The sequence below is a fragment of the Lotus japonicus genome, chromosome 6 (assembly GCF_012489685.1).
Source record: "Lotus japonicus ecotype B-129 chromosome 6, LjGifu_v1.2".
Taxonomy (NCBI): domain Eukaryota; kingdom Viridiplantae; phylum Streptophyta; class Magnoliopsida; order Fabales; family Fabaceae; genus Lotus; species Lotus japonicus.
The window spans coordinates 1949193-2019894 of record NC_080046.1 but is presented as its reverse complement, the minus strand read 5'-3'; the positions used below and the strand labels follow the sequence as shown (position 1 = coordinate 2019894).

The window sequence follows — 70702 nt, the reverse complement described above, 5'->3', positions numbered from 1 at the left end:
CTGGTTACATGAACCCTCCCCTAAACACACCCTCCGCCCCTCCTCACCCACACTCCACTCCCATTCAAAGCGCCATGAAACTCCAGCTAAATCCTTTCGATGGTTCCGAGCCTAACGACTGGTTGTTCCACGCGGAACAGTTCTTCCGCTTCCACAAAAACACCCCCTGACCAACGTCTGAGTATCATGTCCTTCTATATGCGTGAGAGGCGTTGAGCTGGTTTAAATGGCTCTACAACAACAAACAGTTGAGCACCTGGGAAGAGTTCAACAGAGCCTTAGTACAACGTTTTGGCCCTTCTTGCTACGAAAATCCTCAGCAAGAGCTTTTCAAGCTCCAACAAACATCCACTGTGCAAGAATACCAAACCAAATTGAGAAGCTGTGCAACCAAGTGGTTGGGCTACCACCAGACATTATACTGGATTGTTTTCTCTCGGGCCTTAACCCAGAAATCCTCCAGGAACTTAAAGTCTTCAGACCTTACTCGGTCCACCATGCTATTGGGCTTGCCAAGCTTATCGAATCCAAACACAAACCACCCACCTTCAAACCCTTCAAATACACCCCCCCTAACCACAGCCCCTCACAAGCCACGGTCATTCACAACCTCCCGCGCACTACACCAGCGGCCGCTCCGAGCAAACCCACATCCAGCACCCCACCTCTGGCCACTTCCTCCATCACGCCACAGCCCACCCATCAGAGGACCTCAAATCTGCCTCACTTCTGCACAGATGAATGAACGACGCGCACTTGGCCTTTGCTTCAACTGTGACGACAAGTACATGAAGGTATGAAAAACGGTAGAAAGGGGGGTTTGAATAACGTTTTCAGTACAAAACTACCACCTTAAAGATTTTGACAAATCTTTCGAGAACTTAAGTGCTAAAGATAAGAGATAGAAAAGCACACAAGTATTTTATCCTGGTTCACTTGATAAATCCCTCAAGCTAATCCAGTCCACCCGTTAAGGTGATTTCTTCCTTCTTAGAATGAAGGCAATCCACTAATCAGATAATTGTTACAACTGCACTTGAAACCTACAAGTGACTAACAATACACTGACTTAGCTCTCACTAAGATTCACTCTCTTAGTCTTCTCTAGGATCCGATCAACCTTGATCTCCTAAAGGCAAACTATACAATTGTATATGAAGTTCTTGTTTACAAAGAAATAGCTTCTAAAAAGCTAATAGTAAACACAATGAATTTCAGATGAAAGAAGGCTTAGAATATTTTGAATATGTCTTGCGCGTGTATTGCTTCAACTTAGTTTCTTAGCCGCTTCTTTCAATCTTCAGCCTCTATATATACTCCAAGGATTAGGGTTGAGCGTTGCATGGGAAATGCTACCGTTGGAGGGCAGTTCTGGAAAATCCAGCTTCTGTTGTGGCTGAGAACGTTAGGTAGGTCGTCAGGAAGGTACACTTGCTTTTGTACTTGGATAGCGACTTGACCTTTTAACCTAGGAGACTTCTGATCAGAGGAATACTTCATATTGGAACTTGTGAAGCCGGTTGATCAGAGTCAGAGGGAAAGCACAGAACCTCTGACCATTGTATCTTCTGATTCTGAACTCAGAGGGAAGAACTGGCCTTCAGAGTTTCTTGCTTCTGGACTTCAGAGTTTCCACTATTCAGCTTCTGGATCTTCAGAGTCTTCTACACCATCAGAACATCTGAACCTTCAGTGTTTCTTGGTTTGTCAGAACTTCTGGATCTTCAGAGCTTCTAGCGACTGAGTCCACATCAGAGTTTGTATAGCTTCAGAACTTCTGAAGCTTTTCCACTGTTCATACTGAACATGGTGAATGCGAAAGCGTTGCTTGGGTCACTCTTTATACACAGTGCTTCTGATTCGTGTGAGATTGAGTTGAGGTCAGAACCTGCAAATAGCACACTCAGAAAAACACGTTAGAGTACCACAATTGTTCATATCAAAAGGTTAACTTGTAATCATCAAAACATGAGTTGTACTACTAGATCAAAACTTGATCTTACAATCTCCCCCTTTTTGATGATGACAAAACTAAGATTTTTGATGAACAATTCTTAAACAATAAACTGAATTCACTCAGAGTTTAGAGATATAGAATAAGACTTATCCTGATGTGAATAGTTTATCTTGCTCATTCTGAATTCAAGTCACTGCTTGATTCTGAGCTTAGCTCCCCCTGAATCTAATACTTGATGAAAACGTTAGTAAAGTCTAGATTCTGAGCTAAATAATATAAGAGTTCAGAGTGAAAAACTTATGACATAGATGAGAAACGAATAATCAGAGCGCATAAGTGATCAGAGTCATGGACAGGGTATCAGAGTCTTGGGTATCAGAGCCAACTTATAATCACTTCATAAGAAGTGAAATGTATTCCTTGTATTTGCCCAGTGACACATCTATGGTCATGAAGGTGGAACTCTTAAAATCTCCAAAAGAAAAATAAATCACACTAACACATCTTACACATCAAAAACTGGGTTTACTCCCCCTTTTTGTCATAAGCAAAAAGCGTGGGGTGTGAAAAACTTAGCTTGAAGTACAAGGTACTCCCCCTTAGAGAAGGTCTAAGTTTAAAGAAAATGAAAATGATGTAAGAATCAGAGTTAGGCGATCATAAGTAGAAGAGTTAATGCAAGGGATGAACGTTTACCACCGGTCAAGGAGTAAATAGAAGGGTCAGTTACCAAGAACTTAACCTCGAGAAACTGTAAGAGCATTAACTTTCAGAGAGAAAGTGAAGCCTATAAAAAGCGTTGGAGAGAAAGGTAAGCTTCACACCTCGAATAATTTTCAGTAAGAAAAAAATGGCATCATACAGAATAGCATTGGAAGAGCTCAGAAGGAAGGCTTTTGAGGAAGATATGTGCCTCAATATTAGGCATCCCGATGGTACAAAGACCATACAAGAGCTGACGAAGACACTGCTGGAAGAAGATCTTGGTCCAGAGATGGAGAAAGATCTGAAGGAGTTCCTCTGCTTCGTGGAGGAGATTCAGGGGCTTTGCCAGCGGGAGCTGAATCTGCTGGAAGAGAAGGAGACTGTGGAAAAGAGACTTAAGACAACAGAAGATAGTCTAGAGAGAGATGAGCTGAGCATCAAACTCGGCAACATAGAGTATACACTGGATCGTCTGGAGAAGGAAAGAGTGGAGCAGCGCCAAGAATGCAGAAGAATGAGGAAGGATCCTCCATTCTAGATATGGGGAATAATGTATGATGGAAAGAATTATGATGTAAACATAGAACAATTATGAATAAAACAGGTTTTGCAAACATATGGAACACAAATATATATAGATATATGCATATAGAATCACAAACGAACAAATAAGTAAAAAATAAAGTTTAACAAAAAGGAAAACAAAGTAAACGAAAGAGGAAAAAGAAGAAATCCTAAGACTAAGGTTTGTCAGTCCGGCGCAGAAGTTCCATCATCATTTGCTTCATCTCAAACAGCATGGATTCATGAGTGTCAAGACGTTGTTCCATGATGTCGAGTCTGGATGAGCTTGTCGGAGTAGAGCCGGAAGGAACGTTCTGAGCAGCTTGAGGTTCTGGAATGGAAGCAGAAGCAGCAGGAGTAAACATAACTGGTGCAAGTCGCTCTGCCTCAGCCTCAGCTTCAAGACGCTCTGCCTCAAGTCTGGCTTGTTCAGCCTGAGCTGCGGCTTGACGTGCAGCTTCTTCTTCTTGTTCTTTCTTTCTCTTGGCTTCTTCAATAGCTTCAAGAAGCTTATTTCTCTGTTCTAGTTCATGAAGAGCCACCCTTCTGGCAAACCTTTGCTTTGCAGCCTCAACACTCTGACTTCCCTCTGCATGCAGGAGCTGCATCATAACGGGAAACTGAGCCACTAGCCAAGTGCTCAAATTGTTCCACTCATCAGCCACATGTTCAGCATTCTCACTGAGGTCAGTCTGACCGTGCACATTGCGGAGCCTCAAGGAGGCTTCATGATTGAAGATATTGATGCACTCAGAGAGAGATGTGGGTTGAAGGTGAGTGTAAGGAATTATGGAGAGGTTGGTTTCAGGAGAGGCTGGGTGATTGCTGCTATGAGCTTCAGAGGCCCCTTGTGGAGAACCAATGTTAATTATGGGAGCATTGGGTTCAGAGGTTCCACGGTGAGGGTCTGAAGTTTCAACCAGAGGGTGAGGTGATCTAACCGAGGATTGGTTAGACACTGATTGTTCAGGTTCAGGGTCTGGTTGAATTGGCTCTTGTTGGTCAGGGACAGGGTGAGCTGGGTGAACTAGGGGATCTGCCTCTTGGATAGGATTGGCCAAGATGGGTTCATCTGGGTCAACTAGACGTTCAGGTCTAGGGCCAGGATATTGCCTAGGGCTTGGACAGGTAAGGTAATAGTCTTCCAAGGCAGATACCTTCTCTTTCCTAACCTCCATGAATTTTCTAATTGATTCAGAGGTATTGGAGGGAGGAGAGTCAACGACATTGATGGGGAAGGATACAGGGGTGAAGGTTGAAGAGTCTGTATCCGTGGTTCTGGCAGCAGGACGTGCTGATGCTCTGGGAGCAGAGTGATCAGACGTTCTGGGTTGTGGTTCTGTTGGTTTGGGTTCTGGTTGGTTTTGGATGAGTGGTTCAGAAAGTAATGGGTCATATGGAATGGTAAGGAGAGAGGTTGGATCTTCTGACCTAGAGGGTTGGTTCTGAAGCAAATTCCAGAGAGGTGCTTCAGTAGGAGAAGGTTGAAAGAAGGAAGATCTTGGGGAATGTGGTGGAGTGGTGGTTTGTGCGGCTGGCTGGGATTCAGGAATAGGAGTGAGGGGATTGGAGGAGTGTTTGAGCATAGTAGAAATAGGGAGTGCATCAAATAAATTCAAATCATCATCAGAAGCAGGTGCAGGCTTACTTGAATGTGCTGATGATCGAGTCACTCTGGCAGGAGGTTCAGTCCTTCTGACCATTTCAGCAGCTGGTTCCACCCGAGTAGGCTTCACCACGATTCTGACCTTCTTCTGCTTCTTCTTTGGAGGACCATCCTCACTATCATCACCATCATCATCAGCAGGCTTGCTCTTGGGTTTCTTGACCAGAGGGACATCAGATTCCTCTGAGGATTCTTCCAGAACCATCTTCCTCTTGGTTTTCTTCTTCGGAGGAGAAGGAAACTCTGGTGCTGGTGGAAGTTTGCTGACAAACTCATCAAGGTCAATCTCGAATCCTTGAGCCCTGAGGTCTTCAACATAGCATCTGATGGCTTCAGGATGGTCTGCTTGAGTCCACAGAGGGTAGTCATTCAGAGGCATTCTTCTTCCTCTGATCTCAGAAGATGTGTCTTCATGAGCAGGAGCAATCTTCTTCTGGATTAAGCCAATTTTCTTCAGAGAGTTGGCAGTGAAGACATCACTGACAATTGTGCTCAAGTCCTCTGTGCAACCTGCATTGATCAAATCTTGCACCAAGTTGCTTTCAATGAGAAAGTCTGAGAGCAGCCTCCCAAAAGGGATATATTTGATTGCAGACTTGATGGAGGCGGTGGTGCGAGACTTCCGGATGCATTCCTTCAAATAGGAGAACAGGAAGTAGGGAAGGCAGATCTTCTCCTTGTCTTGAATGAAGAACAGCATCGCCTTCTGGTTGAAGTTGATGTAGTCTGGAGAACTGCCCTTTGGTCGTTGATTGATGCAGTTGAGCAGGATCTTGTGCCAGATTCTCAGTTTGGGGTGAAGATCCATCACCTTATAACTCGTCTTGCCCGGTTTGAAAGTTGTGTACAGGGCCTTGTTGACGATGTCCTTGGTTCTGGATTTCAGCTTCGATTCCGTCAGTGAGAATCGATACCCATGAGCAGTTTCTGCACCTAGCAGATTCACGAATGACTTCTCCGTGATGATGATCTTCCTACCCAGTATGTAAGAGACCACCTGAGTGTCATCACAGTCGGCGTGCTTCCAGAATTCCTTTACCAGCTTCTCGTACACCGGTCCTCGAAGGCGATTGAAGTAGTTTCCCCAACCTTGAGCTTGGACTTCAGGACGAAGATCAAACCCATTTGCAGCCAAGTTGTCGAGGTTGAATCTCCATTCTGCCAGGACTTGGAGTTCCTCAAGAGGAAATACACAGTGAACGGCACAGCCCCGTTCTGCAAGAGGAACAACCTGCGCTTGAACTTGAACTTGTTCTTGTGCCGGGTTCTCAGAGCCCCTTTGACCCGTTGCCAAACCGACTTCCATGTGAGGGAACTGAGGTGCATCTGCAGTAGATCTTCTGGTTTGTCTCACCATTTTGAAGAGGTTGAAGGCTTGAGGTAGAAGATGAAGTTGGAAGGATGAGGAGAGATCGAGAGAGAAATTGAGAAGGAGGCGGTTTTGAAAAGCAAGAGTGCAAGAGTGAAAACCGGAAGTGAAGAGAACGTGTGTGGATAGTGGTTTTATCAAATAACCGTTGTTGATTTAAAAAGCACTTTAAAATCAACGGTTGAAAATTAAAGATAGATAGTAACAGTAAAATACACAATCACACACAGGAGATAAGCATATCTACACGCAATCATAACAGACTGTCACACGGGCACAAGGAACTATGCATCAGAAATCTGACGCACGTGTTGTTGTCTCAGCTTCAGAGTCAGTACCAGTGGGCACACACACTCTGATTGAGTTACCTTCTGGACTAGACATCTTCTGATCAAGAAGTATCATAGTCAGAGGTTCTGATCCATCTTCACTCTGGACAAAAGTCCATGTTTAGATTTTTCAGAATAAAATTAAATCTATCTTCAGCTAAGGGCTTTGTAAAGATATCAGCCCATTGATGGTCAGTATCAACAAACTTCAGAAGAAGTACGCCCTTCTGCACATAATCTCTAATGAAGTGATACTTTACCTCAATGTGCTTTGCCCTTGAATGCAAGATAGGATTCTTGCTCAACGAGATTGCAGCAGTGTTATCACAATAAATTGGGATATTGCTCTCAAGGATCTGATAATCCTCCAGCTGATGTTTCATCCAGAGCATCTGTGTGCTGCATATTGCTGCTGAGATATATTCTGCCTCTGCCGTTGATAGTGCAATGGTTGATTGCCTCTTGCTTGCCCATGAGACTAGATTGCTTCCCAGAAATTGACAATTTCCAGAAGTACTTTTTCTCTCTGTTCTATCTCCAGCATAATCAGCATCACAATAACCTGAAAGCTTATACTCTGATGTTTTCTTATACATCAAGCCAAGGTTAGTGGAGCCTTTCAGATACCTTAGGATCCTCTTAACAGCAGTTAAGTGGGTTTCCCTTGGATCTGATTGGAAACGAGCACATAAATGAACACTAAATAATATGTCTGGCCTAGATGCAGTTAAGTATAGAAGTGAACCTATCATGCCACGATAGAGCTTCTGACATACTTTACCACTTATATCTCCTTTTTCCAGAATGCATGTTGGATGCATTGGAGTCTTGGCCACTGTAGATTCCAGCATATTGAACTTCTTCAGAAGTTCTTTAGTGTACTTGCTCTGATGGATATAAGTTCCTTCTGGTGTTTGATCAACTTGTATTCCCAGAAAGTACTTTAATTCTCCCATCATACTCATCTCAAATTCAGCCTGCATCATCTCAGAAAATTCTTTGCATAGAGATTGATTAGCAGAACCAAATATAATATCATCAACATAAATTTGCACAATTAAGATATCATCTTTATAAGTCTTGCAAAAGAGAGTTGTATCTACTTTACCCCTTACAAACTCATTCTCCAGAAGGAATGAGCTAAGTCTCTCATACCATGCTCTGGGAGCTTGCTTCAGACCGTAGAGTGATTTCTTCAATTTGAACACATGGTCTGGTTTCTTTTCATCTTCAAAACCTGGGGGTTGATGAACATAGACTTCCTCTGAGATATAACCATTTAGGAAGGCACTCTTTACGTCCATCTGATGTAGAACTATGTTGTGATTTACTGAGAAAGAAATCAATAGTCTGATTGCCTCCAGTCTTTCTACTGGAGCAAATGTTTCAGTGTAGTCTATTCCTTCCTGCTGGCTGTAGCCTTGAGCAACTAGCCTTGCCTTGTTTCTGACTACATCTCCTTTCTCATTTAGCTTGTTTCTGAATACCCATTTCGTTCCAATAACATGGACATTCTCAGGCTTCTTCACTAAGCTCCAAACATCGTTCTTGGAGAATTGATTCAATTCTTCTTCCATGGCCAGAATCCAATCCTTGTCCTGAAGAGCTTCATCTATGGACTTGGGTTCAATTAAGGACACCAATCCTTTCAGACTCAGCAAGGTCTCTTCAGAGGGTCTGAAGGCAGATCTGGTTCTGACTGGTTCATCTTTGTTGCCCAGAATCAATTCCTTAGGATGAGCTGCAGTGATTCTGCTCTTCTTCAGAGTTTGTGAGTTAGAGGGACCAGCTTCTTCCTCTGGTTCATCTTCCTCTGGCTCAACTTCCTCTGGAGCTTTGCCTTTGTCAGAAACATTAATGCTTAAATCTGCAAACTTTTCAACTAGCTTTGACTGGTCAGAGTCAAGCTTATCATCAAATCTAACATGAATAGATTCTTCAATAATCTTAGCATCAGTATTATAAAATCTAAAACCTTTAGATCTATCAGAGTAACCAAGTAATAGACACTTAGAAGACTTAGCATCAAATTTATGCAATCTATCCTTAGTATTGAGAACATAACAAACACAGCCAAAAGGATGAAAATAAGAAATGTTGGGTTTTATGTTCTTCCACAATTCATAAGGAGTCTTATTCAGAATTGGTCTCACAGAGATTCTATTCTGAATGTAACATGCTGTATTTACTGCCTCTGCCCAAAAGTGCTTAGCCATGCCAGTTTCTTGGAGCATGGTTCTAGCCATCTCCTGAAGAGTTCTGTTCTTCCTCTCAACAACACCATTTTGTTGAGGAGTTCTGGGACAAGAGAAATCATGTGCAATTCCATAGGAATCAAACAGACTCTCAAACTTGTCATTCTCAAACTCTCCACCATGGTCACTCCTGACACGCACAATTCTACATGCCTTCTCGTTTTGCACTTGAGCAATGAAGGTAGAGAACACAGCATGAGACTCATCCTTGCGGGTTAGAAACTTTACCCATGTCCAGCGGCTATAGTCATCAACGATAACCATCTCATATCTCTTGCCACCTATAGACTCAGTTTTCACTGGTCCAAACAGGTCGATATGCAGAAGTTCTAACGGCCTTGAGGTAGAGACAACATTCTTTGCCTTGAAAGGGACTTTTGTGAATTTGCCTTTCTGACATGCTTCACAAAGAGCGTCTGAAGCGAACTTCAGATTGGGTAAGCCCCTGACAAGGTTTAGCTTGCTCAGCTGAGAAATCTTTCTCATACTGGCATGCCCTAACCGTCTATGTCATACCCACTGCTCTTCATTAACAGACAGAAGGCACTTCACATTCTGAGCCTCCAACTCAGATAATCTGATCTTATAAATGTTGTTCTTCCTCTTGCTGTTAAACAGAACAGAGCCATCGATCTGACTTACAGCCCGGCAGGACTTTTGATTGAATATAACATAATAACCCTTGTCAGCTAATTGACTTATAGACAATAAGTTATGTGTTAAGCCGTCTACCAATAAAACATTATCAATGCATGGACTACTATCTACACAAATAGTACCAGTACCAATAATTTTACCCTTTTCATTTCCTCCGAAGCCAACTTCGCCTCCAGGCTTAAGTTTCAGCTCTCGGAACATACGCTTTTCTCCCGTCATGTGACGCGAGCATCCACTGTCCAGATACCATGATTGGTGTTTCAGTGGAGCTATCAAGGATATCTGCAACATAGATAATCTTGTCCTTAGGTACCCACTTTCTGGGTCCTCTTTTGTTAGTTACCCCAGAGGTTCTGATCACCTTGGGTGTCTCAACATAATATTTTAAAGGAATACTTGCATGATATTTGGTCATAGAGAAAGATCCCTTTTTAAGAGGATGTTTAGCAACTTTAGCAGGTACAGGATCAGGCAATATGGTACCAGAGGGAACAAAGCATTCATATAAAGATTTAGCTTTAGACACAGAAGGCTCATTTCTAATTGGTTTAGAATAGCCAATGCCATGCATTCCATTTCTGCTTACACCATAGATCATTGAAGCCATTAAGCTTCTATCTACGCTTTTAGCCAGGAATCTTTGAAAAGATTTTTCATACTTAGATTCATGCTTACTATCAGAGGCATCGCAGGCAATAACTTCTTCTAACTTAGCAATTTGATTCTTAAGCACAGAGTTAGAATTAATTAAAGCATGGTTATCATTTTTCAAATCAGATATGATTTTCTCATGTTCAGAAGGAGTTTTAGAAATAGCAGATAAGTTCTTTTTCAGCTTCTTATGTTTAGACAACAAGGAGTTATACTTATCCATGATATTAGACAAAGCATGTTTCAGTTCAGAGGTAGAGAAGGAAGCAAATACCTCATTTTCATCGTCAGAGTCTGGATCTCCTTCTGATTCTGAGTCAGAGTCAACAGCTTCCTTTGACTCTTCTCCTTTGTCTTTGACAATGGCCATGAGTCCTTGGACTTCACCATCAGAGTCAACATCCTCTGACTCTGATTCATCGAATGTCACCATCAGACTCTTCTTGGTCTTGAAGTGCTTCTTTGGCTTCTTGTCCTTCTTCAATTTTGGACAGTCACTTTTGTAGTGCCCTGATTCTTTGCACTCAAAGCAAGTGACTTCCTTGATTGATGACTTCTTCTGACCTGAGGATTCAGACTTTCCTCTTGCCTTTCCAGAGCCTTTGAACTTGCTCTGCCTGTGCTTCCAGATGCGGTTGAGTCTCTTGGAGATCAGAGTCAGCTCATCTTCATCAGAATCTTCTGATGCTTCTTCAGATTCTTCTTCTTCAGCTTGAAGAGCCTTTGACTTCTCAACCTTAGCCTTTTCAGATTTGGATTTCAAGGCTATGGACTTTTTCCTCAGATCTTGCATCTCTGAGCGCTTCAGCTCATGGCATTTCAAAATGCTAATGAGTTCTTCTAAACTCATATTCTCAACGTCTCTTGTGAGCTCTATTGAGGTCACCAAAGGCATCCAACTTTCAGGAAGACACCTGATGACCCTTATGACATGATCTTTTGTTGTGTAGCTCTTGTTGAGAGGACGTATGCCAGCTACAAGCAGTTGAAATCTGGAGAACATTTCTTCAATGGACTCATTTGGCTCCATGATGAAGGATTCATACTTTTGGATCAAAGACAATGCCTTTGATTCTTTGACTTTCTTGTTTCCTTCATGAGACATCTTCAGAGAATCAAAAATGCCTTTAGCAAACTCACGATCTGTAATCTTCTGGTACTCCTCATAGGAAATAGCACTTAGAAGAATTGCTCTTGCTTTGTGATGTTGTGAGTACAGCTTCTTTTGATCTGCAGTCATCTCTGACCTTGGGATCTTCTTGCCATCTGCATCAACTGGACGCTCGTAGCCATCCACAATAATATCCCAGAGATCTGCATCGAAACCCAGAAAGAAACTTTCCAGTCTATCTTTCCAATATTCGAACCTTTGACCATCGAACATAGGAGGCTTTGCGTTGTAACCATCTCTTTGAGTTTCACTGGTGGTGGCAGCCATTGTTTTTCACACCGGCCCGGATCACTGAACACTGTTAGGTGTGGTAATCAGAACTTGCGCTCTGATACCAATTGAAGGTATGAAAAACGGTAGAAAGGGGGGGTTTGAATAACGTTTTCAGTACAAAACTACCACCTTAAAGATTTTGACAAATCTTTCGAGAACTTAAGTGCTAAAGATAAGAGATAGAAAAGCACACAAGTATTTTATCCTGGTTCACTTGATAAATCCCTCAAGCTAATCCAGTCCACCCGTTAAGGTGATTTCTTCCTTCTTAGAATGAAGGCAATCCACTAATCAGATAATTGTTACAACTGCACTTGAAACCTACAAGTGACTAACAATACACTGACTTAGCTCTCACTAAGATTCACTCTCTTAGTCTTCTCTAGGATCCGATCAACCTTGATCTCCTAAAGGCAAACTATACAACTGTATATGAAGTTCTTGTTTACAAAGAAATTGCTTCTAAAAAGCTAATAGTAAACACAATGAATTTCAGATGAAAGAAGGCTTAGAATATTTTGAATATGTCTTGCGCGTGTATTGCTTCAACTTAGTTTCTTAGCCGCTTCTTTCAATCTTCAGCCTCTATATATACTCCAAGGATTAGGGTTGAGCGTTGCATGGGAAATGCTACCGTTGGAGGGCAGTTCTGGAAAATCCAGCTTCTGCTGTGGCTGAGAACGTTAGGTAGGTCGTCAGGAAGGTACACTTGCTTTTGTACTTGGATAGCGACTTGACCTTTTAACCTAGGAGACTTCTGATCAGAGGAATACTTCATATTGGAACTTGTGAAGCCGGTTGATCAGAGTCAGAGGGAAAGCACAGAACCTCTGACCATTGTATCTTCTGATTCTGAACTCAGAGGGAAGAACTGGCCTTCAGAGTTTCTTGCTTCTGGACTTCAGAGTTTCCACTATTCAGCTTCTGGATCTTCAGAGTCTTCTACACCATCAGAACATCTGAACCTTCAGTGTTTCTTGGTTGTCAGAACTTCTGGATCTTCAGAGCTTCTAGCGACTGAGTCCACATCAGAGTTTGTATAGCTTCAGAACTTCTGAAGCTTTTCCACTGTTCATACTGAACATGGTGAATGCGAAAGCGTTGCTTGGGTTACCCTTTATACACAGTGCTTCTGATTTGTGTGAAATTAAGTTAAGGTCAGAGCCTGTAAATAGCACACTCAGAAAAACACGTTAGAGTACCACAATTGTTCATATCAAAAGGTTAACTTGTAATCATCAAAACATGAGTTGTACTACTAGATCAAAACTTGATCTTACAGTACACTCAAGGCCACCGCTGCCAACCAAGGCGATTCTTCCTCCTCCTCGCTGATGAACCGGAAGACACAACGGATACTTACATTCCCGTGGAGGATCTCGAATGCACTGAGGTCCTACATTTTCACCTATCCCCGCAAGCCCTACACGGCAACCTGTCACCCAAGTCCATCAGATTTAACGGAACAATCTCTGGCAAACCAGTACGCGTTTTGGTCGATACTGGAAGCACTCATAACGTTATGCCTCCCCGTATGGCGCGTTACCTGCATCTACCCACCGTACCCATCAACCAATTTCCCATCATGGTGGGCAATGGTGCCTTCATCTAGTGCTCAGACTTTTGCCCCAGCACCCTGGTCTTCGTGGAAGGAATCCCTTTCACCGTTCCATTCCACTTACTGGACGTCCACGGGGCCGACGTGGTTCTGGGAATGGAGTGGTTGGGAACACTTGGTTCCACCATCACCGATTACTCGGTACCTTCCATCACCTTCGATAGACACGGTGTCACCCACACTCTCACAGGCCTTCCACCTCAAGCCCCTGCTCCCGCAACCTTGCACCATCTTTCCCGGTTCATCGACTTAGATGCCATCTCCGAATGCCACACTGTCACCCTTGTACCACCCGTATCTTCTTTACCAGAAACATCCACTTTCCTCACCCTTGACAACCTGTCCCAACCCCCACCAGAATTCAACTCCCAACTATGGGACCTCTTACAAACATATGCCCCAGTTTTCTCCTTGCCTCAGGGGTTGCCACCATCCCGACCCCATGATCACCACATCACCCTCATCCCTAACTCCAATCCAGTGAATGTTAAGCCTTACCGGTACCCCCACACACAAAAGGAAGCCATGGCCACCATTCTAGCGGATATGTTGCATGACGGCATCGTGGTGCCAAGTACAAGTCCCTTCTCTTCACCAGTCTTACTCATCAAAAAGAAGGACGGGACGTGGCGATTTTGTGTCGACTATCGCAGCCTCAACGCCATCACAATACGAGACCGTTTCCCTATTCCAACAATCGATGAGCTGTTAGACGAACTCGGCGGAGCTTCCATGTTTACCAAGATCGATTTACGCTCCGGTTTCCACAGATTCGGGTAGCTGCGGAAGACACACACAAAACCGCTTTCAGAACGGTGGATGGCCATTATGAATTTTTGGTGATGCCCTTCGGACTCACCAACGCACCTTCCACGTTCCAATCTGCGATGAACGATTTGCTCCGGCCATATTTGCGGAGGTTTGTTCTTGTCTTCTTTGATGATATACTAGTTTATAGTGCTTCTTTCGAGCTACACTTGCAGCACCTGAAAATTATCCTTGAGACTCTACTTTCCAATTCCTTCTTTGCTAAACTGTCCAAATGTGAGTTCGGTGTCTCCAAGGTCAATTATCTTGGCCATGTCATATCACCAACAGGGGTAGAGCCGGATCAGACCAAGGTCCAAGCAATTCAAGATTGGCCAACCCCTCACAACCTCACGGCACTCCGCGGTTTCCTGGGCTTGACGGGGTTTTACCGCCGATTCATGCGGCACTACGCGACTATAGCTGCACCGCTCACTGACCTCCTCAAACAAGGACCAAAGACAGCGTTTTCCTGGACCCAGGATGCACAGGAGGCTTTTATCCAACTTAAGGGCCTAATTTTGCCAAACTTCCAGCACCCCTTCGACGTTGAAACCGACGCGTCGGGAGTTGCTATAGGAGCCGTGCTATCACAAAGAGGACATCCTGTGGCATTCTTCAGCAAGAAGATGAGCCTACGCATGCAATCTGAGTCTACTTACATCAGGGAGATGTATGCTATCACTGAAGCAGTAAAGAAGTGGCGGCAATACTTGCTGGGTAACAAATTCAAAATTTATACGGACCAGCAGAGTCTTCGCCATCTCCTCACTCAGTCCATCCAAACGCCAGCTCAGCAAAAATGGCTCACTAAATTAATTGGCTTTGATTTTGAAATTTTCTACCGGCCTGGTCCTTCTAACAAGGTAGCAGACGCTCTCTCACGGTGCCATTCCCAGGAGACAGCAATCTACAATTCCTTGACCACCCCTGTACCAGCCATCATACAAACCCTGAAGGAATTTTACGCAACAAATGAGGGACAAGAACTGAGTCAAGAAAAGCTCAAGGAACCATGGTTTGCACAAAAAAACGGGTTGCTACTATACAAAGGGGTGTTATTTTTACCTGAGTCCTTGGGGTTGCGTCACGACATAATCAAGGAATTCCACGCGACACCCACCGCAGGGCATTCTGGGTTCAGACCTACGCTGGCTCGAGTCCAAGCATCATTCAACTGGCCCGGGATACACACGGAAGTCAAGGACTACGTCCGTACTTGTATTATTTGCCAGAAGAACAAGTATATTCCAGCCAAGCAAGCAGGCCTGCTCCAGCCGATCCCTCATCCAGCACAGGTTTGGGAGGACTTATCCATGGATTTCATCACCTCCCTTCCTCCTTCACACAGCCACACAGTCATATGGGTGATCATTGACCGTCTTACTAAATATGGCCACTTCATTGCACTACCCACTCATTTCACAGCGTCTGCCTTGGCCTCAAGATTCTCCTCAGAAATCTGCCGCTTACATGGATTGCCCCGTTCTATCATCTCTGACCGAGATAAATTGTTCCTGAGCCATTTCTGGCGTGACCTCTTCCGAGTGTTAGGCACCAAGCTTCGCTTCAGCACCGCTTACCATCCGCAAACCGACGGCCAAACTGAAGTGGTGAATAGAAGTTTGGAGACCTATCTTCGTTGCTTTTGCAGCGAGCAACCTTGCTCCTGGTTTAAGTATCTACATTTGGCTGAACTTTGGTACAACACTAGCTTCCACTCCGCCACAGGAATGACTCCCTTCCAAGCCTTGTATGGCCGCAAACCTCCTTCCTTGCTAGATTATGTCCCTGGAAGCTCAGCAGTTCCCATAGTTGACCGCTCCCTGCAACATCGCAACACCATTGTCCAGACCCTGAAGGCAAACTTAGCTCGCGCACAGCAGCGTATGAAGGAGCAAGGGGATAAGCACCGTCGTGAGGTGAATTATGTTGCAGGGGATTGGGTATGGCTCCGCCTGCAACCATATCGCCAGCAATCTCTTTCCCGGCGAGCATTCCATAAACTTTCCAATCGGTATTTCGGCCCCTTTCAAATCAACCGTCGAATTGGTACCGTAGCTTACGAGTTGAGCCTTCCAGTCACGGCCAAGCTCCACCCGGTGTTCCACGTCTCGCTGCTCAAGCCTTTCAAAGGAGACCCTGAAACCTCTTTCGTGCCCTTGCCACCTCTGGACACAGATTTGCTGGGAACCACACCGGCGGCCTCCTTCAAACCCCCAGAGGTTGCTCACAACCTCCATGAGGATCTGCTTGCTGCACCAGACCCAGAAGTCTCACCACTCTCTGAAGAAGTAATGGAGATAGAAGAAGAGGACTTCAACAAGGAACCAACCTTGAATGACGTTGACGAAGGTATTGAAGCAGAACAAAGGGGCAACACGTCACCCAATGAGCGGGCCCCTCTTGCTGATCCATCGTCCACTCAAGCTTTCCCAAATTCGGAGCCGTTGAACATGGAAACCGAGGAGGACCTTTCTGCCTCAGTCAAGGATCCACTGTTAAGCAACAACACTAGACTTGAGGACAAGTCTAAAGTCCAAGGGGAGAGTAATGATAGGCCCAAAAGAATTACCAGCCAGCCCGTGAAGTTGAAGGACTACGTCCTTTAGGCCCAAGTTCATTGTTGAAGCATCTTTAGCATTTTATGTATTTTCTTGTTTAAGTTTTTTATCATTATCTCCAAAGAACCTAGAAGGTTCTACCACCGTTGTGAACAGTTGTAGTGCACAGTGCCTATTTAAGCTTTATTCCTATTGAATGAAATCATCAGAATATTCTCAAGAAAAGTTTGTTTTTAATCTTTTTTCCTTTCTTTCTGTGCCCTCCTCGATTGGATCAAGGATCCATCACACACACAATTACATCTCTTAACTTGGATTCACCATTTCCATGACTAAATTAAACCAGTATATGTTAGTGTCAGAAACAAAATATTGAATATGATGCATATAGAGAGTGAAGCAAAGTGCTTCTCATTGGTGTTCATCATAGTGATCATAGTTGTCGCTTGCTAGAAACAGAGCACGACAGGAAACAAAACAGAGTACCTGAATGAATACAAATGATTTTAGTTAAAGCAAGTAATAAAATAAAAAAGAAGATGATTATCATGCTGAACCCTTCTATTGAGTATACAAAAGGATTTAAGACACATTTCGTAGAGGAAAAGAACCAAAAGAACATAAGCTACAAAAGGACATAAACTACAAAAGGACATTATTTAATATTAAGGTGTAAAGGGGTTTCAGTATCCATATCCACAAGAAATATGTTATTTGGAATGCATTCTTATTTGCCTTGTCTTGTTCACTGTTTTCTTTGAATGAAATGATGAAAACCATTGTTTCCAAGGTGCATCCTTCTGTTGCTCCAACCATGTCAGGAAAGCACTATCCAGCAAGCAGAACAAATTCACATAGAGATTTATTTAAAAAAACAGTACCGGCCTAACAGTCAAAACTCAACCCATGAAAGCAACTAGAAAAATAAAACATGAAGAAATAAAAATTCTTGCTTTTCCCAGAATTTCCCAATGAAAAAAATTGAAAACCCCACTACCGAACAGCAACTAAATTCAACTTCCGCTTCAGCAACAGGTTCAATTATCCCCACAGAAAAGAAAAACACACGAAAAACAAATATATCACACTGCCGGTAGAACTCTTCCACATCTGCAGAATCACACGTAAAAATTAAAGACTTTGGGGATAAGATGAAGGAGATGAACCCATCGATTGATAGATTATGGATAGATTAGTTTATGAGTAGATTTATTTATGCACAATAATCAATAAAATTATCTTCTTTAAATAACAATTCATACGTAAAAAAACCAACAACTCACTCATGTCAAGTAATAAATTGAGAAGCACGCTAGCCTCAGCCATTACGGTTTATATCCCACCGAGCAAAGCCTTTCTACAACTGTTTCGACAATGATGAAGATGGTGTCAAAGATAGGGAAAGGGAAGGTAGAGGGAAATTTAGGGGAAAAGAAAGCTGTGTTGATTGGATTGAAGCACCCACAGATGAATGATGTTGATGTCAAAGGGATGATATTGAGGATGAAAAAATTCCTGATTGATCTTCGAGGGTTTTCAGAGAACAACATCACTCTCTTGATTGAAGATGGAGAGGAAGACAAATCACAACCCACTCAGTACAACATACGAATGCAGACATGCTATTTGGTTGAGAATGCTAAAATAGGCTACGTCCTTTTCATCCACCTCATCGCCCATGGCTGCTCTCAAGGCTCTATCACTAGTTCTAATAAAGTACCCATCCCAGGTTAGTCAACCATTCACATTCACATGCATATTCACTCACTGCTTACTTTCAATCAAACAAACAAACTCTGATAATAATTCTTTGTTTTATTGCAAACAGATTGTCATTTCAGGTGTCTTCTAAGGAAGGCTGACGGAAAGGGTTGTGCCCTCACAATTGTATCTGATTGCCTTATTAAACCTTATAATTCTGTCTGTTGTGGTAGCCAGGCCAAACCAAACGCACATGATAAACTCATGGCCAGTGTGGGGTATTTAAGTTTGCAACCCAGCTATTTGTCTCCTGTTGATATCCTCAAACCAAAACCAATTTTCCGGAAAATGGTGTCATCCATTTTTCGGAAGAGAAACCTTCCTAATACACCTGTAGTTCTCTTCAATGCTTTCCGAAGTCAGGAACCCGAGGGAGCCTTAGATAGATCAGAGTTATTCTTCCCCCACCGGAGGTAGCTTCTTCCACAATCACTACTCCTCCTCCTAACCAATGCGGATTTTATGGAGCTTTTACCAGTGCCATTCTTGATATAATTGAAGAGACTCAGGGACAAGTTACCAATTTGGAGCTTGCGCAAAAGGCTACGGAAAAAACCAGTGTTCCCGGACTTCTTTGCAATCACTCCCACCATGCTTATGTTCCTTTTATTGGTTGATATTTGTTGAAACACAAATGACAATATGTTAATTCTATTAAGTAATTAATCCCAATGTGCTTACCAGATTAGTAAGCTAGTTAGGTGAGTGGGTCTATATAAGGACCTTATTGTATCTTTCACACACTATTGAATAATAGAAATACTTTTCTCCCCATTCCGATTCTTCTCTCACGCTCTCTCTTTTCCCTATTCTGAAATTCTGGTTTTGTTCCAATGCTGTGAATTTCATTCTTGTTCCCAACAAATTCTGCTGAGAGAAAGTAAGGAAGAAAAGTATTGAATTCTTCATTATGATTCTCCATGACTTTACAATAGAAGAAGAAAAACTTATATACATTATCACCCACACTTCCTTTGAGAAGAAGTTCAGAGGTGTCAACACAACAATAATAGTTTAATAGTGAAAATATTTTTTTTTTTTGAAAACAGAATATATATATATATATATATAATTATAAGGTTGATAGTACAGATAACACACAACGTGTGAATAGTCCACAATGTTACAATGAGAGTCCTAAGACTACTACCTGGCGAATAAACACCTAAAACCTACGAGAAAAGCATCTATCGGGGACCCTGGTGTGGCAAACGTCACACAAACCCAACAAAACTAGAGCTCGACTCGACATTGGGACCCAAATAATCACAGTACATCAAACAAATAAAAACCAGCAAAGTGATCACTGCCAGCTAAATCCAAAAGCTCCGGTTACAGCACCAATAACCCAAAATCACCAAGGACGCCCAAAATGTCATCACCAACCACGGACCCTCCACACTCACGAACACCAGAAAGGGTAAGGACCATCAACGCTGCCAGGGAACTCGAATCCATGAATCCGAGCTGATCTGGCCTCAACAGGCACGCACAGAACAAGGCAAGCAAAGAACAAGCCTCTCCAGGCAGATCTGGCCTCAACAGGCACGCACAGATCACCTCCAGCCCCAAGCTGTACACCCCACCGCAATCCCAACCTCCTCACCAACCGCGGAGGCAACCGCGAACACAGATTTATACACAAATCTGGCCAAGAGGATAAAGAAGGGAGAAGATGAGGAGCACAGAATAGCGCTCAAGGCTAGCCACTCAGGGTTTAGGTCGCCATTGGAGAGCCTTGCTCTTGAAGATGAAGGCTACGCAGAAGATGATTAGCAAAACATGAGGACCCGGCGTCGGCGACACTGAAGAAGAAGCCACCAAAACGAACCCCCACCGAACTCCGCACCACAGCAAGACAAATCAGCCACCTACGCCGTCAAAGCAGAACACCACCCCGCGGCGACAAAAACCCACCACCAAAGACGGCGGGCGCCGCACCCTAACACTGAAACAACGGTGGATCACAAGAAAGAATCCGCAAGGCAGATCCAGAAGAAGCGCTCAGCACAGATCCACCAGAGCAGTGAATGATCCAAAACCTCCAAAACTCGAGCCTAAACACGATCTGAAAATCGCTCTGCAGGGAGAGATCTCACCAGCAAGAGGGATATCAAGCCAGATCGCTCGACAAGAACGAGCAACACCAAGAGGAAGGGAGCGAACAACAGAAGCGGCGAGGAGGGCAAAACAAGGTCTCAGCCGTCGAGGAAGGGAGAAGAAACCCAAAGAATGGCCTCTGGTGCAGCTAACCCAGAAAGGAACCGGTTTATTAGCAAAGGAAGAAAAACTAAAGGACAAAAACAGAGGGAGAAAAAAGGGGGTTGCCGTCGCGCCGAGAGGAGGCGGCGCGGCGGCCACCCAAACTGCAGCAGGTCGAGAGAGAGGTTTAGAGAGAAGGAGAGGTTAACAAGATTTTTTTAATAGTGAAAATATATTTATATAAGTTAGAAAAAATTAATAATATATAACCTATATTTGTTTATGTTTAAATTATTGGGTAAAATGATGGTGCTAATATGTAATACGAGGGTTGGAAATTAATACTTTCACGGAGAGAAACATTTTTATATGGAAATACTTTCATGTTAAAAGTAATAATAAAATATATTTTCAAATAATTTAAGAGCAATATCCTCCGTGCAACGCACAGATAAATATGTGCAGAATTGAAGTTTTTAGTGATTTAATCTTTTAGTTTTAGGGATAGTAATATATGTTAAAATGGTCGTTGAGTTCAAAGCACTACAGTTTAGTATTTTAATATATGTTTTTGAAATATTTAGTCCTCTGATTAAGATTGTACTGTCATTCTTAGAATCTAAATTTTCCTCTAATCAAACCACTGATTGGTGTCAACTTCAATAATCAATTCGCCGTGCAACGCACAGGAAAAAAACACTAGTATATTAGAAAAGAACAAGGGTTAGAAGAGCAAATTGGTGACGTGTCAGCTCCTAATGCATTCTGTTCCACGTGTCGAGACATGGTTAATTCTCACAGTTCCTTTTTCCACGTGTCATTCCATTAGATAGCCTCTCTACTGTTGTGGGTCTTTTATTTTATCTTAGATTTATTTTTAGAGTATTAATTAATTTTTATGGTATTTTTATTTAATTTTCGGATTTTTATTTAATTCAGGATTTTATGAGTTTTTATTGTGATTTGCTAGATTTTGGTAGTTTTTATGTATCTTTAATTAGTACCTTCTTAAAGTTTAGATTTGATTAGGATTTAGGTTGTTTATTTTTTGATTTTATCTTAAATGAAAAACACATAGTAAATGTTTTGCATTGACCAAGGCATATAAACCTCTGAAATAAACTTCTATGAAGTGTATGAGTAAGAATGTATCCGTGCGTTTTTTACCCGTTTTTTTTTCAATTGTCTCTATTTCACAGTGTGCATGTGGTTAAGTAGAAAGTATGAAACACTGAGTGTTCCCCTTTTTGCTTCAAAACTTTCCTGCAGCAAAATATTTTCTTCAATGGCCACTATTTCCCATCTAAAGGGATTGTAGAGATTGATGAAGTTAGTTCTTTTTGCAAATGCATCTATTTAATTAAAGCATGTGCAGCCTCCACACTTTTAAAGGTATTCATCCCCTAAAATGTAAATTTTAATATAGCGTAAGGATGCAATAGAAGACAATTATGTTGACCATGAGTTGTTTTATCTGGTTGTGTGTTATTTTTTCTGTCATTCAATCTCTTATTTCATGCCTGCATCTTTTTCTTATTCATAATCCTAGTGGTTGGAGATTGTAACTGTAATTCAGGTTCCCTGATAGGACGGATGTCCTGCGCGATGCTGGAACAATAGGTACAACAAACAAATTATAGTAAACCAGAAGCTAAAACAATAAACAACAAGACACAAGAATCGTTCACCCAGTTCAGTGAAAAACTTTCACCTACGTCTAGTTAGCTTTCGCCCAAAGAAAAGGAAATCCACTATCTCAAGATATAGGAACTACAGACACTCATGAACACCACAGTTCATAGTTCTCTTCCTAATCTACCCAGTGTATTTCTACTTAGTATCTCAACCTAAGTATAAGAGCCCCTCTCACTTTCACTCAACCACTGCCACAGTGATTGGTAAACACAAGTAACAATAAGAGTTTGAAAGTGATCAAACAACACAGAACCCTACTCTGCTTTATAGAATCAGTGAGCGAAGATAATTCACAACTAACAATGGACAAAGAACAAATGAAAATCCTAAAACACTTGATCTCTCACAATAGCTTCGGTGGTCTACATGTTTTAGGTCTTCATCCTTTTATAAACTTCAGCAACGGCAGGTTGAGCTTTAGGGTTAGCATGGGCTGAAGAAACATATTGCAGCAGCAATCAAAATGGAAACGCAATCCACAAGATACTCTTCGCGTTTCACACAAGTAAACAAGGAAACAAATCTCCTTAAAAGATTGTTTCCACAACCAACAACGCGCAGCAATAAACCCTTCTGGAATAGTTACTTGAACCGCAAGTAGCTTAAATCAAATCTTCAAAAGATCTTCAAGGGCCCACAACTAAAACTTAAGCTGAGGACTGAAGTCCTAGCCTCGCAAAATTAGATGCCACGGCATCTGATTCGACAATTGGTTGTTTTAACAAAATGCAAACAACATGTACCAACAATAACAACCATTAATGAATATTTCATGGAATCAATAGTTAAATAGTAAGCTCTAGGGTAATGCTTTGCCGGGGACGTAGTTGGCCTATTGCTAGCAAGCTCTTCTAAGATAGTCTTCTAGTCATTCTGTTATTCTTTCATGTATAACCCACAAACATAAGAAGCAAATGTATACTATAAACTAGAGAGAATTTAACTGTGCATAAGAAAATGTCAAACTTGAAGTTGAATCAACTGCAACACTTCACTTCACCGATTGCTTTCTCCTGCCAGTCTTTGTTAAATATCTTTACTTTTAATTATATCTCTCATTAAGTATGTCCTTTATCCCAACCAGCATGTTAAGGTTCCCATTTGTATTTGTACTGATTCCAAGAATAAATTAGAGCATTTTTTCGGATTTTTATAAAATAATTGTTTGGTGAATTGTCTTTTGATTGATTTTTTTTATTGGATAAAAGTACTTAACAGAGAATCTTAACATTTTTATTTAGGATACATAGACATCACATGACGATTGCAACCCTCACAGAAATACATTTTCTCATCCGCATACACCTTACGATTGCATCGACATGCAGTATACCACCAGTCTACACCTTCATCAAGAGGACATAGGGTTGCATACACAACACATACGCAATCCTGCAACAAATTTACAACATTTCAAGCCGGTCTCTAACTAACAATTTCAACCAAACATAGGTAACCACTTGACCTGTTACCTTTTTAATGTTCTTCAAGTCAGCAATTGTCTTTCTAGAACTAAGAACCCAGAAATCGTCTTCACCATAAACATTTTTTGGAGTCGGTCAATTGACTCATCGACCGTGAAGCAGACTCACTTGTCTCCAAAAATTTGTTACAACAAATGAAGTTATACCCAATCTACCAAAATAAATTACACAAAAAATGCTTTACCTAGTCTTCAACACATTTTCCATTGGCACATCAGGATAAAAAAGAATCTTAGTAGCCTCATGCACATTTTGCAAACTAATGTTCCCCTGAAATGTTTTGACCTTCGCAAATTGTACTATAATGACAGGGTTGTTCACGTCACCACCAACAAGGAAATTTGTCAGCTCATCAACATACGCTTCAAACAAAGCACATTCGATATTCAATTTGTACAATTGTTAATCAGAATTAAGGACTGAATAATGGAAAAATTCACTGTTAGTCTAAATAACTGTACACACACAACAGACTCAATCTCAACAACAGTCATTTTCGATCTCTTTCCATGTGTCACAATATCCCTCTCAACACCAACACCAGTAAGAATGCCAATGACATCTGCATAATATTAAAAACCTTGTCAAACAACAACATCAAACATATAAAAGTATAACATATGTAGGACATACCAACCAAATAGTTTGAGTCGTTAGTAGGAGATAAAATGTCAGCTGGTGAAAGAAATGTGTAAGGAAACACATTATAGTGATGCCTTGTGGTTCTGTAGTCACCGGTGTTGAACATGAGAAGTCCTTGATTTGGAGCGTATGTTGATGAGCTGACAAATTGTCCTTGACTAAACATGAGAAGTCCTTGACTGTCACAACGCACACTTCAGTCTTGAACATAAACAAAATCTTATACTGATGCCTTGTGGTTCTGTAGTCACCGATGTTGTCAACCAAGACGAACCCACATATGCTATAAATGCTACCCTCAACCAAGGACTTCTCAAACTTGTACATGATCAAAGTCTTCTTGATTGTTGCATGGATCTTGTTCCCCTATAAGAGCAACACACAAATTAACATCACGTTTCACATCAAATTACATGAATAAAGATAGCTCATGGCTTACCATTACATCCATTAGAACCAGCTCAAGGGCAAGAGGAAAATTCGCATTGGAGAAACTTTGTTGGTACCACTTGCGAATGACCTTCACCATTACCCTCCAACTTGAAGGTATGAAAAACGGTAGAAAGGGGGGGTTTGAATAACGTTTTCAGTATAAAACTTCCACCTTAAAGATTTTGACAAATCTTTCGAGAACTTAAGTGCAAAAGATAAGAGATAGAAAAGCACACAAGGATTTTATCCTGGTTCACTTGATAAATCACTCAAGCTACTCCAGTCCACCCGTTAAGGTGATTTCTTCCTTCTTAGAATGAAGGCAATCCACTAATCAGGTAAGAGTTACAACTGCACTTGAAACCTACAAGTGACTAACAATTACACTGACTTAGCTCACACTAAGATTCACTCTCTTAGTCTTCTCTAGGATCCGATCAACCTTGATCTCCTAAAGGAACTAAACAAACTGTTTATCAAAGAATCGTTTACAAGAGATTTGCTTCTAAAAAGCTAATAGTAAACTCAATGAATTTCAGATGAAAGAAAACTTAGAAGATTTTCGAATATGTCTTGCGTATGTGAATGCTTCTTGCTTCTTTTTTTTTCTTTCAGTCTTCAGCCTCTTTATATACTTCAAGGATTAGGGTTGAGCGATGCATGGGAAATGCTACCGTTGGAGGGCAGTTCTGGAAAATCCAGCTTCTGCTGTGGCTGAGAACGTTAGGTAGGTCGTCAGGAAGGTACAGTTGCTTTTGTACTTGGATAGCGACGCGACCTTTAAACCTAGGAGACTTCTGATCAGGGGAATGCTTCATGTTGGAACTTGTGAAGCCGGTTGACCAGAGTCAGAGGGAAAGCACAGATCCTCTGACCATTGTATCTTCTGATTCTGAACTCAGAGGGAAGAACATGGCCTTCAGAGTTTCTTGCTTCTGGACTTCAGAGTTTCCACTATTCAGCTTCTGGATCTTCAGAGTCTTCTACACCATCAGAACATCTGAACCTTCAGTGTTTCTTGGTTATCAGAACTTCTGGATCTTCAGAGCTTCTAGCGACTGAGTCCACATCAGAGTTTGTATAGCTTCAGAACTTTTGAAGCTTTTCCACTGTTCATACTGAACATGGTGAATGCGAAAGCGTTGCTTGGGTCACTCTTTATACACAGTGCTTCTGATTCGTGTGAGATTGAGTTGAGGTCAGAACCTGCAAATAGCACACTCAGAAAAACACGTTAGAGTACCACAATTGTTCATATCAAAAGGTTAACTTGTAATCATCAAAACATAGAGTTGTACTACTAGATCAAAACTTGATCTTACAATCTCCCCCTTTTTGATGATGACAAAACTAAAATTTTTGATGAACAATTCTTAAACATTAAACTGAATTCACTCAGAGTTTAGAGATATGGAATGAGACTTATCCTGATGTGAATAGTTTATCTTGCTCATTCTGAATTCAAGTCACTGCTTGATTCTGAGCTTAGCTCCCCCTGAATCTAATACTTGATGAAAACGTTAGTAAAGTCTAGATTCTGAGCTAAATAATATAAGAGTTCAGAGTGAAAAACTTATGATCACTTCAGAAGAAGTGAAATGTATTCCTTGTATTTGCCCAGTGACACATCTATGGTCATGAAGGTGGAACTCTTAACATCTCCAAAAGAAAAATAAATCACACTAACACATCTTACACATCAAAAACTGGGTTTACTCCCCCTTTTTGTCATAAGCAAAAAGCTTGGGGTGTGAAAAACTTAGCTTGAAGTACAAGGTACTCCCCCTTAGAGAAGGTCTAAGTTTAAAGAAAATGAAAACGATGCCAGAATCAGAGTTAGGCGAAATAAATAGAGGAGTTAATGCAAGAGAAGAACGTTTACCACCGGTCAAGTGAGTAAAGAGAAGGGTCAGTTACCAAGAACTTAACCTCGAGAAACTGTAGGAGCATTAACTTTCAGAGATAAAGTGAAGCCTATATAAAGCGTTGGAGAGAGAGGTAAGCTTCACACCTCGAACAATTTTCAGTAAAGAAAAAAAATGGCATCATACATCGTAGCACTAGAAGAGCTGAGGAAGAAGGCCTTTGAAGAGGACTTGTTCCTGAACATCAGGCATCCAGAGGGTGCAACTACCATCGCGGAGCTGACACGGACACTGCTGGAAGAGGACCTGCGTCCAGAGTTGGAGAGAGACCTGAAGGAATTTCTTGCCTTCGTGGAGGAGGTGCAAGAACTCAACCGGCTTGAACTCAAGCTGCTGGAAGAAAAAGAAAGTTTGGAAGAGGAGCTCAATACTGCAGAAGAGATTCTGGAGAGGGATGAGCTAAAGGACAGGCTCAGCAACATCCAGCATGTACTGGAGCGTCTGGAGAAAGATAGGTCAGAGCAGCGCCAGGAGTGCAGAAGAATGAGGAGGGATCCTCCATTCTAGATTTTATGATGTAAATAAATATGATGTAAACATAGAAATATGATGAATAAAAAAATTTTTGCAAACATATGTGACACAAATATATATATAGATATGCATATAGAATCACAAACGAATAAAATAGAATAAGTAAATAAAAAGAAACAGAGTTTAAATAAAACAACGTTAGATAAAAAGAAAGAAAAAGAAGAGATCCTAGAACTAAGGTTTGTCAGATCGTCGCAGAAGTTCCATCATCATTTGCTTCATCTCAATCAGCATGGATTCATGAATGTCAAGACGCTGTTCCATGATGTCGAGTCTGGATGAGCTTGTCTGAGTAGAACTGGAAGGAACATTTTGAGCAGCTTGAGGATCTGGAATGGAAGCAGAAGCAGCAGGAGTAAACACAACTGGTGCAAGTGCTTGGCATCTAAGAGCTTCAGCCTCAGCTTCAAGTCACTCTGCCTCAAGTCTGGCTTGTTCAGCTTGAGCTGCTGCTAGACGTGCAGCTTCTTCTGCTTGAGCCTTCTTTCTCTTGGCTTCTTCAATGGCTTCAAGAAGCTTATTTCTCTGTTCCTGTTCATGAAGAGTCACCCTTCGAGCAAACCTTTGCTTTGCAGCCTCAATGCTCTGACTTCCCTCTACATGCAGGAGCTGCATCATAATTGGAACTTGAGCCACTAGCCAAGTGCCCAGATTGTTCCACTCATCAGCCACACATTCAGCATTCTCACTGAGGTCAGTCTGACCGTGCACATTGCGGAGCCTCAAAGAGGCTTCATGATAGAAAATATTGATGCACTCAGAGAGAGATGTGGGTTGGAGGTGAGTATAGGGAATTATGGAGAGGTTGGTTTCAGGAGAGGCTGGGTGATTGCTGCTATGAGCTTCAGAGGCACCTTGTGGAGAACCAATGTTAATCAGTTGAGCATTGGGTTCAGAGGTTCCAAGGTGAGGGTCTGAAGTTTCAACCAGAGGATGGGGTGATCTAACCGAGGATTGGTTAGACACTGAATGTTCGGGTTCAGGTTCTGGTTGAATAGGCTGTTGTTGGTCAGGGACAGGGTAAGCTTGTTGAGCCAAAGGGTCTGCCTCTTGTAAAGGATTAGCCAAGATAGGTTCATCTGGGTCTACTAGACGTTCAGGTCTAGGGCCAGGATATCTCCTAGGGCTTGGACAAGTTAGGTAATATTCCTCTAAGGTAGACACCTTTTCTTTTCTAACCTCCATGAATTTTCTAATGGATTCAGAGTTATTGGAGGGAGAAGAATCAACAACATTGGTTGGGAAGGTATGAAAAACGGTAGAAAGGGGGGGTTTGAATAACGTTTTCAGTATAAAACTTCCACCTTAAAGATTTTGACAAATCTTTCGAGAACTTAAGTGCAAAAGATAAGAGATAGAAAAGCACACAAGGATTTTATCCTGGTTCACTTGATAAATCACTCAAGCTACTCCAGTCCACCCGTTAAGGTGATTTCTTCCTTCTTAGAATGAAGGCAATCCACTAATCAGGTAAGAGTTACAACTGCACTTGAAACCTACAAGTGACTAACAATTACACTGACTTAGCTCACACTAAGATTCACTCTCTTAGTCTTCTCTAGGATCCGATCAACCTTGATCTCCTAAAGGAACTAAACAAACTGTTTATCAAAGAATCGTTTACAAGAGATTTGCTTCTAAAAAGCTAATAGTAAACTCAATGAATTTCAGATGAAAGAAAACTTAGAAGATTTTCGAATATGTCTTGCGTATGTGAATGCTTCTTGCTTCTTTTTTTTTTCTTTCAGTCTTCAGCCTCTTTATATACTTCAAGGATTAGGGTTGAGCGATGCATGGGAAATGCTACCGTTGGAGGGCAGTTCTGGAAAATCCAGCTTCTGCTGTGGCTGAGAACGTTAGGTAGGTCGTCATGAAGGTACAGTTGCTTTTGTACTTGGATAGCGACGCGACCTTTAAACCTAGGAGACTTCTGATCAGGGGAATGCTTCATGTTGGAACTTGTGAAGCCGGTTGACCAGAGTCAGAGGGAAAGCACAGATCCTCTAACCATTGTATCTTCTGATTCTGAACTCAGAGGGAAGAACATGGCCTTCAGAGTTTCTTGCTTCTGGACTTCAGAGTTTCCACTATTCAGCTTCTGGATCTTCAGAGTCTTCTACACCATCAGAACATCTGAACCTTCAGTGTTTCTTGGTTATCATAACTTCTGGATCTTCAGAGCTTCTAGCGACTGAGTCCACATCAGAGTTTGTATAGCTTCAGAACTTCTGAAGCTTTTCCACTGTTCATACTGAACATGGTGAATGCGAAAGCGTTGCTTGGGTCACTCTTTATACACAGTGCTTCTGATTCGTGTGAGATTGAGTTGAGGTCAGAACCTGCAAATAGCACACTCAGAAAAACACGTTAGAGTACCACAATTGTTCATATCAAAAGGTTAACTTGTAATCATCAAAACATAGAGTTGTACTACTAGATCAAAACTTGATCTTACACAACTTTCCTTTCCAGAACAAAGCTCAGCAACATTGTTAAACATAACATTCATCTCGAAAAATGAAAACTGGAACAGATTGGAAGATTGCGGAAAGGTGTGGAGGATAAGGATTACTGGATAGACTATTTATAGACCGACTTTTGACAATTATCCCCCATCCCAACGTTTTGAAATCCATCGTAAAATTTATCCCGCCATGAGCATCCAGCGAAAACGGGAATGCACCAATATCAAATTTGTGGGTTTTGGACCTGCAAAATTATATCAAATTTGTGGGTTTTGTAACTGTAAAAGTATCTAAAACGTGGTATGATAAAAGAGAATTCCGTAGAGATCAATGCAAACGAAACTGCTTATAGAAGAGACACGTGTAACATGGCTTATATAACGACACATTGGATTTTGTCGTTCTTAAAGGCTTGTGGATTGTATCTAGTATAGATACCTGAAAATACAAGAAATGTTTTTCAAGCTCTAAATTTTCATAGAAATCCCAAAAAACGCAAAAACTAATAATAAAAAAATATATTCTTTACCATTAAAAAAACCGAAAATATAATTTTAAAGTTTTCTCAACACAATCTCAGAACATGGCTTCTTCAAGCCTTTAAATTTCAAAATCAAATTGTTTCAGAAATCAAGTCAAGTTTTCTCAAGCAGATCAATTTTTTCTGAATAAAAATCAAGTTTTCAAAAATCATGTTTCAACTTCCTCAAGCCTTTCAAGTCAAATTTTTCTCACACAATAAGATTTTTATCAAGTAAATCAAGATAAAAACTCTAAAAAATAAGAAATTTAAAAACATATAAAATATCAAGGCTCTTTTTATCATAACTACGTGGCTTCGTCAAGGAAAATTTGTAAATAATTCTTTTTAATTAATTAGAGGTAATCGTGTTATGAACATATGTTGTGGAGTGCTGAACATATGGACTCTCGAATTTTGATATGGTTTCAAATACTATTTTTTTTTTAGCTTCCCGATGTTTACTTATTAAAAATATTGGTGTGACTTCTCTGTTTCATACTTTTATTTGTTGTCCCGTCGACTTCGAGACTCCGATTATAACAATAATAATAATAAATCAAATTGTCAAATTGTTGTAATGTAACTAATCTTTTTTTTTTTTAGAAGATGTAGCTAATCTTATGTCATGGAGAAACACGGTTATGGTATTTGAATTAATTAACATAAGTTTTACTATGCAAAATACATTACGAAAACCATGAATTACACTAATATAACATAGTAATAGGGATAACATAGTAATAGGGTAGTCTAAAAAAAAGACATACTGATAGGGTAAATTATTAGTAATGTTAATATGCACAGGATTTCAAGTAAAATCTTGAAGGAATTTAGAAAATATACTTTAAAAAGGGTGCAATATTTTTTCCCCTTTTCTTTCTTTGCTTAATGTCATTTTGTGTGATATGGCTTGGATCCATTCAAAAATAAGATGAGAAGAAGAAAATCATGAAATTTATTGTTAAGTACTGTCTGAATCTATTTGCAAAAATGAACATATAGAGTCTGCAAAGAATTCATATAAGCTTTCATCGTCATACAAATGTGTTCAAAAAGAACAGAAAATTTGAACAATGAATCTATGATGGAGAGGACTGCTTGGATGAGGACCTTTTTTTTGTGCCTATGCTGTTTGTGTCTTATTTTTGGGCTTCTCGGCCTCAACCTTTTTTCGCTAGGAAAGTCTTTTTTCTTTTTCTTTTATGCTTCTCAAGCCTTTTTTGGTGACTTTTTTTTTCTCTTTTTTTTTTTTGTACACTTTGATTTTTTTGGGTACACTTTTTCTCTTTAATTAATCCAAAAAATATTTTATTCACCATATTTTTTGGTACATCAAAAGATAAATTGCACCCTTCAGGGATGATTCCTTGACCTCTCTCACCCGACTCATATGTCCCTTAACTCTTATCACTCGAGCTATCATTCGGGACTATTAAAACCAAAATATTATTTTCAATTTCTGTAATATCTTTTCTCAATAAAATCTCAAAAAATGGCTTTTTCAAGCCTTTAAAATCAAGTTGTTTTTTTTTAAAAAAAAAAGTCATGTTTTCTCGGATCAAATTATTCGGTATCAAAATCAAGCTTTCAAAAACCATGTTATTGCTTTCTCAATCCTTTCTAGTTGAATTCTTCTCACACATTAAGTTTTTTTTTTCTTTCTCAAATTAATCAAGATAAAAACCTAAAAATTTTATTTCTCCATTGCACCAAGGAACATGTAGGAGTGAACATCAACAACTCTAAAGCCAAAATTGTAAATAATTCTTTTTAATCAATTAAGTTCAGAACACATGAAAATCAAATAATTCAAAAAAATCAAAAACATTTTCTTTGGGGTAAAACAACTAGTTAGAAAACTAATTTAATTTTATATAATTAATTAGAGGTAACTGTTTTATAAACGCATGCGGGAGGATGCTAATACAATTCTAATTCGTAATAAACTTTCGGATCTAGATTTGATTTGAAAGACTAATCCTTTTGGGGTTTCCAATGTTTTCCCATTAAAAAATGTTGGTTGTGACTCCTCTATTTTTGGTGGTGGTCTTATGTTGCTTTTCATATGGAGTGATGGTTTATTGAAAAAAATGCAATGATTTTAAAGAAAGAATGAAAACACTCACGTTAGTTGATGTTCGTTCAACAAGTTAACTGTGACTCTTCCTTAAAAAGTGAATAAATTCATTTACAAATTTATTAGGTAGTCTAGAAATAGGTAGTCTACACAACAAAGTGTGTTTGGTACATTTTACTAGAAGATAAAATGTGAATTTTGGAACTAAAATTGACTTGTTTGCCAATCATGACGCATTAAATTGTCATTTTCGCTTGACTGACTTCCTTTGCTTCTAGTCGGATCCCATTTCCATTCCCATTCCCATTCCCATTTGCATACATAGCCAGCCACCACACTGGACCCGACCACAACAACAACACACAAATCTTTGGTTTGTCCATCGCCTCACGCCTGCAGTTCAAATCTCTCTCTCTCACTCTGTCGTGTTTTCTAAGTTTGATCCTCTTCTGCATCCCAATTTGGCACCCCAAATCCATGCCCTCTTTCTGCTCCCACAACCCTGTTGTTTATGCGTCTGATTTAACTTCCATGTGCAAGGGGAAGTGCAAAGTTTGATTCTTTAGCTCTAACTGAAAGTGGGTTTTGGTTGACTGCTTCAACCTCAGCCTCAAGATTCAACACCATCAATCATAGGTTTTTAATGCTTTGTAACCTGCTATTTCAGATTTTGAATATTAGTTAGTTCATGTTTTGTTATCAATTAGTGATGTGGTTGACATGTTTGATGTAATGTCTATGTGAATTTAGAATCTTTTTTATGCTTTGTCTATCATCACTGTAAGGCTTAGTTCTATTATGGCTGTTGCTTCTAAGAAACCCCGCCTTAGAGAGGCGGCTTTGCGCCATTTGTTAGTTGTGGTGTTTGTTACTCTATCTGGGGTTTTACTACTGATATTTCTGCTTGGATCAAATTCAGCACCAACCATTGGGGTGAAGGGTTTAGAAAATGTTGTTGATGATGATGGTTCTGGATATCACCGTGACTTGAAGTTTACAGAGGGGCGCGGCCTCCCCCGACAGAGTCAATTGTCACTTAAATTGGAAAAGCTAAATGAGTTGCCTCCAAGAAACTTGGATTTGTATCCAACTCTTGCCAAGGATCCTATCATTGTTGTTCTGTATGTTCACAACCGGCCTCAGTATCTTAGAGTAGTCGTTGAGAGCCTTTCGCGGGTGGTAGGGATTGATGAAACCTTGTTAATTGTTAGTCATGATGGTTACTTTGAGGATATGAACAAGATCATTGAGGGTATCAGATTTTGCCAAGTTAAACAGATATATGCTCCCTATTCGCCCCATCTGTTTTCGAATAGCTTTCCTGGGGTCTCAGCTGGTGACTGCAAGGACAAGGATGATGCAAGAGAAAAACATTGTGAGGGGAATCCTGATCAATATGGAAACCACCGCGCACCGAAGATTGTATCATTGAAGCATCATTGGTGGTGGATGATGAACACCATATGGGATGGATTAAAAGAGACAAGAGAGCATTCTGGTCATATTCTTTTCATTGAAGAAGACCACTTCATATTTCCAAACGCATATCGCAATCTACAGATTCTAACTTCATTGAAGCCTAAAAAATGTCCTGATTGTTATGCTGCAAATTTAGCTCCTTCTGATGTGAACTCTAGAGGGGAAGAGTGGGAAAGTTTAGTTGCTGAGAGAATGGGGAATGTGGGTTACTCTTTCAATCGTACTGTGTGGAGGAAAATTCACAATAAGGCTAGAGAGTTTTGTTTCTTTGATGACTACAATTGGGATATCACAATGTGGGCAACTGTGTATCCTTCATTTGGAAGTCCAGTTTACACATTACGAGGTCCTAGGACCAGTGCTGTGCACTTTGGTAAATGTGGTTTGCATCAGGGTCAGGGGGAGAATAACGCTTGCATTGATAACGGCTTGGTGAACATTAATGTAGAAAATCATGACAAGGTTTCTAACATTGAATCAGATTGGGAAGTTCACACATTCAAAAATCAGCCTGGTTACAAAGCTGGGTTTAAAGGTTGGGGTGGCTGGGGGGATAACAGAGACCGCAACTTATGCTTGAGCTTTGCCAAGTTGTATCCCTCCAGAATCACTGCATCTCCTTTGTAAGAGTTTTGTTTACCACTTCTTGTTTCTTCCTCTCTATTTTTATATGGTCTATTATAATCACAAGATGAGAAAATTAGTTTCTTCAATACAGGCCTTTACACATGTTATTAGGGTTCATAGTTACTTTGACAGCTATCACTGAATCTCATGTACCAGTTGTAACATTGAATGGATATTCGTTCATAATTAGTAATGTGTACATGCATAATGCTTAGGTGTGATGTTATGGGCCATTGAAAGTTGAAACCCTTACTTTTCTATATTCATGTTTTCCCAATCCCATGTACCAGTCTCTGCATGGAAGACATTTATTTGTTTTGCTAATGGAGAGTAACTTTCTTCTATGCTTCTTTGTATCCTCCTGTCTGTGTGAGTTTGCAGTAAGCTTAAGGATTGGGCCAAAATATTAGACTCTACTTATTTTTAACCAAATTATATAGAGTTATCACAGTTTAATTATGAATGCAATTAAATGACATATGGATTGAATCATTGATATAGTTGATTGACTACATGCTATCCATCCACCTGTGAAATGTTAAATATCATAATGCTTCAAATTTTGATGTGAATCCCAAAAACTGAAATAGTTCAACATGTTTACTAAATTAGATGGACAGAAGCAGGTAAGCACAAAAATAACATAATACGTAAGGATTCGTCTCCCCTAAAGTGAGAGATTCACATTAGAGAGTAAAGTTAGTCATCACAAATTCACAATTGTTGACTTCTAACAACCATTGACTGAGAAATCATGGTTGTGATTTGATGAACACCATACTTTTTATACATGTGCAAGTGATTTCTCAATCAAATGTTTTGATTACTTACTCTTTGAAGTGAGTCTCTCACTTTAGAGAAGTCAAATCTCATAATAAATAACAATACCAAAATGTTACAGTTTTTTGTGGAAGACTGAGGATTATTTGTTAGGGAGAAATCAGAGCATTCTTTTGGTATTGCATTAAAAAAATCTATAAATCTCATTACAGACATCACAATATGAGCAGTTGAACCAGCTTTCTATAGCCAGTTATCTCTTGTCCAACCGGACTGTCTCACTTCAAGCTGTCTTATGATTCGACCAAAAAAAAAAGCTGTCTTATGATAAATGTGTCTTGAGTTTATGTGTAGTTCCTCCCTTACAACTGCTGCATATTTTTTACTGCTCGAGACTGAAAATATATATTTAAACAGAGGAATGATAATGGAGCGTGTGAATAGACAAAATGGGTAGCTGTAACATAATGATTTGGAGCATTGCAAGCATTTCATTTGCAACCACTCATAACTAAATACAGTAGGTCTTTAATGTTTGTTTTAATATCATTAGTCAATACCATAGCAATCCCCCATGTTTCCATGTGTTAGTGGTAGTGATGCAGTCATATACTGATATACTTGTAACATTAAGGTAGCGTTTGGTAGACAGGTGGGAAGGGAACGGAACAGGATACATGGGTTTCGTTATGTGTTTGTCATGTGTTTAAGATGAAACGGAACGGGACAAAAGGCTCCAGGAACGGGACACTTTGGTTCACTGGAAAAGGGTGGAACGGAAGGGAACGGAACAAAACACTCTCTTAAAACTTTTGCAAGTTCAAAAATACCCCTAATTTATATTTGAAATTTTATGTATCTAAACAGTTTAAAATCACTTCTAAAATTAAAAGCACTTATTATATTTGTCGACAAAGTTAAAGAAAATCTACTTTTTCAAAAAAATCACTTAAAATAAAATCAATTATTTTTTCAAACGTAAAATCACTTTTTGTAAGTAATGATAAACGAGCCAATTAGAGGGTGTTTGATTCAACTTATTTTGAAAAAATCACTTTTTAATCAAAAAATCACATTTAAAATCAAAAAATCACTTTTTTAATCAAAATCTCACTTTTTGTGTTTGTTTCAGGTGAAGCTGAAAACAGATTATTTGAAACAGTTACTTTAGCTTATCATGAAAATCTATGATAATAGATGAGAGGAGATAAAAAAGTGATTTTAATTAGAGTAGTCAAACACGAATCAACTTAATTAAAATATAATCAATTATTTTTTCAAAAGTAAAATCAGATTTTGTAAGCAATGATAAACGAGCCAGTTAGAGTGCGTTTGATTCAACTTATTTTGGAAAAATCACATTTTAATCAAAAAATCATTTTTTTAATCAAAATCTCACTTTTGGTGTTTGTTTCAGGTGAAGCTGAAAACAGATTATTTGAAACAGTTACTTTAGCTTATCATGAAAAAAAAAATGAAATCTATGATGATAGATGATAGGAGATAAAAAAGTGATTTCAATGACATACTGAAACAACTTAAACAATATATAAGTGATTATTTTAAAGAAATAAATGATTATTTCATGAAGTAAGCAATAACAAACGGTTTCTATGCAAAATGTTCAATTGAGTTCAATTTGTTTTCCAAAATCAAATATTAAACATGCGGGGTTATATATGTAATTAAAACCATGGTTCTGTTCTATTGACTTGGAGTTACCAAACACAACACACAGAACATTATTGTCTTATTCCATCCTGTTATGTCCCGTTGCGTTCTGTTATGTTCTGTTTCGTTCTGTCACCAAACGCTACGTAAGTACTAAGAAGCTTCCTCCAAATATAGCAAGACTAATGCTTATCTCATTTTGGTAATTATTAATTGAACTAAAGAAAAGCAGTAGCACACCATTGGCATGAAAATGGAAATTCTACAAGTAGCATTAATTACTTTCGCAGAGGTGAAGCTACTTCTTAGCGACAAAAATAGTCTTGAAATCGTCCCTATGCATAAGACTTGAATTTACAAATCTTCCCTTGAATTTTTTCATTAACCTTGATAACCTGTATTCCCAATGTTATATTTATCTTGTGAATTGAATCACCAACTTATTGGAAGTGAGTATGCCTCCAACTCTTCTATTAGCGTGTTTGGATCGGTTCTCATAATTGATTCTGATTTTAAATCAATTTTTGAAGAATTTCAAAATGTGCACTTTATCAATAAGCTTCCAACCACTTTCTGAAATCCGGCAGCAATACCAAGTGTTATGACAAAGTAAACCCACAATATCTCTGATCTATCTTCATATGGTAGAGAAGCTACCATCTTCATCCTCTCCGTCATTACCATGTTGAGGATCATCAGTAGGACACTCATGGTAGAGAAGCTCTAAACAGAAAAAATTAATTGATCCTCAAGGCTTGAGAACAAAGTTAAGATGCTTACAAAGTTAAACTAGACATGTCCCTATTACCCTATCCGTATGGTTTGGGAGGGTTCTCCCAGTCCCAGTCTAGGTTCAATCATGTTAGATGACCGAAGTTTTCCCTCTTTCTTTTAAAATAGAGGACTGCTAAATGACACGACAAATCAAACCACGACTAGTTATGTTTTTTTTTTACCGTTTAAAAAAAAAAGATGAATCTGATTTTTTTTTTTGGTCAATGAATCTGATCCGTTTAAATCAAGCCGTTGAACAAGGAGGTTGGGCCTTGACCCAAAAAGGGCGGGTTGAGTCTTGTTAAACCCGGCCCGGATAAGAGAAATCGGGATACAAATAGGTTCTTGGTTGCGTTCTCACTTTGTTCTTTCTCTCTGACTCGTCGGAATCAACTGAACAAGGCATGAATCTTTAACTTGTCAATCATAATCTTCATTTCGTTTTCCTTTTCCTTTTGCATCATAAATTCGTATATTATATCAATTTTGTTGCTCTTTTTCGTTTATATTTGTCATGCGCTGTTTTTCAATCTTGAACTATATTACAATATTTTTTTTGTTTAATATACTACTTTACTCTATGTTGTTGATCAATTGAGGTATCCATACATGAATCGTATTGTCTTTCAATTTTGAAATTAAATGGAAATTGAAGTGAGATGGTTGTTTTTGTTGAACCCTAGGTTAGGGTGAAGATAGATATGTCGTACCTGTTGCCTCACTTGCATTCAGGATGGGCTGTGGATCAGGCAATTCTTGCTGAAGAGGAGCGTCTCGTTGTCATCCGCTTCGGCCACGATTGGGATGAGACTTGCATGCAGGTATATTTGTTGATTAATACTATAGTCAATTTAGTTGCTTGCATATGAAATCAGATCAGTATATTAGAGTACGAATGCTAGAAGTTCCTCAATGTGTGTTTACTCTAGTAAATAAGGCTTCACTGGAGTATTTTCGATATTAATTGAACTAATGGAATATGCATTTAAGGACTGATTTGACTAACATAATGTTCTTTAGATACATTTGGCATAATTTCTACCATCCAAAACTTATGATCAAGGTTGTACCTTGTAGGTTATGCTTGAATTGATAGAAAGGGATGGAATTGAGTTAAGTGATATGGAATTGTAATATTTGATTGCTTAAAATAAGATGAAATATGATGGAAGATGTGATAGAATGAGATGACGTTTTTCCCATTCCATCCGGTTGCTTCCAATACTCCATCTTTTTCTTTCTCTCCATTTTTCGAGTATAGAATGGGACTAGGTTTTTTCTTGACTCCATCATACTCCCTCCGTTCCAAAACTATTGTAGTTTAAGGTTTTTGCACAAAGTTTAAGAGTTCATTAATTGATGTTATAATTTAACTGAAACACCCTTATTTAATATGAGTTATAGGAAAGAGAGAGAATACAATTTATTGGTTAACTAATTGGTGAGAATTGTGATTGGTGAAAATAAGAGGAGATATTTGGGAAATACAATATTAAATGAGGGCATGAGTGGAAGAGAATTAGTTAAAGTGCTTTGGATATGTAAAACAACAATGGTTTTGGAACAAAACAAAAAAGCTAAAACTACAATAGTTTTGGAATGGAGGGAGTAATAAAGAAGGGCAGTTGTGCACACAAATTGATGTGAAACGAGGCACTCGATAGTTGATTTATTGCCTTTCATATATTGTATCTGTCCCCTGTTGTTTTTTGACTTTTTCTTTTCTCATCATGTTTTTGTGTGAATAAAACTTTGTGCCAACTAGTTGTACAGACTACTGATATCCAAATAGGAGAATGATGATTTAATTCCATTGCGATTCATATCACTGGATTCTATTCCATCTCAGTCTCAGTCCTAAACATACCCTTAGAGGCTAATAAAACTATTTGGCATGATCATTCATTCAGCTATATATTAATATTATTGTATGGTACATTGTGCTTTTTTCTTCCAACATAAACATCATATACCAGTTCTTGATTTTAGGTTGATACAGCTCAATATTGAATGAAATTGCATTAACTAGGTTAGCACTGTTATAATAGGGTCCTAACTTTTGTTACATGTTCAGATGGATGAGGTGCTGGCATCAGTTGCAGAGACAATAAAAAACTTTGCTGTGATATACCTTGTGGACATCACGGAGGTGCCTGATTTCAACACCATGTATGAGCTGTATGACCCCTCCACGGTTATGTTCTTCTTCAGGAACAAGCACATTATGATAGACCTTGGAACTGGAAACAACAACAAGATCAACTGGGCTATGAAGGACAAGCAGGAGTTCATTGACATCATTGAGACCATCTACAGGGGTGCAAGGAAGGGACGTGGTCTCGTCATTGCCCCCAAAGATTACTCCACCAAGTACAGATACTAAGATATCTCTTCCAAAATCCTTATGTAAAAGAAAAATTATCCTCTGAATTTTTATTCTGTAACAAAATCTACTTTAATACTTTATCATCCCTTATGTTTCTTGTGCTCTAGTGTAACTGTCACTCGAATGTGAACTTATCTGTCACCGTAAACTATGACTGCTATGCTCTGTTCTATTCATGCACCATCTTGGCTAGGTCGACTGAGAGAGATAGAATGAAGGGAAATGTAATGAAACATGATAAAATGTTATCTATTCCCTTTTATTTAATACCTCACGAGTGATGATATATACACACCTCACTTTCTCTTCCATCTCATTTCCACCTATTTTTCTTCCTATCTCTCTCTGCATTTCCTGTCACATCACATATCATATCACTAATTTCTCTCTTATTCCTTCACTACCTCCCAAGGTGGAGGTGGAAATGATTGGTGAATAAAACATTATTGATACCTCACCTTTTCTTGACCTCTAATTTGGGGTATGAGATGGAGCAAGTTTTTTTATTTTTTTTTTATTTTTACTTTTTTTATATTTCATAGAAGTATATAAATCATGGAATGATATCATTGATCAATTTTATTTCACTTCACCCTATTTTGTTCCATTACATTTTATTTTATTCCACTACTTATTAGATATATTAAACATAGCTTTAGGTGTGGATTTGACTTCTTTAAGAAAGGAGTTACCATTTTATATGAAGAATGAAATATGTCAATTTCCAATGATATTATAAATTTATGACTTGTCATGGATGTGGATGTAATATTTTTTGAATAATGTAGATTTTCTATGTTTAGCTTGTTTTTAGCTTAATCTTCACTTGGCAGTCCCATTCCATAAGTTCAACAGAAACCCATGATCAATAGTTCTCTAGATTTGTTCTCATAATCAGACTTACGGACTTACCATTACAAGAATCACTGAGGATCTACAAACTAAGGTAGCTACCCTCGCTCCCCAACATGAAGATCACCTTTTGATTGCTCGGACCTCATCATGCGGTAATCACTAATCAGCAAAGATAAAGTAAAGAGAGCGCAAGAAGATGGGTGCTAGTTGCTACAAAGCAACGAGTTCGACAAACTGCTGATAGAGAAACTATGCATAAAGGTTAAGCATGATTCTACAATTGCGGATGCTGTACTACAATTGGGAGTGTTTTGTCAGTTCCATGTGGCATTGCAGTTGTTGCAGTGTGAAATAATTCATCATGACTTATCTTCATAATCCCTTATCTTTCCTCTCTTCACTCGGGGAAATGACAACTCATAACAATAACTAAAAACATAACAGGATGCAGGGGATTAGTTTTCTCAACTTACTAGAATATAGAGGAGCAACACAAATAGCAGTAACAACAAATATCACAAACATAAAGAGACATCAAGATTTAACATAGAAAACCTTTTCCACGTGAGAAGTAAAAACCATGGACAAAGCCAATCAATCAAGTTTCACTATGATCAATATAAAAGTACAACAGAGTCCCTAATCATGACACGATCATGCTCAACAATGAACAAAATAAGAAAGCAACAAGCTTTTAAAATAGAGAGCTAAAACAATAAGAAAACTAAACTTGCAGCTGCTGCCAGAGTAAAATGGATCTTCTGAAGCTGCTGTTAGAGCTCACCCCTGTAGGATCTTGACCATTGATTTTTAGTTTTAAAGGTCAACATTGTTGCATGAAAAATTAATTAATTATTTGGGCAAGTAATGGAAATATGTTGTAGAGGAAAGAGAGTTACAACGGTTTCTAATCCCGGTTAGAGCCACGTTTCTCCCCCTTCAATATTTTCAGCCCAATCCAATGGTGAACGAAATTGGAGTGGCGAATATACTAGCTAAGGCTGAGTTTGAGAGGGAACGACTTCTCTCCTCTTCTCTCCCACTTTTAGTTGCATCTCTTGCCAAAAGGAGCACATACTCTTATCCTAATTTGATCCCTCTTCAGAAGGATAAATGAAACAAGTGAGCTTTCACATTTGAGGCATTTCTCCACATAAGAAGAGAACCGAAATCTCATCACATCTCCCCCTCACAACTATGTGCAGATAACCGCGAAACTAGTGATCTCGGAACAAGTTTCAAACTTATATCTCGCTAAAAATCTTACCAACATCATTATCCTATCAACGAACTGTTGCCAATTCCAACAACTCAACATCCAATGATACGTCTCATCATTATGTTTGGACCTTGAATGAAAACTTAGATTCTTACTTGGTGGAAATTAATGTTTTTGGCAGGATCAGTCATCGCCAACTTTTCGACGACCAACATCGTCAATAATCTGAAATGACCGCCTAGTTACCAACTTTCTAGGCCTTCGACAACTTGGCAAAAATTCTAGGTGACGTCTTTTAGTTTTCAATAACTTGGCGGTCTTAAAAAGTTATGGCTGTTAATTATCGACGACCAAAGCACTCGGTCTTTTAATTTTTTTTTTTTGAAATTACCAATGTCTAGAGCTAATAACTTGGCGATCTTTTAAACGTTTTTTTGTGGACTTTCGACAGTCAAAGTCATCGGTAACTTATAAATAGGCATTCGCGTAACCAGTTACTCACACTTCCTTCTTTTTTCCCCATGTTTGTATAAATTAAGAATAATGATAGTTTTGATGACCTTAAAGTGTCCATTTTATTGCGGATAAAAATGCCACTTTTTATGTATAAATTATGAATAATGATAGTTTTTAGTGTAAGGAGGTTTTTTGTGAGACCAAATCAATTACCGGCGGAAAAAATCATTGGTAATTATTTAATAGACTTAGAGTCTTAGACCATCAGTATTTACCGATAGTTGGTGACGAGCCCAATATCTGCGAGGTTTTGACCGTGAGTAGGCCGTCAGTAATTTACCATTATTAACAATTTTTCTTGATTACTGACAGCTTTTGACCATCGGTAATTAGAGTATTTCTTGTAGTGAAAAAAAAAATTTGTAGTGGTTATGTCCGGCACGACTGTGCTCTTAGCTTTTTCTAATTTTTTTTTTATTTTCCTTCACTCTAACCGCTCGTAACCTTGCCTATTGCACAATTATCATATAAATTGTTAGTTCTTTGAAGAAAATACAGCACACAGACACAAATTATATTAAGAAAAGATAGGAAAATTACTAGAAATTATAGGTCCATCAACCTCTCCACACATATACGTCTTGTTTCCTCAAGCAGATGCTTAAACTATTATATATAAGAAGTGTTTCAAAAATCAAGAGTCAATAAATAATTAGTGTCAAACAGAAACTAACACCCAAAATAAATAGTGTCAATAAATAAATAGTTTCTTCACTAAATTCTTGTAGTGTATTATATATTTTAGTTTGTACTCAATTTAGTGTTTGATTGGAGATTATATAAAATATTATATTGGAGTTATTGTTCCAAATATAACTCATCAATATTGTCTTTCAAAAAAAAAAAAAACTCATCAATATTGAAGACTATCACCTGCCAATTGCTTTGAATTCACTCGACCTATTGAATGTCATTCTTCAAAACCATAGCCCAAAAAATAGCAAAGGGAAATAATTTCCATATATATATATATTTCCTTATCATTTTCTTTTATCACACCCATGTGAATTTGCATTTTAAGGGCTTATTCTTCATCTTCATTTGGTCACAAATGGCCAGCATGGCTGCATCTATGGATATGGACAAAGGATAATAACTGACATTTAAGTGCCATACCAAAGAGGATGAAGTATAACACAAGCCAATTTAATGATGTTGGACCTTTCAGGGAAAAACTAGACGCAGGAGCTACTAGTCCTTTTCAACCCAGGGAATCCAAAGGTGGCAACCACAAACCATTATTAATGTTTTTGTATCACCAGGATAGTGTCGTATAGGGAAATATACAAAGATGATGCATTGAATTTTTGATTTTTATGGAACCAAAAGACAATGCATTATGCATACCTGGGAAAATAGGATGTTAGCTAGCATGGCTAAGGGTGAGTTTGATTTTTTTTTTATAAGCTAAGGGTGAGATAATATTGTACACATTTTTTTAAAAATGTTTGGGTAGTTTAATTTCAGCCAGTCATCAACATGATCAGAGCATGCTTTTAATACCACATAAATAGCTACAGAGTTAATTATAAATCGTTCACCATTATAACACAACCATCGCATCGCATCCACAATAATAATTGAAACACACAACCTTCATATATAACATGTGTTTGCATTGTTGTCACACTCTTCTGAATATGCCTCTCATGACTACACTTGTTGTAGGCCTAATCTACCATCTTCCTAGTTTGTCTGGACCAGCAAGAGTTTCTACATTAATAATGGTCTTTACATGTATGTAAGACAACTTGACAGTTGTTCCAATGTGTATTTTCAGTTTAATTATTGTGCCTTTTCTCCATAATTATGAGGGGTTTAGTGTTACTCATGTGACTTATGGGCTGGGGTTTATTCAATTGTTCCGGAAAACATTTTTTTATTCCTTAATGATAAATGTAGAGAAATTTTACCTTTTTAGAAAAAAAAATAAAGATATTAGCTAAGCATTCACGCGTGAGTTTTCTTACTTTTCTTAATTGATTGATTGAAATTGACATTGAGTTTGCACTAATTGTCTCTTATGTTCTGTTTATTTATATGAAAAACGGAGAGAAAAAGTATAGAGAGGAGAAAATGAAGGAAAAAAAATAGTGCAAAATCACTTTATATGGCAGGAACAATAAAATAAGAAAAAAAAAGCAGAAATTTTTTGTGAGGTCAACATCAAAAAATTTATCTCCTTAAATGAAGAAGCAATATATATCTTGAAGATGTGATATGAGTCTAGTTTTCTATCTCATATAACGGGTCCACTTAATTTTCTTATTATTTTATTAGATTTGAAAATATATGAGAAAAGGATGATGCATGATGCACCGATGGTGTAATGTTTTTTTACACCGTCAATAAATCAGATTTTAAGGATGCGCCACGCTAATTAATGAAATTAAATAAAAAAAAGAGATTTTTTCACATCCTTAAAATCTGATTGGTTAACGGTGTAAAAAAACTTTACACCATGAGTGCATATAAATTCAACTCAAAATATATTATGTCAATTTTTTTTCTTTATCCTCATTTTTCTATGCAACTAAATAAATTGAAAAATTGTTTTATTCTTCATTTTATTTGCATTTAAATAATGCGGCTTCTAGGATTAAAGTATGTGATGAGTCTTTCACCCATGAAAAACAACAAACTGAAAGAAAACTAAGGAACCGCCATATGATCCTTCAAAAGGAGGAGGTCCAGCTCCGGTCTAGAATTAACAAGCTCCGTAAGTCCATGGTCCACGGAGGCAGCTCCTTGCCTTGCTAGCCAGTCGGCTGGAAAATTTGCTTCCGTGTGAATCCACGCCACTTTGATGCACCAATTCCTCTCCATCAACTCTTGGATCTCCAAGAGAACCTCAGCATGAGCATGCCTCCTCATATTTCCTACGTCCCAAAATTATCTGTTATAACAAGTTGCTACTAGCTAGAATTAAAAAAATAAAAATCAAGTTTTAGTACCCTTCATTTGTTTGATTGTGACTTGGCGTTTGGTGAGAGTCACTCTCTCTCTCTCTCCCACTCGCTCTGTCGTGCCTCTTGGGCTCCTTCTACTCCGACCAAGCCATGAGCTACCTCTTGACCAGTCCCTCCACTACATCTCTTTTGGTTGGAAGATGGTAGAGCTCGAGTGCTCTTACGGATGGTGGAAGAGACAATAAAAGGAATGACAAAGTTGAAATGGTGGGAGAGAAAGGAAGAGAAACGAAAATTGACGGAGAACTTGAAGTAGTTGTGGTAGCCATGAAGGAAGAATGGCGGAGAGCGACGAAGCTTGTCGGAGTAGGGGCTGAGATGGATGGGGAATGTGGAGGAGAAATTAAATTGGAGGTCTGCACCAAGAAGAGATGGGGAAGAGCGAGCTTCCATTGGAGAAGGGAATAATGACAGTCGGAGGGAGGCGAGCTTCTGACAAGGAAGACGACTTAGCTTCATCCACCACCACAAACCTCCTTCTCCTCCCTCTATCGCTACCTTCCAAATCCAAGACCAGCGCGATACCTCCTCTCCATTCGCCATCTCCTCATTAGTGTCCTCTATTTTTCCCTCGATGTCCACTCTTTATTTTCCTCAACTATATACCCTCTCATTCTTCCCCTCTCTGGACCCAACCAATGAATCTCAATTGTGTGACCTCCTCAACCAACAACAATTAGGGTTTCTTTCCGCCTTAAATTTCACACTTTTTTTTTCCAATTTCACTTCTGGTCTTAAGTGTGCGTTGTTCCGTCATATTTTATGCAACTCTCAGATTCAACAGGTTCTCCTCACGCCCCACAACGCTGGTAGTCGTCGGAGACTGTAAGGACACTCTCCTCCTACACTTCGTCGCTGAAAGTAACTATTGTTGAGAATTCAAGTGTGAGTTAAGGTCTCACATTGATTAAGAATGAGTGAGATGAAGACTTTATAACTCAAAGAGATGTGACCCATAAACTCAATGTTTTAGTTTTGGGTAAAGATATGGTGTACAAATCTCTTGGTGATCTTCAATGTTAGTTCATTTTTGCATGATCTCATGCTTTAGACTCCGTAACAACTATGTGATTAAGTGATCCTTTGGGCCGCCGAAAGTACCATGCAACTAAACATTTCTGACAAAAGCGAAAATTTCAATATTACCTTCTTGTTACCCATCTGGGTGGCTTTTTTGATCTAATGGTGAAAAAGCAGTCTTTCACATGTGAAAGACTTACTCGTTGGTTTACCTTAGACAAAACCCTAAATAATATACAAAATTTGCTTACTTATTCTTTTTATATATTTATTATCTTCTTTTCACTTTTTCTATTTTCCAGCGTCCCATTTTCTCTCTGGTTAATACAAATAGTTTTCCGTGTTTTTAATTGTAACTAGATTGATGGTCTAAAATAAAGTATGGTTTTTGAATAAAATCCGGCAAAACTTCACGAGAATTATTATGTACTGTCCATGTGTGAAGGAGTACTGTGCCGGGATGCTCATGTACAACCATGCAATTATTTCATGATAAAATTCGATGTTGGAGTAGGACCAATTAGAATTAGTCATTAAATTGTCAAATAATTGGGGTCATCATAAATCTAACCCAAAAAATATTTGCATGTGAATATGTGAATTCCGCTTTATATTTTCTTCTCTATATATCTAATGTGAAATCTTAGAATAATTATGGGTTCACAACTGATTTCCACCTCCACCTTTGAAAAAATGAAGAAATTATAAATATATGATATGTAATATGATAAGAAAAAAAAAATGATAAATGTAAATGAATCAAAACCTGAAATCTTACTTATCATCTCTAGTTGATTTAAGTGGTACTTATTTCTTTTAAGCAAAATCACGATGTTTTCACCCATCTTCCCTTAATTTCTTCCCCGAATTCTAACTTTAATGTATTAAATTAAAACTTCATTGTAGTGTGGCTGAACAGCTTGTTCTGTGTTTTTCTGTATTGTATTTGATTCTACAGCATTGTGGTATTGTTCTTATATAATGTTTATTCTCTATTTGTTTAATGTAAGTGTCATTTGGCTCCTTAATGATTTTAATCTACGGCTTGACTTCCCTTAATGACTTTTATCTAAATTAACATTATTGGCAAGGAAAAAAAATTCAAATTCGAGACTCTTATGAAAAATCCTGTTGGGGGAAACTTAACTCCATGACAATATAAAATGTTTTCGACTAAAACAACAGTATCTGTTACACAAAATAAAAAACTTACTTATCAAATGTTATTTCACGAGGCTAATCTAATTAGTAATTTCACCCGCATCCATTATTGAATTATAAGTACAACTGTGACCATTATCTGACATCATATAATAGCCCAAAATTCTTGGTGCTTTTTCAATCAATATCAGGAGCCTAGCCTTTACTCAACTTTTATGCCGTCCATACCCATTTCATTATTTCATTATTATCATTTCATCTATCACTATAAGATCAAAATACAACACCCATCATCATACATTGATAGTTCATGTAAGTGGCTCCAAAGATGGGTGGTACTGTTAGCAAGGGTGAGAGGAAGTGTTCTGAAAAACATGTGATGAATTTGAAAGAGAAAGTGAGACTTCTTCAGGAGGAAATAAAGGAGATGATGTATGAGAGGGAGAAGGAGAGTAGGAGCTATGAGAGGGACATAATGGTGTTCACTTTTAAGGAGGCAGACTGGAAGCAAGAGGTGAAGAGGGTGAAAGAGGAAGTGAAGCAGCTGAGGAATTTGGTGGAAGAGAAGGAAGAGAAGATAAGGGAGATGGAAGAGCTTGGAATGTTGGAGAAGAATGGTGAGAAAGAGTGGGAGTTAATGGGAACTAAGCTCTTGGTTCAACAAATGAAGGAAGAGAGAGCAAGGAGAGATGAAGCTGTGGAGAAGTGGAAGCAACTTTATCTTGCAATTAAGACAGAGCTGGATGATCTCATTCAGAGAACATATGATGGTCTCTCTCTCACTCACTACTTTTTTTTTTATGTAGTAAGCAAATCATAATTTGTATGACTAGTATTTTGGTGATTTGCCTGTGCCTTCTTATGCTATCAATGCCCCTTGAAAAGTAGTTTGTCCAGGTGGGGTTCTATGCCACAGTTCCTAAAAAAATCAGTTAACTGCTTGTTTGGATGCATGGTATATTTTTCACGTTTGAAGGAGAATTGATTCTGGAAAATTTGATCGTAAATCCAAACAGGATATATAAGTTATAGTTTTGGTGATTATTTTACTTTTTATTTTTATGTAAGATAATTACATAAGGTTGAGTTAGAATCAAATGTGTGTGTTGTTTTGATTTGGTTGAGCTAATTTGTTATTGGGCTATATGTTCACAGGGGATGGTCTGTATTGGAAAGCAGAGGAAAATGACATCCAAATGGAAAACCTGAAGAAAGAACTTTATGACAAGGAAGAAACCATCAAAGCCTTAAAAGCCCAACTAGTTTCAATGGAGAAAGAAAAGTACAAAAAGGAAAGAGAGTTTGACTTGTTGAGGCAAAGTTTGAGGATCATGAATGGAAAGAAGAATTCAATTCAAAGTAAAGAGAAGCACTTGAAAAGCAAATTGAGAATTTAAGATGTAGATGTGGTGCGGATCAAAAAAAAAAGATGCATATGTGGTGGTGCTTAAGGACTAGATTCCACATCCAAAATCAAACAATGTTATGTATTAACTGGGTTGGTTTGTATCCTGTAACAGCACCTATTTTCCTTTTCTTTTCCTTCCTTCTTTTGCAGAAAAATAAGCAAGGCAATACTTCCATAGTAGAATTTTTTTTTCTTGGACCTGGAAAAAGAAAGAAAAAATGAAGGAAGATTAGCAATTTTTCTTCTTGGACTAGCACTTAGCTTAGTTACTGAATATGCCATGTCTAAAGACTAGTGAAGGAAAGAAAGAAAGAATATAGCTTTATTCTTCTTTTCATTGTGTAGATTCAAACAACGTTTTGTTTCAAAAGCTTTTTTGTTCTACTCTTTATATTTGGCATATATCACTGACACAAGGAAAATCTATAGTATGCAACCTGCCAATGGAAAAGGAATTATTTCATTCAATCAGAAGCTTAAAACAAGAGTTAAAAATTGCTAAAATATCATAAGACCCTAAATGGTTCCGTTGGTCGACAGACTCAATGATTTAATTTGGGTGCTTTCTTACGTGTTAGAGGAAGTAATTTGTCATCTTTCTTCTCTTCTTAGGAATGTAATCGGTTGGTTCAGATTGAGGAGGTAAAAGTAACTAAAATCAAGTAAGAATTTTCACTTGGATTGGATTGTGTGTGATTTGTCTTTTGTAAAATAATTAAAGAAAACACAAAGAGATTGAATTGAACTTTTTAAAATTCACTTCAAAAGCTAATCGGAAGGATTGTTCTTTTGGGATCTAGACTGATTACTAATGTTCTAAAATGCATCTTCTATGGGCAGGGGACAGAAGGAACGAAGGTACAGAATAATGAACCACACAAGGTAGAAGTTTTAGAAAACAGGTTGGCGAAGAATTTGGTAAATGTTTTTTAAGTTGGTCCACGAGTGTACCGTGATTAAACACCATGCGATTGTAGAATCTAGGAACATTGAATTTGTGCATGTGAGGAGAGGGAAAATGTCAAACCGGCAATTGGCGGCAATGGCATTGAGTCCATGAGTGGTGAAACCCTCGCATTTTAGAACGACTTGGCGATGAGGTCCAAGCAGTCATAAGTGACAACCATCCTCTTGATCCTGATCTCAAGCAGTGAGGGAAGGCGAAGACCATGGCCTTTGATCGAGGGGGAGATGTAACTGCCCCAAGCGTCGGGGACCAGATTGAAGTATGCACAGTTGGGCTTCCACTTGAGCGTGATAGATCTCACCCTGGGGAACCGCTTCACTACCACCTTCGGGCTCACCAAATAGAAGTTCCCCATGAACACATTCCTTCGAATTATGTTATTAAGATCTGATTTTGTCGCTGACAAATTTCACTGCTATAGCCCACACGCAATTGCGTCAGAGTCGGACGAGAACGAAGACAAAGAGAATTGGTGTGACAACTATCGACAATGAAGAGAGTGAGAAGTAAAGTGGTGGTCGTTGACTACGAGGATAATGGTGTAGTGGCAGCTGATGACGAAGAGGGTGAGAGGTAGGGCAGTGGTCGTTGACTAACATGGTCGGAGAACGTGTGAAACTTTAGGGTTTGAATTTTTTGATATATTTTAATTTTATTGTGAACTACCAAAATAACCCTAGGTGCACCGATATACCAAAATATAAAAGGTTCATCCTAGTCTTCGCCCTTGGGTGGGGGGGGGGGGGCAGCGGAGGGAAAATGGGGGAGGGAGTGAAAGGGCTTATGAGAACGATGGAGCGGAGAAATCATCGAATGTTATCGTATGCTTGACAGATGCTTACATGTGGGCCTACGAGAGTTGTTAGGTGTATGCTTCCAAGTTTCCTGGTTCTCAACGGTGCCCTACTACCGCTGAAGTTCTTTGCTTCATATGGTCTCTACATATGTGCTTGGATCTATGTTTCCCGAATGTTGTGTTTAAGGTTGACTACCTTTACCTTGTTTATATGAGAACTCTTCGGTTCATTCGATCTCTTACCCCCATGTCATTCTTGAGGATTGTAATGTGTTTGTATTCTGATTTCTCTTCTTGACAATATCTTACCTCCATCTCTCTTTAATATAACTTAAAGAATAAGGGACATATGAGTTGGGAGGGGAAGGTCTAGTGATCAATCCTTGGAGAGTGTAATTTAACTTTCCGCTGTAAAAAAAATTAAAGGCATTTCAATCGAACTATATATATCAATAATGGACTCTAAACTTTGTTATTCCTAAATAATAATATAATATGGAGTGGATTTTAGGTTTATCAAAAAAAAAATATAGTTGATTTTAGAATAGATGGAGAAAAGAAAAAAGAAGCCAAAGGCATTATTATGAGTTATGAGTTATGACTAATATCAAAAAGAACTTGGAGGTGCGTGATTATCTCATGTTAGAGGCTTACATGTATTTTCGTCCAAAGGCCACTTCAGAAGCAGAAATAAGCGTCCATGATTAACTATGTGATCCTATCTCTATGCATCTTCCAAATTTGGACACAAACCAAAACACTATATATACCTTGTCAAACAACATCAATAACACCCAACAATAACACCAACTTACATATATCTATTGTCCTTGCAATTTTCATCTTTTTCAAGAGTAAACATGTCAAGTGCTCAACAAAACTTCAATGCAGGCCAAAACAGAGGCCAAACACAGGTGAAAGCAAAAAAATATTGTTTTAACAATTTTTTGTCTTTGAAAATTGGAGATGTTAATTAACAAATAATATTTTACTATGGTTAGGCTAAGGCAGAAGATTGGATGCAATCCACAAAAGAATCAGCCTCAGCGGCTGCAGACAGGGCCCATGCAGCTGCTAACACAACAGGGCAGACTGCTGAACAGAACAAGGAAGAAGCTGCTGGGTTTATCCAGCAGGTTGCTAATGAATTATTTTCACAAAATATACGATCATAATTTTAAATTACGGTTGCGGTAGTTAACAATGTGATTGCGACCATTGGGAATATTGTGATGAGCATTGCGGCTGTCGCATACAATATTATGAATGTTTTTCAAGCTCATTTTACTCCTCCCTCCACCTAAATCATACATTTCTTTCATCACTAGCTCAATTTTATCCTGAAATCCTCATAACCCTTTAATATTTCCACCAAATCTATTAAATAACAAAATTGTATAGTTGAAAAACACAATTTGTGGGGACTTTGAGCACCATTGTGGTCAGTTATAGGTTAAATAGTAAATACAATCTAGCATCAAGTTTCTTATATTATTTTTATCAAGTTCTTCATCAACAAATGGATTTTATTGTTTAAAATAATTGACATGTATTAAGAATATATTGTTGTGTTCATGCATATGATTCATAATTTTGGAAATTTTGTTTTATATGAGATCTTTGTAGTATTGTGTGTTTTTTTCCCGGGAATTTGGAATGTGTCATGGTTAAACCATGTCTACTTGTTGCAGACTGGAGAGCAAGTGAAGAACATGGCTCAAGGTGCTGTGGAGAGTGTGAAGCACACACTTGGGATGGACAAAAAGTGAAACTAGCTGGTTCATTCATGAAAGTTCTAGCCATTCCTTCAATACAAATGAAGTGAAATAATATTTATGTTCTTTTTTTTATAGGGTCATGCTTTTTCCTAGTTGTTAGGAATTAGCAAACGTATGTTTTTGATTATGTTGCTTCATTGAATGTCGACAATTGTAATAAAAGGAGAAATTCTATTGTCACATAACTTTGTTAAGTCTTTGATTTACAATCCAAACCCATTCTAAGCAAAGTACAAACTATTTATATCAAATTTACATTCCATGGGGTGCTGATGTAAAACCAAACAGAGTGTACTGTTTTCTTCAAATTTGCATTGTGTGAGATAGAAAATAATGAGAGAAAACTCCAAATGGTTAACATAATAAAAAACATACCTAGTTTGCTCAAAAATGAAAATAAAGGTGATAATAACTAAGTCATGGAGAAAATTATGCGTACTCTTTCAACTCAATTTTATAATGTGGTAGTAGCCATTAAAAAAATATAAGATCTCACCACTAAGACTCTAAATGGTTAACATGCATCTTTTATTTCTTGATTAGTAAAAATAGTAGAATAGAGAGAAAACACATCCACACTATTGAGCAGGGTGTCAGTGGCATGTTGGGAGGCCAGCAGAGGCTCAGCTCCCCGAGGAGGGTGACCCACCAACTGAGATTTTATTAACCTTAGGGGGATTCGAACCCTCGACTTATGAAGGTGAGAGCTAAATTTGGAACCTAAAGCCAATTGTGCCAACCCTAATGACATTTACATGCGTCTTTAGAGTCACATGAGATGCAAATGAACAAGAGGTTAAGCGTCAAAAAGTTATCCTATTTCCTTTCATTCCACACTCTATTATACTAAACAATGGCTTCTCTGCAACTGCGTTACCTTCTCTCTCCTCCCTCACTCAATTTCCCCTCTCAACACTCCTCCAAGCCCAGATTTTCTCGCTCTTTCCCGCCCCATTTTCCCGGAAACTTGCGCGCTTTCTCGCTCGCATGGAGGAAGCAGAGGAGAAAGCGCGTTTTCTCAACGTGCTGTTCCTCCAAAACTGGTTCTCAGGTTGAGAGGATTTCTGTTCAGGAAGATGATGAACGGGCAGAACGGCCTCCATTTGATATCAACCTTGCGGTTATTCTTGCAGGATTCGCCTTCGAGGCCTACACAACTCCCCCTGTATGTTGTTTTCTGTTTGTTTCTCGAGAATTTGGTGGAATTTTGTGTTTGGGAATATGAACAAGTATACCAAGAATTTATTCTTTTTTTTTTTTTCCTTTGAGAAGTATATTTGTTGTTAGTAAAATGAATTTATAAAGAAGATAAGAGAGAAGTAATTGATATGATATGCGATAGAGGAAAGAGATAGCTAGAAAAATGGAGTGTCGGCTAGATGTATGCACTATTTGTATGTCTGAATATCATTTATTGTTTTTTAGAAATAATTAGAAGTGTAAAACATGTTTGGAAGAACTTATTTATTTGAGCTTATCTTATAGCCTAAGCGCTTACGAAGGTGTTAGCATAGAGGCTTACCCAAGTGTTTGAAATAACTTATGTAAATAGGTTATGACATATGTATAAGATATTTTGAGCATATTTTCATAAACTGTTTAGGATAGTATTGCTTATGAATAAGAGCTTTGACTTACCTATGATCTATTTTTAGCTTATTTAAAAAAAAATTCTCAAATTAGCTTATGAAAATGCTTATGCGATAAACACTTATTGCCATGAGCGCTTAATTAAGCTGTTTACCCAAATGCGCCGTAGTTGTCTTTATTTAGTGTAATTTTAGTCGTTGATGTATTTATTTTTCGTAAAAACTGGACAATTTTAATAAATAAATATCATACCAAAAATATTGTTTAAGGTTCACCATTTTGTTGGGGTTCATGAGAAAAATGATGCTGTTTCCGAAAAATAAGGATTAAAATGAGACATTTTATAAGTCAGTACTAAAATAATACTTTAGCCTAATTAAAATGAAAAGGTAGATTTTATTCGTTTCAAAGAAAAGAATGTAATCTAACATTATCATTAAACTAAAATGGAAAATGGAAAGTGGAAAATAAGTATGCTGCTACTTTTTAGGTTTTAACTATTGGTTAAGAAACATGCAATGATGCAATGCTACTTTTTTTTTATCTTTATGATGTATTCATGCTTAATCCTTTTCTTTCTCTTCCCATTATAACATATTTCAGGAAAATGTGGGCAGGCCTGAGGTTGATGCTGCTGGTTGCAAGACACTCTATCTTTCTGAGTAAGTGTTAATTGTCTTTCATATCACGCTTAGAGGCTAGGGCTGATCTCTCTATCATAAGTTTAAATTATTAAAATGCATTTTTGATAGAGCCTAATGAAGTCATTTGATGCATTCAGCTGACCCCATCTAAATAGATGTGGCTTGGTTGTTTTCGTATTTAACCTGAAATGCTTTCTCTATTTAAAAGAATGGACATGCTTAACAAGATCTGTTTGGCATATGCAGGGAATTCGTTCATGAAATTTATGATGGTCAACTCTTCATAAAGTTGAAAAAAGGGTCCAGTTTCCCGGCCATGGATCCATGGGTTGGTTCTCTACTATAAATCTACTCCATTGAATAATTTTGTGATGATATGAAATGCATTTGTTGTTATCAAGCCACATACCTGATAGTTATTTTCTCCCCTCCAATTTTAGCTAATTAATATAAATACTCAGTTTTCCTTTTATTTCTGTTGTCTCTGTAATTCAATCTTTTATGTGATTTCCAGGGAACAAGTGACCCGTATGTGGTCTTTCAGATGGATTCTCAGACTGTTAAAAGCAATATCAAATGGGGGTGAGCTCTCATATTAATCTTTTGGTCATTTCCCTTATTCAAAGGCTACTGTCGGATGGTTAAAAACAGCAATTGTAACTGCTGAATATATACGGTGTGACTGTTTTGGCTTTCTTTAGAAAATATTTCATATTGTCCTTGCAAGCATTTGTGAAGTTGAAGTATCGTGATTTATGAATTTTCATTTCCTATCAAATTTGTGTATTGGCTAAGTTAGTTTGTGAGGAACATGTTTTTTAATTTATAAAATCCTACAATCTTCAGTTTTGTTCCCTAAAGTTGGATGTCTTAACTGCAGAGGTGCATCTATGCACTGCTTTTTTAAATTACCACCATAACCAGTTAGTACATTTCTTTCATTTTGTAAAATTAATTGATGGCAGGACAAAAGAGCCAACATGGAATGAGGAGTTTACTTTTAATATTAAGCTGCCTCCAAACAAACCTCTGCAGGTTAACAAGCATTGCTTCTCTTTCTCTTTCTCTCTCTCTCTCTCTCTCTCTCTCTCTCATTCTTGTATCCATACATAGCATGCGCACACTTATGAGAAATCTTTCTGCCTATAAAAATTATCAATGATGTAGAATCTTTTTAAGTCCGAAAGTGTCATGGAAACATGCCTGGAATCCATTGGGATGTCTTGATACATGAAAATATAGTAACTAATCCTTGCTTAACAGTTATACTAAATAGATGTCCTTAATCCCTTCTTCCTTGTCTTCTATTTCTTGGACATGTTTAAGAACCTGAAACAATTGAGTTTAATGTCCTTCAGAGAATGTTAATAATATTAGTAGACTTGAAGTTAGGTTGTCTTCTTTCATTGAGCTTAACAGTAACACTATGGTTATATGCTTTAGTCTTATCATACTCTGGATATCTGTCCAGACAATTTAACTAATAGATGGTATTCTCATAATAGTGTGAAATTTAACTGCCACATTAATCTCCATATAGGTTATAATGTGTAGATAAACATCAGTTACACACATATGTTGATAAAGTTTAAGCTATTAGGTGAAAACAGAAATTGTTTTATATTATGTTTCTAACATGCCCTCCCACGAAAGAGCCTTTTGGGCTCGCAACATAGACTGTGCACATGTTCATCTACCTTGATCTGAAATTATGTGTTCGAAGAATGGGGCAGCATGGATTGAAACCGTTGTTAAGACTCTGATACATTATTATGAACCAAAGCTTAAGCTATTAGGTGAAAATACATTAATGGTTTTATATTATTTCTCTAACAATAATTAAAGTGAGGTGTTTCTGTTTATAATTTTATTTAATCAAACACCTATAATCTGGATTGAAAAATGAAAGTCCATGAAAATATATGCTTGGAAATAAAAATAAAAATCTGATGGTAAATTTAGTTTGAAAAGTTCGTGTTAAATTTCTAACAACTTGCAGTGTATCGTAGGTTGCAGCTTGGGATGCTAACCTTGTAGCTCCTCACAAACGCATGGGGAATGCAGGTGTTGATCTGGAATGGCTTTGTGATGGTGAGGACCAGAATATCTTGAAGGATACAGTTGGCACAATGTTGAAAGATTAGTGTGTTGCTTAAAGTTTCAATTAGTTGAATTTGTGCTCCACTTTCTTGTAGACGTGCCTCAGTATCATGATTACCTGGAATTTTAACTGTCAATAAAAGTAGTATAGATATTGACTTATGAATTTTTTAGGTAGATCTTATAAAGTTAAGATTTAAGATTATGCTTATGGCTGCGAAAGTTTTACCAAAAATATGTTTCTCGTAGGAGATGTGCATGAAATACTGGTGGAGCTGGAAGGAATGGGCGGTGGTGGAAAGGTTCAGTTGGAGGTATGTTTCTTTTAATGGGAAAGAAAGGAAAAAACCAACAGTACAGATTTTTTATATGGGGGAAAATTGTTGGCCATTTGAATTTTAGTGGAATGCATGATGTCTGTCATTTGTATTTCATGTGTATTTAGTAGTCAAAGTTATGTCACTCTATCATTCATTGCTACAACTCCACATGCTCATGCATGTTTGTCAACTATGAACTAACTATCCCAAAAGCTTAAGTTGTTGGATGAAGACACATCAATGGTTTTTATATTATATTCTTAGCACGCCCCCTTACGCAAGAGCCCATTGGGCATGAAGCGTGGTCCTTAAGGCTTTGATACCATGTCAAGAACCAACTATTCCAAAAACTTAAGCGATCAGGTGAAGACACATTAATGGTTTTATATTATTTTTAAATTGTCAACATGTTTATATATTTGTCAACTGCATTGAACTGTTTCCTCTTAAAAGGTCTTATAGTTTTTAACAAATTTGTAGTGATTAATGTAAGATATGACTTTTTCTTGTAATTCAGTCAATATTTCTTTGGGATAAACTATTCGCTTTATGTAAATAGTGCGAGTTTGGATTAGTCAGAAGTTGTTGATTTCTATAATAAATTTTGGATTTTAGGTTAAATATAAAACCTTTGATGAAATTGATGATGAGAAGAAGTGGTGGAAGATGCCTTTTGTTTCAGACTTCTTAAAGATAAATGGTTTTGATTCCGCACTCAAAAAGGTTACTGGTTCAAATACAGTACAAACCCGCCAATTTGTGGAATATGCATTTGGGCAGTTAAAGTCATTTAACAAGGCATATCTTCAGAAGGGCCAGATGTCTGATACTGATAATGATGAGTATGATACTGAAGGTTCTGGGGAACTGAATGAATCTCCTTTTGTTTTAGAGATGCCTCCTCGTGAGGCTGGTAGTTCAGAAGCCTCTAATGAAGCTTGTAGTGAACAGAGAAACACGGAGGAGTTTCACTCGCATGAAAGTGATACTGAAAATGGGCACACTTCTGAACCATCTACACAAACTAGTGGGGAAGAGCTGTCGAATCAACTTTTTTGGAGGGATTTTACTAATGTTATCAATGTTAACGTTGTTCAAAAGCTAGGTCTCACTGTTCCTGGGAAATTCAAGTGGGATGGGTTGGAGTTTCTAGACAAAATTGGTTCACAATCCCAAAATATTGCAGAAGCTACATATATTCAATCTGGTCTTGCAATGCCTAGAGGCATAGATGATACAGAGGATAAAACAAGTGGCAAACCTGCCATTGCTGCAATTCAGTCTCCTCTTCCAGAAGTAAAAAAAGCAACAGAAAGTTTGATGAGGCAAACTGATTCAATTTTAGGAGGTTTAATGCTTTTAGCCGCAACGGTTTCCAAAATGAAAGATGAAGGAAGTTCTTCAGAAGAGAGGAAAATTGAAGAAGATTCTGCCAAAGTAGGAGGAAATGGCATTCAATGTCTACCGAAGATTCCTAGCTCAGAAAATGGATCAGTGTTGGATGATAAAAAAGCTGAAGAGATGAGAGAACTTTTTTCAACTGCCGAAACTGCCATGGAGGCTTGGGCAATGCTGGCCACTTCACTGGGCCATGCTAGTTTCATTAAATCTGAATTTGAAAAAATATGTTTTTTAGACAATGCGCCCACAGACACACAGGTGCTCGGTTATCTGCTCTTTAATAAGCCCAGTTCTCTATTTTTTGTGACTGTCACCATTGGCAATGTTTCATCCCAAACTCTATTTTGTGATAGAATTCCTATATCTTATTCCACTAACTGCTTCCTATTTTTTAAATCATTGGAACTTTCAGGTTGCAATTTGGCGCGATTCTATGCGAAGAAGGTTAGTGGTTGCTTTTAGGGGAACAGAACAGGTAGTTCATATTCTTCTTCTTCTTTTAGATGTAGTACAGCGTTTGGGTTGTCTTCAAGATGCTTATATTTTTTATTTTTCAGTCACAATGGAAGGACTTAATAACTGATCTAATGATTGTTCCAGCCGGGTAAGATTCATTTCTAACCTAGTTATGACTTGTTTAGCTGTTTGGTTTAACTTTCATTGATCTTATATCTCACCATTTTGATATACATTTAATCTTGAGAGAATTCAATATATCTTACAGGGCTTGATTTTAGTATGATATATTTGATTTGATTACTTTAAAACTTAATAATTTGTAAAAAAATTAGATGAGAAAAAACTTGAATATGAAAAGGAAGGAGGAAAATTATAAAAAATAATAGATGCATATTCTATGGACAGTAGCAAGATATTTTATTTTGTGCATGTATCTATTGATAAAGTACATCATGATTGTGACATATGAAATTAGAGCTAACTCCTTACAACTAGAAGGTATTCTGGAATCTCTTCGAATGGAAACTGCAACCAAGAAAAGAAATGTCATAAAAAAAGGAAGAAACTGCCCAAGGAGAATCTCAGCCTTAGGAGAGATCATGTGCACTTAAGTCACCTTCTACCATATTTTTCTTCCCCTCTGCCCACTATTGTGATCTCCCTTATCACTCAGCACCCGCTCCGTTCTGATTCCCCACTTTCTCTTTCTTCTAGCTTAGCATCCTCATCATTCAGTTCAGCTCAGGCTTCCATCTTGGACCCTAAGGGTGTGTTTGTGGGTGTTAGGTACCCAATTGCAAGGTATGGGACTTGAGTCCCACATTTGAAGTATGGGATTCTATTGTGGGGTTTATAAGGCCTTGGGCTCTCCAACTACAATAGCTAGCTTGTTTGCAAGTTTCAATTTCCTCTAAACCCCCCAATTTGGGGGAACTCCAGAAAACAACTAAAGGAGGGTCTTAGAGGGGTTTTGAAGGCTTTTTTAAAATTCTCCAAACCTCTCCCCCCTTTTTAAAATCTCCCAAAAAAGGTGAGGGCTTCTCATAAGCCTCCCCTCCAAAACTCAACTCACAAACACACCCTTAGTCACTCTCCTCTTATGGCCTAGTATTTACCTATTTATCACCAGAGTCCCTTGCTGTCCTTTTATGGAATAAACATGAGATATAGGCCTGACACGTGTGTTTTTTTTTTGCCATTGAGTCTTTTATTACTTCAAAGCGTATTGAAAAATGCCTCTTTTTTCATTTCATGTTAGATAGAGGTTATGCCATATTGGAGCCTTAAAAATCTATTGGTGTGGTGTCAAATTATTAATTTAGGGATTGATATAAATGCATTTTGATTTCACCAAATGAATTCATTCCATATCTAACTCTGCTATAACTTCCATAGGCTGAACCCTGAAAGGATTGGTGGAGATTTCAAGCAAGAGGTTCAGGTATGTTCACTGCTGGCAGGTTTATGTGTCAGACTTGTTTAATTGATTCTAAAAGTCTATAAGAACAGAAATCTCCTCTGTTGTTTACGGTCCTGAGATTGTTGCAGGTTCATAGTGGTTTTCTAAGTGCATACGATTCAGTAAGGACCAGGATCATTTCTCTAATTCGACTTGCAATTGGTTATGTGTAAGTTGTACTTTTGAATATTTTCATTGCACAAAGCACTGCCTTAAAAACATTTTCATTTCTTTGAATATTTAATTGAAAATTCTGTTGATTTCCAAATTTAATCTTTTAAAATGTGTTATTGAGTGTTTGTTTTTTGTGAATGATGTTACGTAAATAAATATGATATTATCGTGAATCAATTATCTCAAAAGCTTTAGTGCACATGAATGGTTTTAAGACATCTTTGTTTTTTATCAACTATTTTATTATACCAATCAACATGCCCCTTCATACAAAACCCTTCTTGGGCTTAAGATGTGGACAGTGCACTGGCTCATTATGGACATGCTAAGGTTATTGTTTATTTTTATGAATGAGGAAAGTCTTGGCTATTTGGTCAATGAGGCTTGATACGATATCATAAATCAACTATTCCAAAAGCTTAAACTATTGGGTGAAAGGACGATGGAAGGTTTTAAAGCATCTTATAACATATGCCTTTGTTACATAGTTGAAGAAGTTGCAATTGTTTTGTGACAGCTTATAGTACTAGTTGCTAACTCAAACAGGATATTTAAGTATTTACATTATTTTTCCGCTTGAAAAAGTGGTTAAAGTCACATATTGCCTATTGGATATATTATAATCATTAAGTTTATGTTCACATATGAATCTCACCTAGACCTGAAGAAAATATGAAGAAATGAGAGATATGATAAGTGATGTGATAGGAAAAGAAGAGAGATATTAGAAGAGAAAGAGTGGAAATGAGATGTAAGAGAAAGAAGAGTGTGGATGTATCAAAACCCTATTATAATTGCTGATTGTCTTCATTTTTCATTTATGCTATGTATGATAGGCATAATCTCTCGAACTCCTATAAAGTAAGGCCTCAGAATGTTGATCAAATTCATTCGTTTTTTGCATGTCACTTTATCACTCAATATTAAACGTACACCTCAAAATTCGATTCATATTGACAAACCGAGGGTATATTGTTTTTGTGCCAGAGATGATCATTTTGAGCCCCTCCACAAATGGCATATTTATGTGACCGGTCATAGTTTGGGTGGTGCATTGGCAACCTTGCTTGCGCTTGAACTATCATCTAACCAATTAACTAAGTAAGTTTATTATCTCTTAATTAGTTTCATTCCTTTATAATTGACTTTAAGGCCCTTTTAATAGGTATGGTAGGGTAAGGCATGATAGTATAAAACTTGATAGTGTAAGGTCAATGTTATGACCCGCATCATATAGCGATATGGCCAATGTAGAGCTTATAAAAGATTGGACAATGCTCATCTAGTGAGCTAACTTTGAGGTTGAGTTAGACTTAATCCAAATTCAGGAAGACCCAATTCGAAGTAAAGTAATAATTAGAATTCGGGTTAGGCCTAACTTTACCCCAAAAGCTAGCAAAGACTTAAGTGACCATATCTCTAGTCAACATTGGACTTCTTGACACACCCCCCTCATGTCCGGGGCTAGATATCTAGAGCGTGAAGTTTGCAGGACTAGACATCTGTGGGTGGCCCATTATGGGTGGCTTAAGGTAGGCTCTGATATCATCTTAGAATTTGGGTTAGGTTGAACTCTACCTCAAAAACTAGCTCAGGTGTAGTGTTGTTAATGGAGTATGGTGGACTATGTCGAAGAGCCAAAAACCCACCATATTAGACAAATAATGATAGCGAATTATGGCAGGATATCAGCCATGGCGCTGTCATGCCCGATATTTGATAACAATGCTCATCTGTGAGAATTGCTCTGCCTTTTAGAAAGACTTATTTGACCATATCTCAAGTCAATGTAAGACTTCTCATGACAAGGGTAACAATATGTCCTATTAGCATTGTAATTTACAATGACTAAAGCATTAGCAGTCCCTATTTAAAACTTCAAAAAAAAAACTGGACCTCTAGATTAATTTAACCTACCATTTACTTTCCCTGTTTATTCATGGTTATACAGTTTTTTTTGTCTTTCAGGCGGGGAGCAATTTCTATTACTATGTATAACTTCGGTTCTCCTAGGGTTGGTAACAAAAGATTTGCAGAAGTGTACAATGAGGTCAGCGAGAAGTATAGCTATTTTGTTGATGCTATTTTTATTGCCTTGTTGCATGCTATATTGAATTAAATGTCAATCATTGGATAAGAGTATCTAGTGAGGTGTATGCAGCCCCTAAATAGGAGATAGTAACCCTAAATAGCAGACACTAATAGCTGTGATAAGTGGACGACTCATTTCCATATTAACCTTTAAAGTAAAGAAAAGAACCAAGGGAGTGTAGCTTAACTTAAATCTCCCATGTTCTCGAAAATAGGATGCTCTACAATGCTATGTGTAGTTCTTCTATGAGTTGAACTTCTTCAAAGATCCTTATGGGGCACAAATTCTCTTTTATGAGGATGCTACATGAGCATTTTCTAACTAGCAATAGCGAGCAAAAAAGCTCCAAAAGGATTTCTTTGCAACTGATAGTCATTAATTTCTTTGGAATTTTTCTAAGTACAATTGCTTCTCCCTTGGGGGTTTCCCCTTGATTTTTAGTATGGCTCATCAAAAATGCATTTCTGAAAAGCCTCTTCAAATTTGTAAATTCTGAATTATCTTTAAACTAGACAAACAAGCTATGCTTACACCAGATAATCAAGCAATAAATAGTACTCGATTGAACATGTCAAAAATCTTCTTTAACTCTTTTCAATCTTCCATTCACACTTTCGGAGTCATTTTGTCTTCTCAGTTGTCGTATATTAGGCAAAAGTAGTGTGATTTGTTTCTCTGTTTACATTTCTAAAACAGTTAACAGTTTTGCTCCGGTATTTGCAGAAAATTAAAGACAGCTGGCGAGTGGTGAATCACAGAGATATTATTCCTACAGTGCCTCGATTAATGGGTTATTGTCATGTTAATCAACCTGTATTTCTTGCTGCGGGGGTTTTAAGAAATTCCCTAGTGAGTAGTTATTCTAATTCTTCACACGTACACACACCTCGATTCAAAATATAAAAATATACCCTAACTTGTATCCTGATGTCTTGTCATTTTTTTCTTACAATTTTAACGAGTCTAATTGATTTGACTATTAGCAGTAATTGGTTCTGGTTTTAATCCTTAGTCCATGTGTATACAGAAAATATTATTGGGAAAGGTCCCCACTTCGATGGCTAATAGTATCTCGAGAGATTAGTTTATACCCTATCTGGTGGGAGGTTACTTTGGAAAAATATCTTAAATCTTTTTCAAATTGTATTCCTTGTTAGCTGGATACCAGTACTACATCCATATCCATGCAACATTGGTTTTCCTAGTTGTTTGATTTTGAATTAATTATTACCTCATTGGTTGCCAATATCTTTTGTATGTAGATACTTTTGGATGTCGTTTCGTAACAATCAAGTCATAATGAATGAAACCATTTCGCTGTTTAGGAACTGTAAATTAAAGATGAGATCAGGCTTAATTCATTTGGTCTCGTGAAATAATTTGAATGTTTTTCAGGATATATTTTTTACCATCAATGAGGGAATCATGTGTGCTCTCTTGTCTTTATGTTTCGGGTAGCTCCGTGGCATCAAAGGTTTAATTGTAATTTACAGTCATGTCAAGCGCCAAGGACATGTGCCGAGCATATGAAATTTGTTTGTTTGAGTCTGAGACAAACGGGAATGGTTTCTTGAGTCTTAATTAGACTAGATAGTTTCTGTTGCTTCATTTTTACTGATATGTCAAGTGCATGTTATCCAGGAAAACAAAGATATTTTGGGTGATGGTTACGAAGGTGATGTCCTTGGGGAATCCACGCCAGATGTTATAGTCAGTGAGTTTGTAAGTATCTTATCGAATTTTCATGTAGTCATGCATTTAAATTTCACTTGCATATTACATGTTATATTAGAAATAGATATATTAAGGGAGCATTTATTTGTGCTTTGGACAAGTGCTTTGAAAAAAGAAAAGTAAAATTCTAAAAGAATAGTTTGTGGTGTCCTGCATAAGATAGAAAGAGTAGCTTTTACAAAAAAGCTATATCTGAAATGTCGGTTTCTAGAGCTTATCCAAAAGAGCCAAGAATAACTAGGATATGGTGGTTTGCATTTCACTCACCTCATTTACTAGTTAAATTAGGTCAAGTGAGTATTGATATCTCTTAAAAAGATAATTTCTCGTTCAAATGATTTGATCATTGGCAACATTGATTGAGAGGTTAAGGTTCAAGAGATTAAAAATAAATCTCTAATTGATACAAGACAACTAAAATTCTTATGGCCTGCCTTATAAACTAGGCTCGTACTTATAGATTATTTTGCAATTGTATGCCTCTTGTTTTATATCAAGAAGCTCTATGTAATATCTTTTTTTTAAACAGTATTATACCGGGCTTTTACAGGTAGAATGGGTCCCATTTATATAATTTTCATCTAAGTGTTAGGATTTGTTGACATCAGTACATTACTGTGGATCAAAACCAATCTAACACTAACAAATAACTTCATGTAATTGTAGCTTTTAAATAGTTCACCAGTGGATGGAATGCGTGTAACATATCATTAGTTTATTTAGTGAAATACTTGCTTTTGTTCAAATATTCTACAATTCGACATAAGCAAGGTAGACATGATAGTTGATTTCATAAAAAAGGTAGATATGATGGTTATAATTTAGCTTAGAGTAAAATACACTCACCCCCCTCAAGATTTGTGAGAATAACACTTAACTCCATTCTTATCCAAAATATGCACTCCACCCCAATAATAATCTCACAATTACACTTAACTCAATTCTTCTCTAAATTCTACACTCCACCCCACCCCCTTTAACACCATCCAAAAGAGGCTAACAAAATATTCTTTTAACTCAAAATTAATTAATTTAAATATAAATACATTACATTATCTTCTAACTAAATAATAAATATACTTTTTTTAAAAAAAAAAAAGTAGCACGAGATAATCATTGCTCATTCAAGTAAAAAAATCCTTGTTATTTGGAGGGCAGCACAAATGATTTACAATAAAGCATGTTCTGGCCTTTTTGGTGTAATTCCAAATTCATAGAACTAGAACATTTCTTAAACGAGAACAACTTCTGTTTTACTTCTTCCGGATCTGAGTTACGTAGCTTCCAGCTAAGTTTGAGATCATCCTCTTCAAGGCAACAACATTTTCCATCACAAATTTAGCAAAACTTAACTCAATGTGAGAACCATCAAAACTCAAAAACTTTACCACTAAGTTTACTAAAAAAATTTGTCAATAAGTTTACTAAACTTTCAAAATATAATTGTGTTATGACGATATGTGATTACCTTAGTTATTAGGTTGTATGAGCACTTAAACACATGACATTTTAAGTTCTAAAATATAAGTTGTTTAAGGTTATACACAGGTATTAGAACTCATCATTTGATAAATATTTTGACTGAAATACTCCATATTTAAATTTGAGTTATATTAGAGAGAGAAATATTTTGACCATAATAAACATCAAGTTTAATTATTATTTTTCATTTGGAGGTATTTAAAATATTTTATAAATATTTAGAATATTTACAAAATTATAGTACAATTATTATTTGGTTAGAGGATAATGTAATTTATTTATCATTTATATTTTAATTAATTAATTTGAGTTAAAGGAATATTCCGTTAGCATCTTTTGGATGGTGTTAAAGGGGTGGGGTGGAGTGAAGATTTCAGAGAAGAATTGAGCTAAGTGTAATTATGAGATTATTATTGGGGTGGAGTGTATATTTTGGATAAGAATGGAGTTAAGTGTTATTCTCACAAACCTTGAGGGGGTGAGTGTATTTTACTCTTTAGCTTATGCACCTGTCAATATGATTTTTTATAAGAAGTTATTGATTAGTGTGAGTGTATGAAGCTTTTTCTCTGTGCCAATCACTCTGTATCCTAGAGAACACACACATTTGTTAGCTCCAACTTTTCTTATGTTTGAATTTTGTTCAAATAAAGATGTTACATATGTTTCCTGCTTTCTTTTGTTTTGATGTTGCGAAGAGACTAAAGATCCTTGATTACATTTAATTGGTGATGGCATGGTCATTTTGATTTCTTCCTCAAATTTTCGAGTTAGTTTTTCTGCCAGTTAAATCATTGCTAATGAGTATTTTCCATTTCTTGATGCTAAAATTAATTGCACGCGTTAGTAGGACTCCAATGATGAACCCTTGTTTAGCGTATAATTATTTTTGTGTTTTAACTTGATATTATTGTATACGAGTGTTATCCAAATTTCAATTTTAATAGTCACATTAACCAAGTCTTCTTTTAAGATTTTAGAGCTGATCTTTCTTTTATGTTCACCGTCGTAAACTTTGATCTATCCAGATGAAGGGTGAGAAGGAGCTTATTGAGAAATTGTTACAGACTGAAATAAATATATTCCGCTCAATCAGAGATGGGACTGCCTTCATGCAGCACATGGAGGATTTCTATTACGTCACATTACTAGAGGTACAATGCATCCACTGAAAATAAAGAGGATTATTTGTCTAATTCTTCCATGCTACTACTATCATTCTTATTTGTTTTTACTGGTCACTTAGTTTACTTGGTAAAAACTATGTCTTTTGGGAAGAGAGACATAACCTAATGAACTAGTTCAAATAGATTTTTTAGATAGAATTGATAATATGATTTTTTTTAAAGAGAGAAGAGAGAGAGAGAGAGAGAGAGAGAGAGAGAGAGAGAGAGAGAGAGAGAAGAAATATGAGAATTGAATTATTATTTTTATATCAAATTTGACATTGTACTTCATCCAACCATTTAAACTCTTAGAATAACTGCTTCATGACAAGCATAATACAAGCAATTCAATCTCAGTCCAGGCTTACCTTTCCATCTCACTCATCATTTAACCTTACATCTACATTATTTAAGAATTACAAATTGCTCTGCCGTCCAATGAAAATAGCCAATAGAAGCTATTTTAAACTGGTCACAATTCAAATCAATCACTCAGCAATTTGATTAAGAGGATTATGAGGTGATTTCTTCCTGAGCTTCCATATCATGTCTCTGTATTGATTGTAAGTGAGGCCTGGTTTTTCTTCCTTCAACTTAGGGAGTTCGTCCTCTTCAAATGCCTTGAATGCAGCCAACTATGAGGTGCCACTTGGGATGCTGATTAGGGGGCAAATTGCTGTTATCAATGCTCATCTGCGCGATTGCACCATCGAGAGTTCACGCTTCAATGATGGAATCGTCGCGATTCGTGTTGGAACCCAGAACCATCTTCTGGTACTCTTCCTCTGCAGCGCTACACTTCTTAGCCTCGTCCGCCTTCTTCGCAAGTAGGTTCTGCTCCTCCTTGCGGTGCTTCCTCAGCTCCGCCCTCTGTCACCTTCAGCACGGGGATCAACACCCTGCTCGCCTTCTTATCGGGCTTTTTCAAGATCTTTTCAAGCTCCTTCTCCTCCTGCTCCGCCAACTGATGCTCCTCCGCTCACTTGGACGTTGCCTCCGCCCTGTTCTCGGCTTCTTCCTCCTTCTTCTTTGCGATTTGTAACCTTGAACCCTCAGCCTCTCGCCAAAACTGATCCTCCTTCTCTCTAGTCTCCTGGTCCTTCTTCTCCGATCTCCTCCGCCTTGGCCTCTTTGAGAATTGAAATTTCTTTCACTAGTTTTTTATCCAGCCCCATTTTCTTCATCATCCCTGTTTTTGTTAATGGATAGTAGAAGAAAATTCAAAAGATACAAGTGAGTCAATTTGGTCCTTAAATGAAAGTTATTTTAGTCTCTTAATCATATAATACCTCACCAATATTTTTGTTTTAGATTAAGAACGTTTATGGAGCATTTGATTTGCTAAATTGATGTCACTTTTATGGTTAGGACTTAGGGATCCAATTGAATCGACGTTGTTCAAAGGATCAAATTAATTTCACTGGTATCTTATGTGGACTAGAATAAATGTTTAGTCCTATTTTAATTAGTTCATTATGCAATTTCCATTTCTTTAAATAGTTCATTCTTCTTTACTTTTACTAATTTCCAGAACTTCTTTGTTATTTATTTAATTCAGAATCTAAGATCAAATTACCAAGTTGCCTTGAGAGAAGAACAAGGTGGAAACAATAGCTTAGAATGAGCTAACAAGGGTTCATTGATGCGCGCAAGTGGCTGAGTTCCATGTAGATAAACTATAGAAAGATGTCAAGAATAGGTTATACATTTCAGATTGCTTACAGGCAAATCTTTATTGGTAAGGACGTAAGGTAGCTGTACTCTTTCTTAGGCATACATTTCGTTTTCCTTTCAATGAGATCAAACCTTTAACAGAACCTTTTCATTGCATGGCATTAGTTATAATTCTAAATATAATGTATAAAATAAAATCTAGTCTCTGCTTGTTGTAGACACTGTTTAGAGTTTACTGACTGAGTTATTAGTACATAGGAAAAAGATGTGTAGACATCCTCTTGAGTGTGTATACACAGATCTGGATTCACTGCAGTCAAGTTTTGCACGTTCAACTTCTGGAAGTAAACTTTTTGTATACTTCCGGAAGTTTAATTTCCAAAGTATAATAAATACATCTCCAGAATTTCAACTTCCAAAACACAAAAAATTCCCTTTTCAGAAGTGCAAAACTTGACTGTTGTGATTGCGGGAACCAATAGGAAATCATAATTCGTGTATAGACTCAAAATAGAAGAGATTAGTGAAATATATGATCTGATGTGTTTTGTTGCAGCTTTAATTCATTGGTATTATAACAAATCATATTGAAGCATCACCTCAGTATCCCCAAATTCCTTTCTAAAACTAGTGCATTAGGTTCCCATGGAACCTTTTTTCCCCCATTTCTTCTAGTTCAAGTTTCGATTCTAAAACTTGTGAGGGTTTCTGCTTCATTTATGGAATTTGTTGTATGTATTGGCAGCGAGAAGAATGGCAGCAATGCAGTATTTTCTGTATAGATAACTTGGCAAACAGAAATGAAGGGCATGGTGGGCTGCTTGAGACGGCAAGTGGCAAATATTTTACAAAAGTTGACAGTTTTAATTTTGTTTTCATTTGTGCTGGGATAATAGAAATTGATGTTGTTATAGTATGCATATCATGTTCAGAAGATAGACACGGCTTAGAAATGCAACGTGTCTAATTCTTTTCTGATCTCAAGCGTTTACAGTCACAAACTCACAATTGAGAGTGCTACTTTTGTAAAATTTATTTCCGTGCTTCTCTTGATTGGATATTTGGGTGGTGCCTAACGTGTGAAAATTGACAGAAATTCGATTAAGGTGGTATGGTCATGTACAAAGTAGGCTTATGGAGGCTCTGGTGAGAAGAATTGATAACTTAATATTTTGTCCTTGATAGAAGGAGACAAAAAAAGAATTTAGTAAGATATTGTTAAAAATGATCTCATTATTAATTATATTTCTCAAATTTGATTTTTGATCTAGCACAATGATATAGTGCAATCCACATAGGTGACCTGTGGTATAAAACTCTTGTTATTGTTGCTTCTCTTGATTGGATTTTGCGTTATATTCACTGTAGTGTTGTGGAATCAGCTACCCTTGTTTATAGGTAGGAGTTTATTAGATAGTAAATGATAGTCTAATTGTTAGAGGAATATGGAGGAAAAAAAAAACATGGCTAAAATTATGAAGAGAGATTTAGGTAATCAGTAAAAAAAAAATTCAAATTTAATACAGAAAGAAACGATGTATATAACTTGTAGCATGGTTGAGCTTGACGACGCGTCTGGACCGACTGTGTAATGTAAGAACAGATCAGACTGACCGTGCAAGAAGAACAGCTACAAACAGTGGAAGGAGTCGCTTCTCTTTCTGAGTTTTGTGCA

General features: G+C 37.8%; 6 protein-coding genes and 2 pseudogenes across 9 annotated transcripts; 6 read left to right on the top strand and 2 right to left on the bottom strand.

The window, feature by feature from the left end:
- The first annotated feature begins 17951 nt into the window (after window positions 1-17951).
- LOC130726986 (uncharacterized) lies at window positions 17952-19115 on the top strand (annotated as a pseudogene).
- Window positions 19116-21901: 2786 nt separating this feature from the next.
- Window positions 21902-24899, bottom strand: LOC130722871 (uncharacterized). Its single transcript, XM_057573728.1, has 7 exons — window positions 24810-24899; window positions 24597-24736; window positions 24362-24549; window positions 24192-24290; window positions 23913-24090; window positions 22070-22157; window positions 21902-21952 (listed from the first exon to the last, which is right to left on the bottom strand). Exons 1-7 carry the CDS (start codon window positions 24897-24899, stop codon window positions 21902-21904), a joined length of 834 nt encoding a protein of 277 aa, XP_057429711.1.
- A 7694-nt stretch (window positions 24900-32593) lies between these two features.
- LOC130724034 (alpha-1,6-mannosyl-glycoprotein 2-beta-N-acetylglucosaminyltransferase) lies at window positions 32594-34640 on the top strand. The gene has a single exon (XM_057575194.1). It carries the CDS (start codon window positions 33125-33127, stop codon window positions 34430-34432), a length of 1308 nt encoding a protein of 435 aa, XP_057431177.1. The 5' UTR covers window positions 32594-33124; the 3' UTR covers window positions 34433-34640.
- A 3271-nt stretch (window positions 34641-37911) lies between these two features.
- Window positions 37912-40352, top strand: LOC130726282 (thioredoxin-like protein YLS8). 2 transcript variants are annotated; one of them, XM_057577526.1, is made up of 3 exons: window positions 37912-38059; window positions 38341-38478; window positions 39732-40352. In XM_057577526.1, exons 2-3 carry the CDS (start codon window positions 38359-38361, stop codon window positions 40038-40040), a joined length of 429 nt encoding a protein of 142 aa, XP_057433509.1. In that variant the 5' UTR covers window positions 37912-38059; window positions 38341-38358; the 3' UTR covers window positions 40041-40352. The 2 variants fall into 2 exon arrangements, with proteins under 2 accessions (XP_057433509.1, XP_057433510.1); XM_057577527.1 differs by having other exon boundaries at window positions 37944-38059; window positions 38346-38478.
- A 7612-nt stretch (window positions 40353-47964) lies between these two features.
- On the top strand, window positions 47965-49528 carry LOC130726845 (uncharacterized). The gene is made up of 2 exons (XM_057578162.1): window positions 47965-48553; window positions 48939-49528. Exons 1-2 carry the CDS (start codon window positions 48112-48114, stop codon window positions 49178-49180), a joined length of 684 nt encoding a protein of 227 aa, XP_057434145.1. The 5' UTR covers window positions 47965-48111; the 3' UTR covers window positions 49181-49528.
- Window positions 49529-51734: 2206 nt separating this feature from the next.
- Window positions 51735-52970, top strand: LOC130724564 (late embryogenesis abundant protein 7). The gene is made up of 3 exons (XM_057575832.1): window positions 51735-51868; window positions 51956-52090; window positions 52646-52970. Exons 1-3 carry the CDS (start codon window positions 51815-51817, stop codon window positions 52721-52723), a joined length of 267 nt encoding a protein of 88 aa, XP_057431815.1. The 5' UTR covers window positions 51735-51814; the 3' UTR covers window positions 52724-52970.
- A 537-nt stretch (window positions 52971-53507) lies between these two features.
- Window positions 53508-70288, top strand: LOC130722426 (uncharacterized). Of its 3 annotated transcripts, XM_057573147.1 has the most exons (19): window positions 53515-53897; window positions 54926-54984; window positions 55213-55294; window positions 55481-55548; window positions 55932-56001; window positions 56976-57057; window positions 57316-57380; window positions 58002-59045; window positions 59200-59262; window positions 59345-59391; window positions 60642-60687; window positions 60795-60874; window positions 61867-61980; window positions 62848-62929; window positions 63695-63820; window positions 64613-64693; window positions 67216-67341; window positions 68912-69091; window positions 69773-70288. In XM_057573147.1, the coding sequence occupies exons 1-18, from the start codon at window positions 53586-53588 to the stop codon at window positions 68975-68977; spliced, it is 2613 nt and encodes an 870-aa protein (XP_057429130.1). In that variant the 5' UTR covers window positions 53515-53585; the 3' UTR covers window positions 68978-69091; window positions 69773-70288. The 3 variants fall into 3 exon arrangements, with proteins under 3 accessions (XP_057429132.1, XP_057429131.1, XP_057429130.1); XM_057573148.1 differs by lacking the exons at window positions 67216-67341; window positions 68912-69091; window positions 69773-70288 and having other exon boundaries at window positions 53509-53897; window positions 62831-62929; XM_057573149.1 differs by lacking the exons at window positions 64613-64693; window positions 67216-67341; window positions 68912-69091; window positions 69773-70288 and having other exon boundaries at window positions 53508-53897; window positions 62831-62929; window positions 63695-63821.
- LOC130722427 (uncharacterized) lies at window positions 67753-68881 on the bottom strand (annotated as a pseudogene).
- Window positions 70289-70702: the final 414 nt, after the last annotated feature.

Excerpts from the sequence above, each read along its gene's own strand:
- LOC130722871 (XM_057573728.1), bottom strand. The coding sequence starts at position 24,899 with ATGGTGAAGGTCATTCGCAAGTGGTACCAACAAAGTTTCTCCAATGCG. Across the intron at positions 24,091-24,191 it reads TGAGATTGAGTCTGTTGTGT|CGTATGTTGATGAGCTGACA; the intron begins GTGTACAGTTAT and ends CTTTGTTTGAAG. Across the intron at positions 22,158-23,912 it reads GAAAATGTGTTGAAGACTAG|CATCGCGCAGGACATCCGTC; the intron begins GTAAAGCATTTT and ends CTATTGTTCCAG.
- LOC130724034 (XM_057575194.1), top strand. The coding sequence starts at position 33,125 with ATGGCTGTTGCTTCTAAGAAACCCCGCCTTAGAGAGGCGGCTTTGCGC.
- LOC130726282 (XM_057577526.1), top strand. The coding sequence starts at position 38,359 with ATGTCGTACCTGTTGCCTCACTTGCATTCAGGATGGGCTGTGGATCAG. Across the intron at positions 38,479-39,731 it reads GGGATGAGACTTGCATGCAG|ATGGATGAGGTGCTGGCATC; the intron begins GTATATTTGTTG and ends TTACATGTTCAG.
- LOC130726845 (XM_057578162.1), top strand. The coding sequence starts at position 48,112 with ATGGGTGGTACTGTTAGCAAGGGTGAGAGGAAGTGTTCTGAAAAACAT. Across the intron at positions 48,554-48,938 it reads CATTCAGAGAACATATGATG|GGGATGGTCTGTATTGGAAA; the intron begins GTCTCTCTCTCA and ends ATATGTTCACAG.
- LOC130724564 (XM_057575832.1), top strand. The coding sequence starts at position 51,815 with ATGTCAAGTGCTCAACAAAACTTCAATGCAGGCCAAAACAGAGGCCAA. Across the intron at positions 51,869-51,955 it reads AAAACAGAGGCCAAACACAG|GCTAAGGCAGAAGATTGGAT; the intron begins GTGAAAGCAAAA and ends TACTATGGTTAG. Across the intron at positions 52,091-52,645 it reads CTGCTGGGTTTATCCAGCAG|ACTGGAGAGCAAGTGAAGAA; the intron begins GTTGCTAATGAA and ends TACTTGTTGCAG.
- LOC130722426 (XM_057573147.1), top strand. The coding sequence starts at position 53,586 with ATGGCTTCTCTGCAACTGCGTTACCTTCTCTCTCCTCCCTCACTCAAT. Across the intron at positions 56,002-56,975 it reads CTCCAAACAAACCTCTGCAG|GTTGCAGCTTGGGATGCTAA; the intron begins GTTAACAAGCAT and ends AGTGTATCGTAG. Across the intron at positions 62,930-63,694 it reads TTGCAGAAGTGTACAATGAG|AAAATTAAAGACAGCTGGCG; the intron begins GTCAGCGAGAAG and ends CGGTATTTGCAG.